Source organism: Rhinatrema bivittatum, chromosome 17 (assembly GCF_901001135.1).
Source record: "Rhinatrema bivittatum chromosome 17, aRhiBiv1.1, whole genome shotgun sequence".
NCBI classification, from domain to species: Eukaryota; Metazoa; Chordata; class Amphibia; order Gymnophiona; family Rhinatrematidae; genus Rhinatrema; species Rhinatrema bivittatum.
The window spans coordinates 37,622,218-37,688,702 of NC_042631.1; the positions used below are offsets into that span (position 1 = coordinate 37,622,218).

The window sequence follows — 66,485 nt, forward strand, 5'->3', positions numbered from 1 at the left end:
CCATGATCAGTCATTTCCCTTCTGCCCTGCTTCTATAACAGGAACTAAATAAAGCCCCGACCTCAGCAAACTGTCCCGACTTGCTAACCAGGCTGGGACTCGCGAGCGCCTCGGCCCTCCCTCCGCTGGGCCCGGCATAGGAGGGGTTAAAGCGCCGCCCTCTCCCCGGCTCCCGTGACTCAGGACTCGGCGGAGTCAGGTGACTGCCCGTCACGTGCCAGAAGACTGCTCAGTCATTGCCCTTAATAACAGCGGGCAAAGGCACCCAGGGCTCTCACTCGCTGCTGCTGTCGTCTGCTTCTCCTGCAGCCATGGTCGTCTTCCGCCTCCTCCTGCTGGCCGTCCTCGCACTGTCCTGCACGGCCCTGATCAGGTGAGAACGGGCTTTCCCTGCGGCCCCCGGGGCTTGCTTGCAATGTTAAGCTCTGCAGATACAGTGGTAGCTGCGAGTCCGTGTTTTACACTTAGCAGATGTCTCCGTACAGGGCAGAGGTTGCTCCCTTTATATATATATATATATATATATATATAAAATTATGTGGCTGCTTTGGGGGAGCTATGGGGTCCTCCCTATCCTCTGCAGCGTTATATTTGATGTTTTCCGGCGTGACCCTCCCATCTTTTTTCCACACCATGGATTCCTTCCCGTATGCATCACGACAAAATAGCAACGCAAGTGTTTTTCTACGGTCATCTTCTGTTCAGACCTAAGGCTGTAAACAAAGACTATTTTCCCGAATCTCCATCGTGAAGCAGCTCACTGGAGTAATCTTTTATTCAGGTGGGTGGGAGTGGTCCTCTCACAGAACTGGCAGAGATAAGGGCTTGCCTTCTCTGGTCTTTGAGAGACACAAATAGGCCCAGGGTTTTCAGGATATCCACAGTGAATATGCATGAGAGAGATTTGCATGCACGCTCTCCATTGTATGCCAGTTTGTGGCTCTTGAGGACTGAAGTTGGCTATCCCTGTACTATAGATGTATGTTTGCAGATGAGCTCCTTCTCAGGGTCCTGGTCTGGTCTTCAGTGAGACCTTTGTTGCTAGTACAATCAGAGTGAATTTCTGTAACTGAGTAAGCAAGGAGCTCAAAGTGCTGTGCTAGGGATCAAATGAAGGAAATCCATTGCTGGCATGTAACATCTGAGTAACTTATCCTCAAAAGAGGGCCACAGCAGTCTTTAAATATGGCTGGAGGTTTTTCAGGGGCAGATTAGAGGTGGTGGCCCAATGTTGACATCAGCTGCAGGTGCCCATGGCTCTGCATAGGAGCCACTTGGTTTCTGACCACAGAAACCCAGTTTGGGTGGAAGGAGTCCTCAGTTCATGCATTCCATCTCTTATGGAACCTGAGTTTTTAGATTTAGCTGTGGGATGTTTCTTGCAGGTACTAGGCTTTACAGTGGGCCTAAACAATAACAAATCTTTAATTGGGATGCATGGCTTTGTTTTAGTTTGTTTGTTTTTTACTTTATATTTTATTTTAATCCTTTTTAATTCATGGCATTCTTGAATTGTAATATTTTTAAATGAGTATTTTGTCTCAAAGCTATGTAATGACTTACTATATCGAAATATTCTTTCTGTCCAAAAAGAAAAGTCCACAAAATGGTGAGGGGACGGGGAGCAATATGTAACATACATACACACTTTTCTCCAGCAACGTGTTACAAGATGGAGCACACAACACTAAATAGAACAGGGCTCAATATGTTACTCTCATCTTTGGAAGCCTTCCTCTGAGGGTCATAGAAAATATGAATTACATTGTGCCAATTTATATTACATTTTTTCATGAGATTTGTTGTGCTTTTCCATTCAGGATGCCTAAGGTGAGGAACAACCTTGTACATAGAAATACATTTCCACCAAGATGACAAATCATTGAATTGACAACTTTGGAAGAATAAAGCAAACATCAAAGCTAGAATAATCATCATCTTTAAAAAAAAAAAAAAAGAGAAAAAACCCCCCCTTGCATTTCTGAAACATAAACACAGGAACAAAATCAGTGGCAAAAATCCACAATAAAATCTAAATTTAACATGAAATCGGCAGGGAATTTCCAAATGCTCATAGGATAATAGGCAAAATATCATTAAAGCAAACTAAAAAAAAGTGCCATAAAATCCAGTGTAAAAGATGAGTCTTATTCCCAGCTTCCGTTCAGTCTGTGAGGAACTACAAAAGAGCCTTGCCAGAATCAAGAACCGTGCATCTAAATGGGAGATGTAATGTGGACACATGTAAAGGGATAAATAATGCCAACTATAGGCCCAAGATGCTGGGTTCTGTGTTAGGAGTCACCACCCTGGAAAATGATCTTCATTGTGTTAGAACATAAAACTTGCCATACTGGGTCAAAGCAGAGGTCCTTCAAACCCAGCATCCTGTTTCCAACAGTAGCCAAACAGGTCGCAAGTACTTGGTGGTATCCCAAGAATTAAGCAGTGGATTTCTGCTCCTACCTCCTCAATAATGGTTAATGGACTTTTCCTCTTGGAACTTGTCCAAATCTTTTTATTTAATGTAGCTACACAAATAGCTTTCACCATATTCTCTAGCAACAAATTCCAGAGATTAATTGAGTTGAGAAAAACATATATTTTCTCTTATTAGTTTTAAATGTAACTTCATTGTGTGTCCCCTGGACTTTGCACTCTTTTTGAAAGAGCACACAGCTGACTAATATTTACTTGTTCTATTCCACTCATTATTTTATAGACCTCTATCATATCTCCCCTCAGCTGTCTCTTCTCCAAGCTGAAGAGTCCTGTGGACAGTACATTGAAATCCTCATCTTGGTGTGTGCCGATGGCTTAAAAAGCAAATAGAATGTTAGGGATTATTGGGAAAGGAATGGAGAGCAAAACGGAGAATTTTAGAGAATGTTTGTTTAGATCTCTAGTTTGGGGACTTCATTTGGAATACTGTGTACAATCCTGGAGACTACACCCTCAAAAGGGTCTAAACTGGTCTCAGTCGGTCCCGAGGATGACTGCTAAACTGGTCAGTGGTCTTTGTTCTGAAACATGTGGGGATAGAATTTTATAAATCCAGGGCTTAATTTGTGGGGGGAACGCCCTGGAGCGCAGTTCCGTCACTACTTTTCCGACTTAAGAAATAGAACTGCAGGGGCGTTCTGCCCTAACCTCTCTAGGCAGCTTGCAGAAAAGAGGGGACGGAGCATTCCCTCTACTCCCTAATCCAGATTCTTCCCTCTTCTACAGGGAACAGGAGGAGAAGGGGGTGATGCTGAAGCCGATGCTGCAAAGCAAAAAATAGACACAAAAAGGGCTTGAATTAGCCCACTTTAGAAACTTATGAGAAATAGTGCCAGTTGTCAAGGTTTCAATGCTGGCCTTGATAAGCACTAGAGCTCACAGTGCTACTAATTCAACCCCCTTTTGTATGCATTCATAACGCCTGACCCTAGGCCCTGCTTCACAGTTCCACTCTCTTTTTTTTTCCCTATAAATGCAGCCCTGTATAAATCTAAACATATATTCTCTAATGGGAAGACATGTTCTTATGTTCTTATGTTCTAAATACCGCCAAGGTTTCCATGCCAAGGAGGCTCTGGAATGAGGGGTCATGGGATGAAGGTGAAAGGAGTAATCTTAGGGAATATTTCTTTACGGAACAGCCTCCCAGTGAAGGTGGTGGAGTCGGGAACCGTGTCTGAACTCCAGAAAACATGGAATGAACCCAGGCATGGGAATAGTAAAACTGAATGAGTTGGGTGGATGGGCAGATTAGACAGGCCGTACGGTCTCTTTCTACCGTCGTGTTTCTATGGATGGACTGTGGGAGGGGATCTTGGATGCGGGGGCAGGGACAGAAGGCTAGAAGATTGGGGGGGGGGTGGGGGTTTGGAAGGGTAATCCACTTTCTCACACGTCCTAATGCCGATTCCTGTACTTTCCCTCACCTTTTACTTCAAAGACTTTTATTCTGCACATATCTAGACATTCATAAAAATATTCAACATAAAGCAAGATTCAAAATATAAACATAAATCCAATACAATAAAACGCATGCTGGTTTATACTCCAGTACAGTAAAACTCATGACAAGAAAATTGATAAAATCAATTCAAAAACACTAACCAACCTATTGCCACCCAGCTCGTGTCGTCGTTGCTACAGCAGACTAACACAGCTATTCCTCAGAATATAAAATTGGAACCACTAAGCCTAGCATTCTGTCTGAGGGAAACCTATTCTGCGTTGCTGAATGCTTTCTTATAAAAGAGACTTAGCTGTTCCTCTGAATGTGGCTATAACTGTGTCAGGAGGGCCTTCCATAAAGTGGGACCTATAACTGAGAGAAGAGTTGGAGAAACCTTCCATATTATTACCAGCTAGGTTAAATACTATGGGATCATCTTCTAAATGCTGTCTGTTAACGCTATAATCTCATTTTTGTCTGGAATCAATGCTAAGTGTTTGTGGGTTAGCCAGTTGTGAGTACTGGAAAAACAAATATTGAGCATTTTACTGGTTTCAGACCAAGAAGAGAGCTTTCTGATCCCCTTAAGCCTATATCTCTGAACACCACACACCTTAAATAATTTATTTAGATATTTATATTCTGCTTTTCACACTCTTTTTTTTTTCAGTGCTTCAAAGCAGAGTTCATTCAGGTACTGTAGGTATTTCCCTATCCCCAGAGGGCTTACAGTCTAAGTTTGTGCCTGAGGGCAACGGCGGGTAAAGTGACTTTCCCAAGGTCACAAGGAGCGACAGTGGGACTTGAACCCTGGCCTCCTGGTTCGTAGCCCACTACTCTTCTTCCTCACTACCAATTCTCTCACCACCCCCCTTATAATCCTGCCACTCCCTTTCCCCTTCAATCTTCATCCAATCTGGGAGCTGTAATGTAAAACCATGACAGTGTGCCACTTCCTCCTCCCTGCAGCCTGGGGCTAGGAGTGTTGTTCCAGCGCATGGTTAAAAGCACGGCCCTCCTGCCCAGGTGCAGTGGAAGAGGAAGCAGCTGCTGCTGTATTCTGGCTACCTTGCCTGGATCAGCATCTGCAAACAGTCGAGAGAGGGAAAGGTGCCCAGGCCAAAGCTGCTGCTTCTCGACCCAGCCCCCAGCCTCCTGTGGCAATTTTGCAGCGAGAACCTACTTGTCGGGCAAGCTCTTCCCAAGGCCACAGAATTGCAGGAGACTGGGGGCCCTGGTTTTTAATTCTTCATCTCAAACCTGAATAGTCTCTGCTTAGATGAATTTCCTTGGGAAGCGAATTCTTTAAACAGTGGAGAGGTCTTAGTAAAAGCTCTGTCACGGGTACGGATCAGTCTTATTTTGGCTAAAGGAGGAATACGTAGTAAATCTCCTTGGAGCAGATCTTCATGCTTTAATTGGAACATAGCATAACAAATGATCCTTTAGATACTAAGGACCATAGTTTGTTAGCAAAGATAAGCTTCAAAAGCTTGAATTTCACATGAGATAGTCGGTAGCAGTAATGTGATCTGTAGAATGAATGCATTTCCCTTTTACAGCTATATCAAAACATCTGCAGTATAAACTCTCCCCAGCCCACTGGACATGCTCCTTCGCAGAGGGTGGGAAATAGACTAAACCCATTAGTAAATCGACACTCTTCTGAGATTTCATAGAAAAACCCCTCCAATTCTTGCACTAAGAAGGAGCGAACCTCTTGGGATTTGTCCCTTCGTAGGTCAATTTCCATCCTCCGAGGGCTGCCTCTTCGGTGTCTCCACACTGACACCACTTCAGGGTGTGGGGCCCCAGACGTTGCTCTCTGCAGGTGGCAAGATGGAAACCGGCTCGGTAACAAGGGAGTTACAAATCTCTCACTTACCCCTGCTCCGCATGGGGCTGGTAACTCTGCCAGTGTCCTCTGGGGGCGGGGCAACGTACACATTGGGGACACGTATGTCCTGGCATGGACATTTCCCATTCCTCATGATCACTGGGCTGCAACCACATCTAGGTCTTCCTCCATCATGCCAGTGACTTTCTTGGAATGGACCAGGAGCGTTTGCACACGTAACGTTTCAGCTGGCTTCTCTGCCTAATGCTTGCTATACTCTGTTCTCAAGCTGGTTAAAGAGCTTTTTACTTATTGGTAAAAAGGTGCTAACTATTTAGAAACTAATGTACTTTTCCATATCTTTAAAATAGTTCAACAGCAGGTACATTTAAGAACAGGAAAATTAATACACTGATTATTTAACAAAATTCTCAAAATGTTCACTTTTTTTTAAATTTTATTTACATACAAGCATTCCCGCCCCCCTTTTTAAATACTTTGCCTGACTTTCAAAGTCTTGAATCCTTTTAGTGTGCTCCTTAAAGGCAGAATATTTGGGGGAAACACCCCCCCCCCAACCCAACCTGAACTAGCCTAGGCTGAAGGACCCTTCTTGAGCGCACTCATGGTGTAGAAGCTGCAGAAGTGGAACTCGTCTGAATGAAGTGCATCCTGGATTGAATCAGTGAGTGCAAATATATGCAGACTGGTTTTGAAGTGGAATGATGTTTGTTTGAGTAAAGCACTGCACAGAGATTGCTACAACAAACTTTCTGCCACCTGAAGTCCAATTCAAGATCTACCTCCCTAACAGTCACAAACCCAGACCTATTGAGGCTGGGCTTTTATTTTTTGTTGGAAGATTTTTTTTTTTAGTGCATTAAATACCCCCCTCCCCCATCCTCTATCCCTGTTCCTGATGTGTGGATCCATAGGGGACAAAAGCGATCCCTAGCCGGTACTGTTCCTGGAACTGGCACAAGCCTCTTGTCAGCCAGTGCCATTTTGAAATGCAGGAATGGCTGGGGATCGTAATGCAAGGTTTTTGTTTGGGGTTTTTTGTTTCCCCTCCACCCATTTAGAAAATGTAACAGGAGATTGTGAGAGGTGGGCAGAGTGGTGGTATATTACGTCATGGAACACACAATCTTGTAAAAGCAAATCTCAGTTTAATAAATATAAAAATATTGGTAGAAAATTGTGTAATCAGTAAAGACACTTTAAAAAAAAATGAATATCACTAATATGCTCATAGATTAATCAAGACAAATATTTATTGCAAAAACAAAGATAGAAATAAAGAATTTATACAGAAAATACTTTCCTCATATGCCTTTCTTTCTATGAGATAGTATCTCCTTGAAAACGGAAGGCTGTACGAAGCTGGAGACTCCATGAACTGGCTACCTGCTCACGTTCGTGACTCATCTAAAAAAAACTGTCGCATGCAAATCCTTATTCTCACTTTCTCTGGCTCTAATCCAGCTTCTGCAAGTATCAAGTATTCTGACAATAGCTATCTGTAGCTCATTAAGCTATGGCCAATTAAACAAACTGGTACTGTCTGACTCCCAAAAGGTTTAAACAAAGGCCTTCACCAGCCTTATCTCTTAGGAAAACAAATGTAGAAAGAATAGAGTATGGAGGTATATCTTTTAGCTCATTAGTATCCAGCATGCTACAGTTTCAGGCCTGCTATGTGCAATGTAATATATATATGATCCACATTTTATCAATTATTGGGGATTGTTTTGATCCCTCTATAAACCCCAGCTTCGTGTACAATGATCTTCCAGGAATCTAAAAATAACTCCCTAAAATCTTAATACAGTGATGTTGACATTTCCTGTTTTGTTTGAGACAAAAAGATGTCCCCAGACCACATGAGTCGCACTGAAGCTTGACCACCTTCCATTTTCAGCAGGGTCAGTCATTTCTCATTAAGAGTAATGGTTTCTGGATTCCCAAGAATAGTCTTGTGCACTAGTTTCGCCATCAAAGTTTCATAGATTGCTCACCTTGGTAAAGATCTTCCTGGCTAGCAGTGTGCATTGACATTTTGTGATTTGCGCCTGAAGCTGCTTCTATGGAACAGTCTCCAGCAGCTGCAGGGTTGAGGACACAGCAGTCAAAAGATCTTCAGCTGGACAAAGATACTGCAAAAAACAGGGTCTTTGTAGCACGGCTGTCTAGTGCTGGCATCTCTGCCGCTGGGACCACAGATCTAGTCCTAGGCCCAGCTGCATCCACCATAAGAGGAACTGGTACAACACAAACACTCTCTGTGTGCTTGAGCATTGCTTCAGAAAGAGTTACTGAAGAGCGTTCATGAGTGTGATTACTGCTGTGTTTATCTTCGTAGAGTGTAGCTGGCTGGTTCTAAATGAGCTGGTATGCAGAGGACCGCGTGTAGGTTGTCTTTTTAACGTCCCCTTCCTCTTGCTGTTCTAGCCCTCCACAGCTGTAATACCTTTTGGAGACTCTAGAACAGAGCTTTCCAAACTTTTCATGTTGGTGACACACTTTTTAGACAAACATAATTTCGTGACACAGTAATTCAGTCTACCAGCAAACGAGAAGTTAAAGGTTAAACGAACAAAATGTATTTCAACAATTTATGTATGTTTCCTTAAATATATACATAAATAAAATGTTTCACAACACAACCTATCTCATAATAAATATTTGCAGGCTTCCACTTCCTCCATGCTGATCTCGTACATTGTGAGATCGGCATAGAGAAAGTGCTACTCTTGCACATTCCCAAAGATTACATGTGCCAATCACTAAAAAGTAATTTTTTTTTTTTACCTTTGCTGTCTGATCTTAGTTTTCTAATCGGTTGGTCACAGGCTTTTTTTTCCACCTTTCCTTTCTTGTTTTTTTGCCAATTCCTTTTACAGGGTCTTTTTTTCTATTTCTTTTCTCTCCATCTGTCTTCCCTCAAACACACAATCAGGTTCTCATTCTCACACGCTATCTCACACATTCTCACACACACAGGCTCTCACTCACATGCAATCTCACACATCCACAGCTCTCACTCTCACATGCCTCTCTCTCATACATACATACATACTCTCTCGTGCACATACTGTCTCACTCTCACACACACACAGGCTCTCTCACTCTCCTACATGCTGTCTTGCTCAAGCACAGGCTCTCACTGGCACATGCTGTCCCTCTGCACGGGTTGCCGAAGGATGGGCTCTTCAGAGGCCCTGATCTTCCCTGGCCGTGACATGGGATCTGCAGCGGCCCTGCTATCTGGTTTCCTCCTCTTCTCGGGCTGCCGCGACGTGGGATCCGCAGCGGCCCTGCTATCGGGTTTCCTCCTCTTCTCGGGCCGTCGCGACGTGGGATCCGCAACGGCCCATTAATGCTGCTCTTCTTCTGTACGCAGCAGATGCTCCTCCTCCTTCCTGTCCACGCGGCTCCGGCAACGTTTTTCTTCCAGGGCTGCACAGGCAGGAAGGAGGAGGAGTGAACGTGACCCTTTTCTTCGGGCCATGGTGATATAAGCTCCACCACTGCCCGCCGATCTTCCTGCTATAGTTCCCTGCTTCCGCCGGCCCTGTGGACCGGGCGACACACCTCCACACTACAGGCGACACACTAATGTGTCCCGACACACACTTTGGAAAGCTCTGCTCTAGAAAGTATCAGTTTGCTTATTTCCTGTAGCACATATCCTAACGGGCATAAATTGCCATGACCATGGTTCCCTGTACATGAGCGCTAATGGTATAACGTAGGCACCATTAGATTCAGCCTTCTAACGAATGTCAATACCCCATGGATTAGAATATACACCGCTATATGATCTCTGCACTTCTCTGGCTGAAACCTATTAAACATACTTTCTCCTCATCAGAAACTCATGAGAGGGCATTCTCCATTGTTGGCCCTACATTATGGAAGACTTTACCCCAACAGGTCCGAAATATCAGAATTAAAAGCATTTAAAACATCTGTTCAGGGAGGCATTTAAAGTCATTCTGAATCTCTTGGCATGTAATGATTTAACTGCAGTATCTCAGTTCATGTTATTGTTCAGTTTTCATTTTAATTTGTGTCCTTGGCTATGCTTTTATTATGATTCTTGTCTTGTTCCCCGCTCTGAACTTTGGAGGGCATAGGTAAGAAATAAATATTGCTTCCCCCTCTTTTTGATCTGATTTCTTTGTAGCTGGCCTATAGCTTGTTTTTAATCCTCTGTAGGTGGTGCTCTGAGGAGAGCAGCCCTGATTTGATTTTCACAGAGGAGGTGTGGCCTAGTGGCTAGGACAGCATGAAGCCAGGGTTCAAATCCTCTTCTCTTCTCTGGGTGATGCTTCTTGTGACTTTAGCAAGTCCTTTCACCCCCATTGCTTCAGGTGTAAGCTTAGATTGTAAGTGCTCGAGGGAGCCGGGAACTACTCACTATACAGAATTGTAACTTGGCCTTGCGTTTGGATTTGAAAAAGGCAGGTAATGGAATTGCAGCCTATTCGGGCCTGCTGCGGCCTTGGGGATAGACCAGGCACACTACGAGACTTGACTAGTCCAGTTCTGGTGCAAACCTTTGTTTTACACAGTGCTTCACACTTACAGAAGCAAAGTGAGCTACTACTTTGTTTCTGTATCAGGTCAATTGTTAGGTAAAGCTACTCTGTACGAATATACCAGGAGGTCCAACCGGCTCTCTGGGGTCTCCTCAAGTTTTCTAGGCCTGGGTTCTTATGGTAGGGTGAAGGGTGTTCTGCCTTAAGGAGGATTGGGTTAGAAACCTGAGCTGGACTCCTTAAGGTACAATGAAGGAGTTGTTGGTACACTCTGTCACAGGAATCAAAGTCCCAGTATTTCCTAAGGAATGACATGCATAAAATGAGACCGAAAAGGGGACTCTTTGATTGCACAGACAAATCAGCTCACAATTAATCATAGGGATAGATAATAAAAAAAAAACCAAAACATGCCTAATGTGTTGGATACATGCCACAAATCTGTGTATTTTGTGCTGTGTGGCCATCATGCTCTTTCCTGATGTCTTCTGCCTTTATGCTTTTAAAAGAGATGCATCTGGAACATTCCAGCATTCCCCGCAGGCCAGTCTATGATTAGAAATGGCGGAAATATTAAACAAATACTTCAGTTTGGTATTCACTAAAGAAGACCCTATTGAAGGACAGTTGCTAGTTAACAAGACCGTGGAAGGGGGTGGATAGATGAAACTCCATTTACAGAACAGAATGTATGGGAAGAGCTAGGAAAGCTAGGGGCAAGATGAGGTACATCCCAGGATACTGAGGGAGCTCAGATGTGCTGGAGGGTCTGCTGAAGAACCTTTTCAATAGATCCCTGGAAAAGGGAGTGGTGCCACAGGATTGGAGAAGAGCGATTTGGTGGTCCCACTTCACAAGAGTGAAAGCAGAGAGGAGGCTGGAAACTACAGGCCGATTAGCCTCACCTCAGTGATGGGAAAATTAATGGAGATTCTGCTGAAGGGAATGATAGTGAACTATATAATCCAGTGGGTTGCTCAATCTGAGGCAGCATGGATTAATCAGGGGAAGGTCCTGTCAGACAAATCTGTCGTTTTTTGTTTTGTTTTTTTTATTGGGTGACTAGAGAATTGGATCAGGGAAGAGCACGCCATGTGATTTACTTGGATTTTAGTAACGTTTTTGATACAGTCCCACATAGAAGATTTGTGATTTAAAATGAGAAGCTTGGGAGCGAGTGTCAAGGTGGTGGTGTGTATTACAAACTGGTTTGACGAATAGACAGTGTTTGATAGTAAATGGAACCTGCTCTGAAGAGAAACAGTGAAAAGTGGAGTGTCACAGGGATCGGTGTTGGGACCAGTTCTGTTCAATATCTTTGAGTGACATTACGGAAGGGATAGAAGGTAAAGTTTGTCTATTTGTGGATAATACTAAGATCTGCAACAGAGTGGACATGCCGGAAGGAATAGAGAGAATGAGATGATTTAAGGAAGCTTGAATGATGGGTGAAGATCTGGCAGCTGGGATTCGATGCCAGGAAGTGCAGAGTCATGCATCTGGGGTATGGTAATCCAAAAGAGCTGTATTTGATGGGAGGGTGAAGGGCTGTTGTGCACGGAACAAGAGAGACCTTGGGGTGATAGTGTCTAGCGATCTGTAGACGGTGATCAATGTGACAAGGCAATAGCAAAATCCAGAAGACTGCTGGGCTGCATTGAAAGAGGAATAACCAGTAAGAAAAAGGAGGCAATGATCTCCTTGTATAGGTTCTTGGTGAGACCTCACCTGGAGTACTGTGTTCAGTTCTGGAGACCATATTTCAAAAGGGACAGAGACTAGATGGAAGTGGCCCAGATGACTTATGAGGAGAGGTTGAATGTCCTAAAGATGTACACCCTGGAAGAGAAGGAGGTGCAGGGGAGATAAGATATGATACAAACCTTCAGATACCTGAAAGATTTGAATGATGCACAATCATCGACAAGCCTTTTCCGTTGGCAAGAAATCAGTAGAACTAGGGGTCACGAAATGAAACTCCAGGGAGGAAGACTCAGGACCAACATTAGAAAATATTTTTTCGTCCTTCTAGCTATGGCATCTTAGTTTCACACCCCTCTTAAAAATTAGGCCTTTATGAGTACTTCGAGGACAGGATTCGACCAGAATATATAGGACGAGCTGGATGGGGGGAGGGGGCGGGTGGGATGGGTAAGGGAGGGATGGGTTACCAATGCGGAAATGATTGTGAAGACGACATCAAAGTTCCAAGTTTTTTAGTTTTTATTTATCAGTTAGTCAATGCTACCATGTTGTTGACAGATAATATGATGCTCCTGGTACATGACTATACCCCGCCATATAGTGACATAGCTGCACTCTCGATGCCCAACATTGGGCCACTTAGTCATAGGCGGCTGAACAAATATCTGCGAGCGCTGAGCATCACTAAGGTATCGCATGCTTTTCTACAGGTTCTGTGACCTTCACTTTGCATTCTCTGGAGTGTATACTGTGTCATTCTGTACATTATTATCTTCTGAATCATGGAGTGGTATTTTCACTTTGTCTGTTACTTGGTTTCTAATAAAATACAAATTTCAAAAAAAAAAAGAAAATATTTTTTCACAGAAAGGATGGTGGATGCTTGGAATGCCCTTCCGGAGGAGGTGGTGAAGACAAAATAGAAAAAGATTTAAAAGGGGCAATGGGATAAACACTGTGGATCCCTTAAGGCTAGAGGATGGGATAAAGAAAAAAGTGCATAGGGGTAGCTTGCTGATATGGCAGTTACTACCCTTAACCAATAAATAAGCCTTTATACTGTTGATGCAACTCTATCATTACTCCTCTGCTTCAAAGGCAGGGGGAAAGGGGAATTAGACTCAGACAGCAACCAACAAGGACATTGAATTGCACAGTCTGGGAAAACAAATAAGCATGGGAGTAACTTAGCGATACAGCAGTTACTATCCTTGACCAATAAGCCTTAATGCTGTTGCTGCAACTCCAACATTGCTCTCTGCTTCAATGGCAAAAGGTAACAGGGAATTGGTCTCAAACAGCAACCAACAAGGGCCCTGACTTTGACAGTCTGGGAAACTGATAATTGGCTTGTATGGCCAGCAGTTACTACTAATAAGCTTGCTGGGCAGGCTGGATGGACCATTTGGTCCTTTTCTGCCATTTCTATGTTTCTGTGTAGTGCCTTGTGATAACGTAACTAGGAAGCAGAACAAATAAAAAAGAAAGCTAGATGGTGTGATATAGTAACCCATTATCTGTTCATGTTTAATGGTAGATTTTAGTAAAGAGAATAAAATAGAAAATGGTTTGCCCTTTTTAAAATGAATCTGTTGTTGGGAAGCTGGAGAGCAGAGACTGGGTCTGTCAGCCCACAGAGGGTAGACATTTATCAGTAGTTGTGCTCTGAGGCTCCTCTCCCTGGAGCAGGATGGGGTGTAGATGTGAGAAACTGTCCTCTTATTCCTGCACCTCCTATAGTTGTTTGAATACGGTGAGACCCAAGTGGAAGTTCCTGTTTGGAGCACCTTGCATCTTAAATTCCAGGGAAAAGCAAACATTTCTAGCCTGTGGAGCTCTTCCCCATACTTGCTGTCTCGTTTATATGACATGAGAAGCCTCATATATTTAGATCTCAGGTCTGTCCATTTGTTCAGTGGTGTTCTGAAATGTCCCATGGAGGAACGAGGCACCTCCAGGCAGAGGTCTTCATGGGCAGGCTGATGGATTGTGACAGACTCATGAACATAGTCGCACTTTGGGTCATCTCTTCTCTTACCACGTGTAGAGCATGTGATCACACCAGTGATTATAAAATGCACAAGGCATTGGAGAGGTTAATTATAATATGGATTCTGAAACATTCCAGCATTAACCATTTGATTCTCCAATAGGATCTTGTAGTGCAGTAGACTACAGAAATAGAATAGGAGGCCATAAGGCCTGTCTAGAAGGCTCAACGTAATTCTTGTTACAGTGCCATAGGCCCCCAATTGATCACAGGCTTCCTTTTCAGTTTGCAGCTAAGGATCCTCTTCACTTATCCCATGTCCCCTTGAATTTTGTTAGTTTGCCTCCTCCACCAAGAGGCTGTTCCATGCTTCCACCACTCTTCCTGTGAAGAAATATATTTTCTAATGATCCTCCTCAGTCGACCTTCTTTCAGCCACCTCTCAGGACCGCCTGGTTCTAGAAACTCCTATTCACTGAAAATGCTTGCACGTTGTTTACAGTAGTTATAAAAAGTCTATGCCCCATTCAAAATGTTCATCTTTTTTTTTTTTTTTTGTTGCCTGATAGCCTGGAAGTAAAATGCATTAAAATGGTGCTAATGGATTGGGCCTTGCCGTTAGAAGGCTTCAAAGGGAGCAATACGATGGGGGGGAAACTATATCCTTTACCGGCAGAAGAAAAGGAGAGGCTGCTATGGATTCTGAAGGTGGTCGCCTCAGTCTCTGCAGTGGTGCACAGGACCACCATTCCGGTGAAGGGGGAGGCCCAGCTCTGAAGGATTCGCAGGATCGGAAGATAGAATCCATGCTCAAACAAAGCTTTACAACAGACTGTAGGGCAATTCAGGCATCTATCTGAGGGGGCGGGGGGGGGGGGGGGGGGGTTCGTTGGGTGCACAGTCTAGCATGTGATCCAGCAACTTCCCTAAAGCAAGGAAACTGCATGCCTGATACATTATACAACCTGATTAGGCTATCTGCAAGGTCGGTGACCACAGGCATAGTGACCAGAAGACTTCTGTAGCTTCCCAGTCAGGCCTGGCTGTGTAAGCTCCCCTTTAAGGGGGCCTATTTGGAGTAGAACTAGAGAAGTTAGTAGGAGTTGGGGAGCGTCAAAGACTCCCAGAAGATTAAGGCATGCTAGCCCTTTAGAGATCAGCATAAGACCAAAGCTGCAGTACCCTGGGTGGTTCATGGGGGGGTGGGCAAGAGGCAGGTCCCAGTTTTTTTGGGAGGCTAAGAGACCAAGAACAGACCCTTCTGCGGGGGATAGGTGGCAATCTCCCCCACCAATGATATACAGTGAGCCTCTCCTCGAATAATCCCAATGGGTAGATACCTAGCAAGGTATTTTGGGGCATGGATCCAGCTTTCATCAGACCAGTGGGTTCTGGAGATAATTGCAAGGGCCTACCTACCCGAATGCATCGCCTCAATCCAAATATATTTCTGATTTCTTGTTGCAAGTGAGAACGAAAGCAGTTTCTAAAGAAGTTGCAGGCCTGACAAGCCATAGCTCTGGTTCCACCCCAAGAGAGGTGGCAGGGAGCATATTCCATTTATGTTGTAGTGCCAAAGAAAGATGGCATATTTCATCCTGTGTTGCATTTAAAAGGGCTCAACAGACCCCTAAAAGTACCCCACTGCAGGATGGAAATCCTCTGCTCGGAAATGGCAAACGTAAGGGGGCGTTCCTGGCGGAGGCCTACCTCCACATCCCCGTGAGACCCAGCTTTCGGAGACTTCTTCAGCTTTGTGTTTTGGGCCATCCCTTTGTGTTTTGGACCTTCCCTTTGGACTTGCTACAGTACCAAGAACCTTCACCAAGGTCACGGTGGTAGCAGCAACACTGCACAAGCAGGGGATGCTGATTCATCCATCTCTGACAACTGGCTTATCAGATCAAAAACCGCACAGGAAAATCGATAGCCCTCGGCCACAGAGATCCAGCTCTTAGAAAAACTGGGCTTGGTGGTAAACTACATAAAGAGCAATTTAGTGCCTTCTCAAGTCCTGGTGTTCGTAGGAGGTCTGTTCCCAAAAGTGCACAAGTTGATAAAGAAAATGAGATGGTTTTGCCCACTAGACCCCCACCAAAAGTATTTTGTTACTGGGACTCCTGCCTTAGTGTAAAGGACTGGTCTAGCAGACAGAAAAGAAAGTTAAACTATTCTTACCTTATAACTTTGTTTCCTTGAGTACTGCTAGACCAGTCCAAGCCCCACCCTAAAAGAAGCAGAAAACGAGCCCCCTCCATTCTCTCGCCCACTATCTCTGCCCTCCCCTGAGAGGGGAGGGAGTGAGAAGGGGCAAAAAAATAACCCCGCATGCATAGATGGAGATCTCTATTGCATGTAGTAGCAATGCAATACATGATGGGCACAAAATAGGATCCTTCTCTGGTTGGTTGCTTTGACAGGAGCCACTGGTAAGGCCTAAGACCACTCCCTCCTCCCCCTCTTTATGTCCAGGAATTAAGTCATCAGGGGGGGGCATGCCCCTCCGTCTCTGGCAGCTGAAGAGTGGGAAATCCTAGTGTAATGGACTGGTCTAGCGAGGTACTAGAAGAAAAAAAAAATGATCAGATAAGAATAATTTAACCATCGGATTTGTGCACGTTTCATAAAATATGCGCAATTTTACCGCACAGCATAAATGCGTATGTAGGATTACGTGTGCATTGAAACCACGTGTATCGATGGATGTATTTTAGGTGTGAAAGTAAACTAGGACTTACGAAAGTCCTGATTTACACACGCCAGTCGGCCAATTTTAAAACATGCACGCGATGAGGAAATTTTACCAGTTAGGCCACAGGTTCGCTCAGTCCTTCTCCGGTTCATAAAGACTCTCTCTGCCCTGCCCCCAGACCTCTCAGCCAGGTAATTAGGGGTGAAAAAATATGAGTAGATTGGAAAATAATCACATGTAAGTGTGTTTGAAAATAGCACCTTATGCGAGTAACTGGTAACCTGCCCAGAATGCCCTAGAGGTTCATTTATTCATGGGTATGTGTATGCACAAAAGAGAACATACATGTGTGTTTGTTTTACTTTTATAAAATACAGGATACTTGCATGCATAATATGCTATATTTTCTGGGTGTGTTTTTGAAAATCATCAGGTAAATTGGTGCCACTTGTGTGATTAACTCGTACGGATTCGCATGATGACAGGATATGTTTGGCAGTTCCTGTTTTGGTTCTTTCTGCTGGGCGCTGCATTTCAAAACAAAGACCTAACTACAAGCGCTGAAGAGCTCCTGGGCAGTTGTGGAAAGGCACAGATCTGGGGATGGGCATAAAAGAATTGCAAAGTCCTTGAAGGTCTCTCTGAGCACAGCTAAATCCGTTATTTATTGGGGCACTGCCTAGATCAGGCTGCCCCTCCAAACTGGATGACTGAGCAAGGAGACTGATCAGGGAGGTAAGCCAATAGCAAATTTGAGAGAGAAAAGCTAAGACGGGTCAAAATATGCATGTGGAGGTATCCCAAGCACACCTCCTGTCTGGCCTGTATGGTAGGCTGTCAAGAAGGAAGCCAATACTTAAAGCCCACCTTGAGTCCCATTTGAAATCTGCAGGGGGGGGGGGGGGGGATCCTGTAGCCAGGTGGCAAAATGTGGTCTGTTAAAAATAACAATAAAACGTTTTTGGCCTGAATGCGACGCACTACACCTGCAAATGGCACATCACCCTAAGCAGGTGGTAGCAGCAGCGTGGTATGGGGGTGATCATGAACAGGGACTGGTCAGGATAGAAGGGACCAATGAATAGAGCAAAGTCCTTGAGGGGAAAACCACCTGCTCTCTGCAAGGAAGCTGAAACCGGGACAGAAGTTCACCACCTTAGCACAATGACCCAAAGCTACACAGGAGTGCTAAGTGTCAGAAAGGTAAATGTTGTTGTGTCCCAGTCAGAGCCCTGACCTCGGTGCAATGGAAAATCTGTGGCGTGACTTGAAGATTGTTCTCCAACACTGCCCGAGGAACTGGACAGAGTTTAAACAGTTTTTGGTTTTTTTTTTTTTTTTTGAGGAATGGTGCAATATTGACAAATCTAGGTGTGCAAAGTTGGTGGAGACCCAGCCAAGAGGTTTGGAGAGGAAATGGTTGCCAAAGGTGCTTCCACCAAGTATTGACACAAGGAGTTGGAGACGTATCCAAGTGGATTTCAGTTTTGTTTTTTTGGATTCCTGTGTCTTTGCCACCCATTAAAATGTTTTGCCTTGAAAGGGGTGGAGTATAATGTATTGATGGTGGGGGCAGAGGGGAATCCTTATTGAAATGCATACAGATCTAAGGCACTGGCACAACAAAATGTCAAAAACACTTCTTAGTGTTTGGGTACTTGCCAGGTTCTTGTGGCCTGGATTGGCCACCGTTGGAAACAAGATGCTGGGCTTGATGGACTCTTGGTCTGACCCAGCATGGCACGTTCTTAAATAAGGGTTCGTTTTTAAGGTATCACTGCTTTTTGCTTGGATCTACACATATTTCTGTCTTTTTTTTGAGTTGCAGTTTACAGGACTTCTGGTACACAGAGTATGATCATCCCAGGGTCTTTCTCCTTCTTGGTGAACATCAGTATCTCACCCCCACCGTGTCACCTATCCCCCTCTTGTGTACTAAGTCCTTGCAATTCTGCACTCCAAATGAATGAAACTTCACTGCCAAGCACTCAACCCCCACTTCAGGCTTTCTTCCATTACAGCCTTATTTCTTTAGGTGTGCCCAGGTCCTTGGGATCGTAAATGTTATTTGCAAAAAAGATAACACCTCCCCCTCTGCAGTATCACTCAAAATAGTAATCTGAGCCAGCCCCAGGACCAATTCCCTGAGGCACGTTGCTAGCAACCTCTGTTTCTGTGGCATGAGCTCCAGTTTCTAACCCAGGAAGCCACCTTGAGGCCCAGCGCTGGGCTGCTCTGTCTGATTTCTCCTGGGAACGTGATGGCATCGTAAGCTGTGTTCATTGCTGACCCTGGTCCAATTCCGTGGTCACTCAACACAGGATCAGATTGGTTAAAACAAAATCTCCCTCCGGTAATACCGTGCTGCCTGCTTTCCAGGAGCGCAGAGCTGCTACAGGCGCGTAGAAATGTAATGGATTCATTCCGGTGTGCACGAGGCTGCTGCTGCTTGTGGTATCTTTATCTGATACTCTGTGGCTTCCCTCATGTCGTGCAGAAATGCCTTCCTGTCCTGGTCATGTGGTATGGAAGTGAGGTCTCCAGGGTTCACAGAAGATGGCTGTAATCATCGGTGTACACTGCCGGTCCAGCTGCTGCTGCACTGAAAACATCCCAGGAGCTGGGTCACTTGGACACTTAAAATTTGGTACTTGGTACCGAAAGTTCAGAAGAACCAAAAATGTAAAAGAAAAATGTAAACATTTAACTAAATAGAAAAAAAATAAGAATAAAAGCCAAACAAAAAAAAAAAGCAAGCAAGAAAGGAAAACATTTTTTTCCATAGCTTCAAAAACGTTTTGATTGGCACTTTGTTTTTTGGTTTGTTTTTTTTTTCTTTTCTGAATATTCTTGGGGAACCTATGAAAAATAATGGAGTGAAACAGACTGCAAACATGTATCCTCCCTCTAAGACCCACCCCCTCTATTAAATGCAACCTACTGGACCCCCAAAGGCTAATACATCTCCAGCTTGGGCTTAAGTGGGTAGTGGAGCTGTATTTGGAGGGGGGGGGCCCCCCCACCCCCGCTCTTCCCTCCTCTATCAGCATCGTCTCCGTTTCGTTGGCTGGCAGGGTCCGGATTTAGGTACAGACAACGGTGCAAAATCTTCCAGGCGCCGGAACGTCCCTCATCTCGTCTCTCATCTAGCAGGGCCTGAAGACGAAGAGAACATCTGCGTGGAAGGCTTCCTGTTACCATGGAAACCTGTGCGAGGGGCGGGGCTGCTGCAGGCCCCGGCTGACTTTCCTTTCCTTACTCTTCCAGGTGCCACGACTTGGAGGGGAGAGATCATCTCCTCTCCTCTGTTGCCTGTGGGCCCTTTCTGCCTTTAGCCAGCTCATGGAGAGGTGGCTATTTGAAGAGGCTCTGGGTGCAGGAGGATGAGTGGCACCGTGGTTCGAGCTGGGGACTAGAAATGAGTTCACATGCCATTTCTTCCACTGATACTCCCTGTGCTCTTGGGCGAGTGGCTTTATTCCCTTTTGGCTCTCGTAAGCTCTCTAGGGCAGGGTCATATTGCACCTGACTGCTTCTCACCATGTTGCGGTGCTGTAGGATAAGAGAAGGGTTGTTATGGTGATCCCGTAAGAGGCTCCAGGTGCACAGCTCACCTTCATGCGAGCCCGAGATTCGAAGAGCTGCCTGGGGAATCCCTGTTTACTTTAATCTGTAAAGGAGACTTCTGGACTGCAGCCAGTTAGGCTGTATAAGCGTGTCTCTACAGGTTGTCTTGCTGCCCCGGGTGACATCTTAGGGAAAGGAAGGAAGATATGAATGGTAGGGTAAGACCTGACCTGCTGAAGCACCTCTGCAGGCTAAGCTGTGAGGGATAGGACGCTGCTGCTGTGCAAGGAAGGGATCTCGGCCAAAAATGTCACAAACCCTTGTGCAGGGAGGGTCGGAGAGTATGGGAGAGACAGCATTCCCTTTTAGACATGATTCTGGGAGCAATTTCTGGCTTTGGGTTGGCAGTGGAGTAGTTAGGGATACGACCTGGATGGTGGGACGCTCCACTCTGACCCTGAGCAAGATGTGTAACCTCCAGCTTCCACTGCAAGCTCGTTGGGGTAGGGTCATTGTAGCTATGTGAATTACTTTTGTACAGTACTCTGTGTACCCTAGCTCTCTTATTCTCTCCAGCAATGGTTCTCAGCCACGGCTGTATCAAAGCAGATCCTTTTGAATGTCTCAGGAAGCCTTTCTGACCTGCACTGTAAGCTTTGTTTCATCAAGCCTGAGAGTAGCCCATTGAGAGATCCCTGGCGTGTTAACAGTACAGCGAAGCTGTTTTTCATGATGGTCTCATCTCTAGCCCCTCACCCTGGATATATTCCCGATCTCAGTCATCAGTTGGTACCGCCACTCGCACGTTGCCAAAATTCTCATGGTCCATGCCAGTTTCCCATTTCTTGGCCAGCAGACAAAGGGTGTGGGCAGTCTGTCCCAGGAAGGCGATTGCCCACCTAGGTGTGCAGCACCTTGCCCTGGGGGAGACTGATTTCAGGCCATGGTAATATGTCTCCAGCAGTACTCTGCTCTGCGTAGCTTTGTGTGTGTCCGGCCCGTGTACGGTCTCCTGTTCCCGCACTTTGCAGTGCTAAAGAGTACAGCAGGCAATAAGAGTCTCTCGTTCTCATTAGGGACCCTCGCGCCTTCCTCCTCCAGCTCTTTTTAGGGAGCCGCCATGCACGGCCCCAGTTGTTCTCCTTTCTCCTGCTTCTCTGCCCATCAACAGGCCAAGGATGTTGGCCCTATCAAGTGATTTGAAATTTCTCCTTGCAATGTAGCTTCTATTCCTGCTCCTCCTCTGAGTTAGTATAACTGTAAAAGATGTTTGTTCTTCCTCTGTAGTCTGAAGGCTGAAGTACTCCCAGCATGAGGACCAGGAGTCTGGGCCGAGAGGCAAAGCAAGGCCTCCTTCTAGGCAAAATGGAGCCCTAAGCATAACCATAGGATCCCAGCCCTCCTCCCTTACCTTTCTCTCCTTCCCCCCCCCCCTCCCCCAATGCTTAGCGATTTTGTTTTTTGGGTGGCGTAAGACACTGGGGGTTATCTGGCTTTCACCGGGCCTGACTTGTGATGTTTTTCCAACAGGATCCCCCTGACAAAGTTCACCTCGATCCGACGCACTTTCAGCCAAACAGCCAGTCTGGAGGATTTCCTAAGGAAGGCCGAGAATCAGAAGTACGTCCTGGGCTTTCCCACCGGTGGGGACCCCACTCCAGAGGCTCTGAGTAACTACTTGGATGTAAGTGACGGCACGCCTGCCACCGCAGCTCCCTGCTTTGCTTAGCGTAAAACGCCAGAATGTCGTTGTCATAAGCCTCGAAAGGCAAATGTTGTACCTATCAGGGCACCTCAGGACAATAAGTCCTCGGTGTTAAGGGCCGTGCAGTTTAATGGCAGTAATATTCCAGAAATGCACAGCCTCTTAAAATCCTCGCTGAATTAATTAAAAAAAAAAAACAAAACGCTTTTTCTGGTCAAACCAGTGCAAAATATTGTGCGGCATATAACTGCAATAAAACTACATGACGGCCTACATCCAGTTCATAAATGTTTAATATGCAGTCGGACCAGCACCCTCTGGTACCACTCGGAATGGAGGGAACCGGATGGGCTGGCCTGAGGCTCCACGATTCAGTCCCTCCCATGCCTCTGAGACAGGTAACATGCAAGCCAGCTGGAGCTTCAGATAGAAGGTGGAAGAACAGGAACGTCTCTCGATTATTTATTTAGTAACTTTATTAGAATAAACCCTGATCGGCCGTTCCATACAGCAATAATCTCAGACCTGCATCTCTGCTCGCTCAGTGGCAGTAAACGTGTTCCCTGGAAGTGCTGTGTGAGTGGTGTCCTCCCTTGCACTGGGCCTCAAATACTTGCCTCTCTCCTCCCACCATGTTAGCAGCCCTGTTTAGTGACCACCCATAGCCTGAAGGGGGAGGGGCAATGGCTCCTCCTCCTCCCCCTCCCCTCTCCCCATGCCTCAGCTTATTGCTGTTACTGCTCATTGCACTTCACTCCCTCTAACATTCCATGGAATTTGTTAAAACACAGTTAAGGTGGAACTGAGGCTCGGCTGATAAGATTCAAGGTGGTAACATTTGAGTGTGACTGCTTGAGACTTGGCCAAGTCCTTAAGTGCCTCGCAGAGGCCTCCGTATAAGAAGGTGCCGCTCTGTAAGGTGTTTGTGTGTGTGTGTGTGTTTTTTTTTTTTACCTGCTAATGTTTGCACATTTTTGACGTGCGCACTTTATGCAGTAAGGAAGTTCCACATGTAAAAAAAAAATGTGCCCACAAACTGCTGTAAAACTCTGCATGCAAATTAGTGTGCCTCCCTTTAAATGCCAGCTTAACGAAGGCATAAGGTATTGCTCCCCAAGCTAGGCTGAGAGAACATAATGGAAATTTCATCTTTCTGAGACCTTCCTCATTCCAAATCTTCACCAAGGTGCACTGTGCTGTTCGTACGACTCGCCCTGCATACCACTTTTTTTTTTTTTTTTTTTTCTCCTGGTTTGATGAACCCAGCCTTCTGAGGTGGAGTTTTCACTGGAAGAGTGGCCAGCCAGCTTTCAAGGCACGGGTATGGGACTTATATCGGCAAATATTATTGAGAACCATAATACCATTTTGTACCATTGGCCTCATACCAATGGTATGAGGCCAATTTTGTACCATTGGCTTTGTACCATTGGCCTCATACCAATGGTACAAAGTTTTGTACCATTGGTATGAGGCCAACTCACCTCCATAAAATTAATCCTTCTCGCTCACATCAAAGAAAACTTAACACGTGTTATCAAAAGGACATTTGTAAGTTCCACTTCACATAGGTATTATCACAAGGCCCTCATCGTAGTTAAGTATTTATATCCCTATAGGATGGCCACCTAATAGGTCGAGGTGAGGTGTTAGTGGTGGTGTAGAGGCCAGTTTTGCATGCAGTGTATTACCTAGTAATACCATACATTTAAAACGAATACATCTACAGGACCTCTCCACAGCGCACATAGCGAAAGTGGACAACCTGCCAGCAGATTTCCTAAGCTGTTAGTTCCCATTTTCCTGGGACTAGCATCTATTGGAGCCTTTAATCAAATAGCCAGATGGGGCAACCCACAGAACCGCCAAGACAAAATTTGTTCCCAGCTGAAGACAGGATTCAAAATCCAGTGGATTTGATGCACTATTACAGGCCTGGCTTGATGAGAAACAGTGTTTATGTATTTCCACCCTAGCCAATAAATGCCAGGGTGGTAAGGATCACAGACCATCCAAGGAAAGTGGTAGCTGTGGCTCCAGACAGGTTGAAATGCCTGTGGTACACGGACCTGGTCAGGCTCAGCATAGGAGAACAATTGAGATTCAGCCCAGCAATGGGACCTGCTAAAACAGGACCCAGTGGTCATGAAGGATGCAAATCCATTCTCTTTTGGCCTGGATCTTGAGAAGAGGAATCTTGGCAAGAGAGGATAATCAAGACATGCCATAGCAACGCTACTAAAGGCAAGAAAGAGCTCGATCTCACTTGCCGAAGAATCTGGAAGATCTTTGAAAGATGGTGTGCCTAGATGAATACAAGGCTGCACAAGGCAGATGTGCCCACAGCGTTGCAGTTCATACAGGATGGATTGGGAAAAGGCTTAGCAGTGAACTGTCAGAGTTCAAATCTCGGCAATAGCATGCTATAGGGAGCAGGTCAAGAGCTCCTGTCTGGTGACACACCCAGATGACGTCTGCTTCTTCAGAGGAGCAAGACAGATGTGTGGAAGCTGCAGGTACCACCATGGGACCTTAAATCTGGCTCGGGCACAATTTGAATAAATCAAGAAAGCTACTAGCATTCTTAGTAGCTGTCTGTTCAGCAAGAAGCATCTGAGAGCTGCAAGCTTTGTCATGCAGAAATCCATCTCTCTCCTTACAGTTAGGCCAGTCCCCTCCTTTCTGCCGAAGATTGTGTCAGATTTCCACATGAATCAAGTAGTTTCCCTACCAGGCTTCAGAAAAGGGGGCCTGTCTAGGCAGGAAGAAAGATCCGACTGCTGGATGTTAGAATAATTCTTCTAAAATACTGAGAGGTGACCGGTCAATTCAGAAAGTTGGACAGAATTTTTGTGGTGTTTGCAGGGGCCTGAAAAGGTAGTGGCCTCCAAAGCGTCCATTGCATGGCGGAAGTTATAGCAACAGCTTTAGTAAAAGGGAAAAGAGTACCGGAGGGACTCAGAGCACACGCCGCAAGAGTGCAGCTGCAGCCTGGGCAGAATTTGGACCAGGGACACCTGAGGACATTTGCAATGCAGCCACGTGGGTGCTGCTGAACTCATTGACGAAGCATTATAGGCTGAACGATCAGGAAAAGGATACAGCATTTGCTATGGGGTCCTGGAAGCAGCTCTGGGATACTCTTACCCGGGATAGGTACATCCCAATTCTCTGGACTGCTCTGCAGGATGATGGGGAAGGTGAAATTATATTTTACCTGCTAATTTTCCTTTCCTTGAGTCTCGACAGACCAGTCTAGTACCTGCCTGAGAGAGGAGAAAAGAAAAGATCTTACTTTAGATACATATTCACATAGAGGGAAGGTTATTGGGGGCGAAAAAATATCCACACGCACATGTCCTCGGGAGGGAGAGGAGTGGACACTGGACCAGTCCTTTCTTTCAAATAAATGTGTGTGTATATATATCCAACACTAATTTGAGCATATATGTGGCATTTAAATTAGCTCTGGATATCCAAAGGGAGTTCGCACATCAGCTTGAGCAAGAGACTCCTGACGTGTTCCCTGCTACATTAGGTTATATAGAGGGACAGTGTCGGACCTAGAAACTTGCCCTCTGCCTCCATCTGCTGGTAGGAGGCAGAGGGCAAGTTTCTTGCTGGACTGGTCTATCGGCACTCGAGGAAAGAAAATTAGCAGGTAACACCTAATTTCACCCTAATAAAAAGCAGACTATCGTAAAAAGAGTGTTTATAGTCTCTCCCTGACTAGCCTGGCCAGAGGTGCACAAACTACAGCCTACGGTTTCCGGCTTGCAGCAGTAAGAGCCTGTCCCTTCTGCCTGGAAATGTCACCACCTCTCAGATCCCCCCCCCCCCCCCAAATCCTCAGCACAGAGCTTCAGGCTCACATACTTCTTCCCTGCCCCCATGCTGCTCAGTCTGAAGCTTGTGGGGAGCGGTGAGGCGAGTTGGTGGGACCCTCAATGCACCCTCCCACCTAGACTGGAACACCCAATGTGGCCATCAGGTATTAGTTTGCCCACCACTGATCCAGGCATCCACGCTGCTAGCCAGTGGCTCAGTCCCAGCTTTGTTTTTTTTTTTATTTTTAAAGCAACTTCACACGTACTGTAAGTCTAAAATTAGGATGGTTTTTGAGGCTTCACCTGAGAGAGTGGGAGGCAGGACCCAGGCCTACTAGGTTTTGTTCCTAGGATGACAGAAATCTGGGGGGTAGGGCGGGGAAAATGTTGCTACCATCCTGCCCGCATCTCCGTTAGTAATCCCATCTGCCCTCTTGGTGACCTTTAGAAATCTGATCCTTTCTCCAACAACCCCCTGAACCTGAGGATTCTGGCTGCGCTGCACATGGACACTGGTGAGCATGGGAGCTGTATCTCCATGGCCTGCATGCTTACAGCCTTTGGCACTGAACCCTCTGGGCTTGCGGATGTGGGGGTGAAGGACTTCTGTGCACGGGGGGACGGGACACTGACTCGTTCCCCTTCCTTGTTGCCATCCGTTTACTTTGCAGGGGAGGGGATCTTTTATGTTGACAGGGTTGCAGGGGAGGGGATAGGGTGGACATCAGAGGTCCGCAAAGGATAGAGAGAGAAAGACTATCAACTCATTCTGCTGAGATAAGGGAATGAGTTGCTGAAAAGGAAATTGACAGTTGGGGAAATGGGAAGGTGACTGAAGCCAAGGAGGAATTTTGGGGGTCTGGTTTAGACCTGGAGGTGCTACTGAAGGAAATGTGGATGAGGTGGGGGAGAGTAGAAAGGACTGAGAGTGTTTGGGGGGGGGGGGGGATTAAGTAGATACACATCCACATACCCCTCCCCCTTTGGAAATGGAATACTCCAAGGAGTAACCTGTCCAATCGGACTCTTAAATCCCGACGCTTCTGATGGGCATTCCTCTAGTAATGTCTAAATGCACTCCCAGAATGTCTGTCAATTTTGCCTCCAGCTGTACCCCTGCCTTGTAATCTGGTGCTGCTGTTTCTGGATGTAAAGCTGCTGTTGGAGCAGCTGGGCCCATCTTGCAACGATGCCATGGAAGGAGGTGCCTCCCAGCAGCAGGGCCTGGCAAGAAGTGTGTGCTGCTGACTTCTGCATTGCGGAGCTCTGCCTCCGACTTCTGCTGACTCAGAGCGCACTGGCAGAGCGAGACGGGCCTGTGCCCATCCACAAGCACCTTACCTGTGTAAGATTGTGTTCACGCAGAAAACGAAGTGTTTTCCTTGCATGTTTGAAGTTGCTTCTGGCTGAGCTGGCACCTTTAGCTGCTGTTTGTGCAGTGGATGCTCTATGGCTGAATCAGCACCTTTTGTATACTGTTGCGACCTCCTTGACCAATTTGTTCTGAGCCCTGGTCCTCACGATCTACCGGCCAGTCTGATTTTTCAGGATATCCCCATTAAATGTGCATGAGAGATCTGCACACGCTGTAAATATCTCATGAATATTCAATCTGGATATCCTGAAAAATAGACTTGGCCAGTAAATCCCGAGGACCAGGACCGAGAATCTCTGCACGCAACCATATATTTCTTTTCTTCCTGCTAGACCAGTCATCACGAATTGGATTTCCGTCCTCCAGAGCTGATGGAGACAGAGGACACACCACTTTATTTATTTTTTTAATGATCTCACTCCGGGCTATAAAAGAGCTGTAGTCATGGCAACTGAGGACACTTGAGGACGTCCGGTCCCAGAGCCTAGGTTTGGCCCCAGCCTGGTAGAACCCTTGTTGCTCCTGGGACAGTAGGGGATTGCTTTTCCCAGGTCTATCCTAGTTGAGCCCTTGGGGGTTATCCCTGTACCCTGAGGTCTGTGGAATCCCCAGGGAACAGTTCCCCTGACAGTAAGGGGAACCGAGGAGGGGAGCCAAACAAAAATTAAATAAAAGGACTACGGTCTCGCGCTCTCTCTTCCCCTTCTCCTCCCTGGACCCTTTGATTGGATCTGCAGCAAAGGAGGGGGGGGGGGGAAATAAAGAGCCTAAGCTAGAGGAAGCAGCTGACAGCAGCAGCCCTGGAACTGGTGAGTAACCACAGGGCCATTCCTTGGGAAGGAAGTTGGCACAGCTGGCCTGAAGCAGAGTGGAACAGCTGTTTTTTAAGTCTTGCCACAGCTGCAGAGTAATATTGTGGAGCACAGGGAGTGTTACTCACCGCGGTGGTATATGCTGTGGCTGGCTTCAGATGGGTTGTGTCCATGCTGTCCGGGAGCTGCTGAATCCAACGCAGGGCAGCCTGGGCCACATAAGCCTCTGCAGGGAGAGGCCTGTATTGCCGTTGAGCTTGTCACAAAGGCCTGCTTAATCATTTCCTCTGTTTTCCTGTCTTGAAGATCTTTCATTGCTGATTTTTCCCCCTCCCAGGAATCGTCATTTTCCATGTTACTGTCGACAGCAGGGAATTGATCCATGAAATCCTAAGGAGATTATTTCTTTTCCTCCAGTGGCAGGGGATCGATTTTATTCAATTCTCTGCCCCTTGTAGAGTGTTCCGTTCTGTAAGGACCATGCGCCTCAAGGTGGTACGCAGCGGAAAGGCGCCAGGTGGCTTTCTCATGCCCTGGATCTCCCTCAGCTGGATCTATAGGGGTGGCAGCTGGCATCCCTAAGGTTGACACCATGCTGGGAATGAGGGCCGCTCCCTTCTCTTTCCAAAATAGACCAACTTCGATGGAGTTTTTCTCCTCTGAGAGCTCCCCTTCTTGTGAGTCCTCGAGTGGACCCTGGAGGAGACTCTTCACTGGACCAGGATGCCGTCCTGGGTGACTATGTGGCCCAAGGGGGGGGGGGGGGGAAGGATCCACTCCCACCCTTGGCTGCTTAGTAGTTGCCCCTCTGTGGTGGTACCTATACTCCAGAATTCCGACACCCTAAGGATCTGAGGGCTTTTACATGGCTACATAAGCTTTATGCATTGCCATGATGGTCCAGGGTAAAGGCTTCCTGCCACTGCTCCATGCAGCTCTCCTGCACACCCCCCCCCCCCCCCCCAGCCCCTGGCACGTGAGAACAGGGCTACCCCCTAATCTCTCTAAAGGAAGGAGTGAGAGGGTTTACCTCCCCTAAGGGTCGCAGGCTGCGTTCCACCCTTAGCATTTGTGCAGGCTCAGTCGGGGACTATTGCTCTTCCCTTGGGCGCGGAGCTGGATTAACCCAGCTCCCCCTGGAGCTCCCCGCTCACAGGGCAGAACAAGCCTACCACACCTGGGACCTGCTTGGCCCCAAACACCACACTTCTGACTCCTGAGCATGGCTGCGGGTGAAAGGAACATGTAAAAAGATTTAGAAAACATTTGGCAAAGTTCCTCAAAGACTCTTAAGGAAATTTAAAAAGTTCTATCTAAATTGAGAACTGGTTAAAAGATAGAAAACGGAAAGTAGGACTAAATAGTCAATATTTTTCATTGGGGAAAGGTGACTAGTGGAGAGCCCCAGGGATGTACTGGGACTGTTGCTGTTTAAGCTATTTATAAATGATCTAGAGATGGGAATAATGAATGAGATTTGAATCCTTTTGTATTGACAGCAAATTTGTCCAAGCTGATAAATCATAAGAGGATTGTGAGACGTTGTAAGAGGACCTTGCCAGACTGGGCATCTAAAAGACAGATGGCATTTAATGTGCACAAGTGCAAAGTGATGCTCATAGGGAAGAGGAACCCAAATTATAGCTAATGATGCAAGGTTCCACACTGGCAGTCACCACCCAGGAAAAATATTTAGGCGTCTTCATGAATAATACGTTTAAATTCTCTGCCCAGAGTGCGGCGGCAGCCAAGAAAGCAAATAGAATGCTAGGAATAGAAAATAAAACAGAGGGTGTCATAATGCCTCTGTATTGCTCCATGGTGTGACCTCGCCTTAAACTGTGTGCAGTTCTGGTCACCGCATTTCAGCACACAGCAGAATTAGAAAAGGTACAGAGAAGGGCAACCAAAATAACTGGGATGGAACGATTCCCCTATGAAAGGCTAAGGAGGTTAGGACTCTTCAGCTAGGAGAAGAGACAGCTGAGGGGGGATATGATAGAGGATTGGAACAGGTAAATGTGCATCTGATGTTTATGCTTTCAAAGTACAAAGACCAGGGGACACATATTGAAGTTACTAATACATTTAAGACAAATAGGAGAAAATACTTTTTTTACTGAATGCATAATTAAACTCTGTAATTTGTTGTCAGAGGATGTGGTAAAAGCCATTAGTGTAGCTGGGTTTAAAAAAAGGCTTGGATAAGTTCCCCGAAGAAAAGTCCATAAACCATTAATAAGTTGGACTTGTGGAAATGCACTGCTTGTCCCTGGAATAAGCAGCATGGAATTTATTGACCTTTAGGGATGCTGCCAGGTACTTGTGACCTGGATTGGCCACTGTTGAAAACCAGGATGCTGGGCTTTGATGTACCTTTTTGGTCTAACCCAGCAAGGCAAAACTTATTTTCCTTGGAGAATGGACATTCCACAGATATTTGACTCTCTGCCTGCTGGATTGGATAAAGGACTCTCTCTCTTACTATAGGGGCCAAATCAAAGGCGCCAAAGATAGGATGCTCTTCTGAAACTGGGAAAGCATGTCTTGCCTAGTAGTATCCAAGTGGGACCTGGAATTAGTGCTAAGAGCCTTGATCAAACCACCCTCCAAGCTAGGAAAGCAGGTGTCACTGAAAACTGCCTTTTTTGTTAGCAATCTGCTGGGCAAGGTGCATCTCGAAGCCGCAAGACCTGTCGTGCAGGGATCCTTATTTAGTATTCACTTCGGAGTCCATTTTTTTTTTTTTTGCCTGGTTCCATCCTTCGTGCTCAAGATAGTATCTGCCTCCAGCATGAATCAGCTGGTATCCCTTCCAGCCTTTGACGATAGCGATTTGTCAGGGAAAAGATAAGAGCCTGCTTCCATTAGACGTACATCGTATACTTTTGAATTATTTATTTATTAGATTTTATATACCGCAGTTCCTGTATGAGATACAGATCGCCTTGGTTTACAGTAAACATTAACTTTGCTCGTAGGCTGTACATAGAACAATGGAAAACAAGAACAGTAAAAACTTAGCTCGCAGGCCGTATAAATAACAGAGGAAAACCAGGGTTGGCACAAACTGGTGCAACGGATATAATTGGTTCAACTGCTTGGGAGAAATAATAGAGCTGGTATAATTAATATCTAGAGTGAGTGGAAATAAAGCAGGGGGCAGGCATTTGAGATGGATGTGAAGTACATAGGTCAACCGTGAGACCAGTCTGGGGGATCACATCGAGGAAATGGAGGGGGGAGTTTAAACAAGTGGAAGGCAACTGGGGACAATGTAGGTGAGGAAGCAATGCTTCATGTAAATTGAAGGGATAGTCCTCGCGGACACTCCGCTGAGGGGGAAGAATGGAGAGGGGCTCGACTGTTAAAAACAGACAGAGGCAAAGATTAGGTGTCGGGGGAAAGCTTGGGTGAAGAGCCAAGTCTTACGTTTTTGGTTGTTAAAGTCAAGTGGCACGGTTCCATTCGAAGGTCTGGAGGGAGAGCGTTCCATTGGTGAGGGCCTGCTGTAGATTTAAAAACAATGAATGCTTTTAGGAACAGACAAGTTATTTGTCCAGTCTAGTGTTCCCCCGAAGAGGAGAGATGGCCTTCAGGTCCACTGTAGCCAGCCGGACCAAGGAGGCAATGGCCTATTTGCTATCAGGCACGCAGGTGCCAGCAGCACTCTGGGCACAGGCCAGCTTCAGCCTCCCTGGGGGAAACCTGCAGAACAGCTACTTGGTCATCCTTGCACTTCTTCATCGGGCATTAAAGATTGGATGTGCAAACCAAGACAGATGACATCTTTGTGTTAGGAAGACCCTGTTACCTGTGCCAGTAAGGAGTAGCTTTTGTATCTTCCATTCATGATTGGTCTAACAGGAAGAAAAGGAAAATTATTTTTACCTGATAATTGTCTTTCCTTGAGTCCTGCTAGACCAGTCCAGAGTGCATTCGAAAATGGGGGCAAGAACGCAAAGCACACTCGGTATCCTAACTATATTTTCGGTTCTTCTGCTATTGACTTACCTCTTGTCTCACGCAGATCGGTTTTGTGGGCACTATTGAATATTTTTATTAAGGGGGATTTGTTGAGTCTTAGTGCTCTGGCAGTGGATCCTTATAGCCCACAGTGAGGTCAAAGGATATACGTCTTCTCTGTCCATCAAGTATGGAGGAGGGAAATCCGGTACGTGATGACTGATCTAGCAGGACTCGAGGGAAAAAAAATTATCCGGTAAGAATAATTTAACCTTCTCTGGCTCCTGGCTAGCCAGTCTAGCAAAACACCAAAATGTATTGCTGACTAGAACTACCCAGTCTTTTTCCCTTCCTTCCCCCAGCAGGAGCTGCTTTCTCTGGAATAGAGCCTGCTGCTTCTCTGGCTCCTTTCCAGAGGCAGGGGCACATCAGATTTGGTGGCTGAGAAAATGTTACTCTCACTGGGGGAAAAAGGCTTTGGGCTGTCCCAGCCTGTGCTACGAGCATAATGTAGCACCCTTCCCCAGATAAGGTTTTGGCTGTACTGATGCAGTAAGAAACCAAGGTATCTAATGGGGCTTTTAGTAAAAAAAACAAAAAAAAAACTGGAGTAGCTCTGATTGCTGTGCACTGGAAGCCATAACACTGTGCTCGGAAAGGAGGCGTACGCACTGTCCTGAGGCAAGGCGGGTATGAGTGCCAGCCGCCATGGGGCAGTCCATTCAGTGATGTCCCCAAAATAAAGTGAGCAGATCTCTCTTCTCCCCCCCCCCCCCAGTACCTGATTCCAGTTGCTTAGGTTCAACATGATTGTATGCCAGAGATCCCATGTCCCCCAGTCCTGGCTTTCTAACGCTCCAGAGCCTGTCCTTCTGCAGCCTGCACTGGATCTCATGACGAGACAGAATTAGGTTGGCGGTATTCTGATCACGAGCTCACTCCTGCTATAGGGACAGCGCTGGCTGGCTGGCGTTTTCCTTCTGCCTCGTGCCGTGAACGTTGCCCTTTTTTTTCGTTGATCCATTCCAGGCGCAGTACTACGGTGAGATCTTCATCGGCACTCCTCCACAGAAATTCCAGGTGGTCTTTGACACGGGCTCTTCCAACTTGTGGGTGCCCTCTGTCAAGTGCTCCTGGACGGACATTGCCTGTTGTGAGTATTGTTGCTGCCAGCTGGTAACTTTACCTTAAATCCTTTTGGCCAGGAGAGATCTGACTAGGACCAATACGTTTATCTTTTCCTTCAACTGACTTATGTTAGAGAACCGTAGTTGCAAGTTTAGCATAATATGAAATGTGAGAGTAAATGCAAACAAAAGGCCCAGCGTATGCACCTGTTCTATTGCCACTACCACAGATCGGACATGACCCTGCTCCTCTGTCCTGTCCTGTGTAGTCCTGATTTCAGAGACCGTATTTGTCTCAGATGGATTCTTGCAGCAGTACTTCCTGGCTTGCAGTCCTGTCTGTGTCTGGAATCTTCTTGCTGGTAGTCTGATTGTGCCCTGAGAGCTGCCGGCTGTGACTGTCTGCATTGGTGCTTCCTGTTTAAACTGTGTGTTTATTGATGGAACTGGGGCTTGTAAATTTTGTGAACTGAGAAACTCCAAAGTGGGTAATGGGGCAGCATGCCTGCTTTCAGGGGTGATAAAGTATATTTATTTGTTTTTTATATACCGACATTCAATTCAGGTCATCACATCTGTTTACATATAACAAAAATTAGAGAGGTTACATTATAGAAAGTAAAACAGCAGAGACCTGTGAGCAGGAAAACGGACCCTCGCTGGAAGAGGTCATTAGTATGTGGTGTTATGGAGAGATGTATTTGTAGAGTATACATCATAAGGAACTAACTCTCTCCTTTCTCTTTCTCTCATATTTTTTCTCTCTCTCTCTTGTTCTCCCATCTGTCACAGTGATACATCACAAATACGATTCCTCCAAGTCCAGCACCTACATCCAGAATGGGACTAAGTTTTCAATCCAGTATGGGACTGGGAGTTTATCTGGATACCTGAGCGAGGACACTGTGACAGTGAGTCCCAAGGACCCCTTCCCTCTACAGCACTAGTCCCAGTAGGATTTGTTTCTGAGCAGGGACTTTTTTTTTGTTAGTTCCCAGCCTGCTGGTTTGTGTAAGGAGACAACTAGTGTGTGGTAGAAGTTTCCCAACATGACCAAAATCACGGGCTTTGTCTAATCCGTTCCCATTTCTCCCTTCCTGTGTAACACTCCTATGGCTCGCTCTCTGTCTGTCTGGGGAGAGGGGACAGGCTGACCCAGATCTGGTTTCTTCTTTGTACAGGTACCTCTGGTTTCCCTGTCGAGTTTTCTAAGAGTATCAGTCACATTTTTAGAAGCCAGGGAAAACAAATATTCTTTATAGCGTTTAAAAAGATATTTTTTGCTTAGTGTGTGTGTGTGTGGCTTTTTTTTTGTTTTAACTTTCTTTCCTTTTCTTCCCCGCAATCCCTTCTAGTCTCTCCAGTTTCTCACTGATGGCAGAGGCTCCTTTCCCACCTGGATCCTACCCCACTTGCCAGTGGCAGTTCTTCTCCCCCTTAGGCCCAGCTGCTGAAGACAGACAGGACCTTCTCCTAGGCACCGGGCATCTCAGCTGAGATCTCTTGGTTTTTTTTTTCCAGTCTTGCACACTGGTGAACTTGTGGGTACCATGCATATCCCGCCCCTATGACTGAGACCCTGTCCATGGTGTGTCTTTCTGCAGATCGGTAGTCTCCACGTTCAGAAGCAGCTCTTTGGGGAGGCCATCAAGCAGCCTGGGGTGACTTTCATTGCTGCCAAGTTTGATGGCATCCTGGGCATGGCCTATCCCCGCATCTCTGTAGATGGGGCCCCACCAGTCTTTGATGACATCATGAGCCAGAAGCTGGTGGAGAAGAACGTCTTCTCATTTTACCTGAACAGGTAAAGGCACCCTCCCCTGGGAACGGGCTCTTGTGACCAGTCAGAGCATGTGGGAATGATGGGTGTCGGAGGAGGGGAGTAAAGGTGCAGGATCTGCACTGCAACGATGACCCCTTCATAAGAGGTCGCCTGTCTTTTTTTTTTTTTTTTTTTTGCCAGCACCATTCACCGACCTTCAAAATGCATTTCTAAATGAACAGTAACTGAGAAAGTAAACGAGCTGAAAAGTCAATGCAATAAGCAGGACTCGATGGCACATCTCCCTTCCCCAGAGGACATGAAAGGACAGTCCGGTCTAACGCTCATTCGTAAATCGGAGTTTGAGGATTGACGTCCTTTTCTAGCACGTTTCACTTGTTCAAGGGTGCATCCATCTCTACGCATGGCAACTACAGCACAGATCTGCCTGAAATTTTGGCACAGGCTAGAGTAAAAGGTGTCAAGGAATTGTGATTTTGGTTGAAATCCGTGCAAAATTACAATTGCCTCAAACATTTTTACTCCCAATCCTCTGTATCACCTTTCATGTCCTCTGGGGAAGGGAGATGTGCCATTGAGTCCTGCTTATTGCATTGACTTTCCAACTCGTTTACTTTCTCAGTTACGTTAGTTTAGAAATGCATTTTGAAGGTCGGCCTGAGGTTCGCCCTGTTGATGTCAGCATGGGGGGGGGGGGGGGCCTGGTGAGTTCCTTGATTATAATAAGCAGGAAAAACATAGCTTGAGCTCCATGAGCTTTATTCATTGTGCAGCGATGGCACGTGTACAGAGCAGGCTCCTTCACGGCGGCGTCCATGGCTCACAGCAGCTGCAGAGTTTGTCGCAGGACGCTGCGGCTCGTGTTTGTCCCAGCTGACTCCTTCCTGCCAGGGTGCTGGCCTGCCACTGATGCCATAGGTTTCCTCATAGTAAACAGAACCATGTGGCAAGGAAGCAGAACTGCAAGTAGTCTTAAGGGGTTTTTTTGTGTGGTTTTTTTTAGTTTAGTTTTTTTTTTTTTTGAGGTAGGGAAGTGTCCAGAAGAGAGGCTACAGATGAGAAGAGGGGGAGACACATGGGGAGAAAAGATAAGAGCAAATTCTGGCGGGCAGCACACAGAGGAGAGGGGGAAGGAAGAATAGTGCAAGGGAAAAGGCGTAACAAGTGAATTGGGAGAGTGGAGGCAGGTGAGAGGGCAAAAGCAGTGACTGAAGGAAGAAAAGAGAATGGCAGGTAGAGGCTGAGAACTGAAGGGGAAGAGTGAAAAGAACACAAATTAGCCAGACCCACCACAAAGCCTGGAAAATCTTTTTGTGCATTGTAAGTAAGGCAACCGGTATGTCCCAGAATCTTGAAAGCTGCAGCAGGGGGACCTTGGTAGAGAGAAGTCGCAGCTGCTGCACCCCCCCCCCCCCCCCCAGGAGGCCGAGCGAGCTTCTTGAGCTACGTGCCACGGACCGCCTTGCCTGCGGAGTTCATGCACGCATGGTTGCCTGCCTAAGCAGGCCTTGTGGGAGGCGGACACGTTTGGATGTGATTGCGCATGGGCGTGAGTGTGGGAGATTGACTTTGCCTCAGACGTACAGCACTGGGTAGTCTGCCGGTTAACTTTACCCTTTCTGTGCAGGAATCCTACGAGCCAGCCTGGGGGCGAGCTGCTGCTGGGAGGAACAGACCCAGAGTACTACAGTGGTGACTTCCACTATGTGAACATCACCCGCAAAGCTTACTGGCAGATCCGCATGGATGGGTGAGTTGGAACCCTGCCTTTTCTCTGTGTACCTCTGTAATCGTCGTCCTGGCTTATGGACTTACCACTATTGTGTGGTTAACTGTCCAGGGTGGCCTGCTTTCAGCTGTCCCTGCCTTTTCTCTCTCATTCCTCTCCCTCACCCTTTCTTCACACTGCACTGAGTTTGCAGTAGTTTTATTTAGGACCCTGGCTGCACAGGTTCCCATCATTGTGGTGTATGCTCTTTGCTCCTCATGCAGAATTGGCGTGGGGGACCAGCTGACCCTTTGTAAGGGTGGCTGTGAGGCCATTGTGGACACGGGCACCTCGCTGATTACAGGACCAGTGGAGGAGGTGACAGCACTGCAGAAAGCCATTGGAGCTGTGCCGCTTATCCATGGCGAGGTGAGAAAGCGGGAATCTTCTATTAGAAACTGCTTTGAGGGGCAGGTCCACTGGCTCGGCCGCAGTGCTATATATTGCCATGAGGAAGCTCCAGGTTCAAATCTCAGTTGTGGTCTTTGCTTCGGGCTATTCAGACCTTGGTGGAGGGGAAGGTTGAGAGTTCCAGCCATTGCTCAATGGTGACACCTAGTGGCTGGAGCAAGAGTGCACATCTGTTGGATTGCAGAGGGCATTGTATGGGCTGTGGCTCCAAGCTGGGACCATCACTGCTATGACTGAGTTAATAAAATAGAGGAAAGACTTGTGGTGCGATAGCCCAGTGAGGGGCTGGTTCCAGTTGAACTGGAAGCCGAAAGGATAAAGAGAAACCTGCCAGCTGAAAATACAATTAAATAAAAACACCTTCCTGCTCTAGAAAAGCAGGGAAGCTTTTCTTTTATTGGCATGGTAGGCAGCACCCATCCGTAGCCTGATCACGGCAGGCTTGACTTAGCAAATCCTGGGTGGTACTGAGAGTGCGTCTTGCTGCAGCTTTTGCTGGGAGGTCAGAGAGCGATACACGGTAAGATCTGCTCCAAATGAGAAAATGCAGAATAGCGTAGGGTGTGAACTGCTTTGGGGCAGGCAGCCAAAGTTTATTCAGGTAATAGGTTCATGAATAGCTGCAGTGCAGCAGCTGAGGTGAGTAGCAACTCTGGAATTTTCTGTATTTTGTTTTTTTTTTCCTTTAATTTCTGATGAACCATATGTGAATGTGACACAGAGGTGCGGTGGATAAATTTTTCCTTTCACAGCACAAAAGCTGAATGAAGCCTTTTTTTTTTTTTTTTCCTGCTGTTAGTACATGATCCCTTGTGACAAAGTGCTTGGCCTGCCAGTCATCTCCTTTAAGCTGGGTGGGCAGACTTACTCTCTCACCGGCGAGCAGTACATCCTTAAGGTGAGTGTGCAAGAATGTTGCAGGTTTACTGTGCGAGTGTGATAAAACAGAAAGACCCAGGCCTCCAGTCCCCTTCCCTGGGTAGATTTCCCTACTCTGAAACTCAAAGCCAATATTTATTTATTTATTTATTTAACACTTTTCTATACCGACCTTCATGAAAAAATTTCATATCAGATCGGTTTACATGTAACAAAGGGTATAACTTAAACAAGAACAATTCACTAGAAGCGGAAGTTACATATAACAAGGGTAGTTAACTTGTAATATCCCCCCCCCCCCCCCAAGCACATTCTCCTCCTCCTGAGACCCACTGCCTTGAACACAAATGAAATCAGTATCCTGCAGGCTCCCTTTTCTGACAGGCTCTGCTATTCAAGAAAACACAAATCCCCACTTCAGCGCACACACAGTAAAATTGGGTCTTATTATATGCACAGCAGAAAGCAGCGCAGTCAAAGTATTGCACACGTAGCAAAGACAATAGTTACAATACTAAAGTATCACCCTACTACTCTCTCTCTATTACAAGAGCCAGGCAGAGCAGCACGAGTCTGTCCCCCCTAGTTCAGGATTGCAAAATCTTCTCTCCCTTTCCATCTGTGCCTCTGCAAGTATGTTTTGAGGGACTACATACAGGTACAATTTTCCCTCAGCTGGCTTTTTCTTGTAATTCTGCACATCTGCTGTTTACCTCCTTCCTTTCCCACAGTCAGGGAGAACCGAAGTCCGCTAAAGGCCCAGCTTCTGTTTCCATCCTTAGCCAGACTCAGGCTTAATAAACTTCCCTGCAGGGAGACGCGGGCAAGAGGGAGGCTTTTGAGGGCAGCGTAACCAGTACCTGGCTGGGACTGACAGATCGTCCTGGTGAAAGGACAGTTGTTTTCTTGGTGAACGTTTGCAGGCTGGCATAATCCACAAGCAGAAGGAGGCAGAGTGCAGCTTCTCCTGCACCTTCTCTCTCATCTCTGCTTTCCGGCATGGCCAGACATTGTTTAGTTGGGGGTTTTTTTTCTCCTTCTGTGGTCTGCAAGTGAGAGAGAAGCTTGGAAACATTGAGCAGTAATTGTATCATCCAAGGCTTCAGTTCTTGTTAAAGGGCGTTCCTTCACATTTATGACTTCTTCCATGATTGTGGTTTAACCCTTTAGTCCTTAGCCTTGTTCTTCAGCTGTTTCGCTTTCTCTCCACCCACCCCAGTACCAAGAATGTGGTGCAGAGCTCGGGTAGCAGTATCCTTCCTGGATTGGCTGCAGTTTCCGTCACCTTTTATTAGACTCAGCTAGCATCTGACAACGGATAAGGCCCATCCAATCTGCCCTATTTATTTTCTGTTCTAATGCCACTGCCCCCTGACAAACACTTGAGCTCTGGCCTTCCTTTCACTTCTTTGCAACTAGAGATCCTCTGCACTCCTCCTAGGTTTTGAATTCTGTTACTGTTTTAACCTCTACTTCCATCTGGAAGGTGGTTTACGCCTCCACCAGCCTTTCTGTGAAGAAGACATTACTAATGCTACTCCTGAGTCTCTAGCCCTGTTGACATTCATATTATGACCTTTCTGCCCATTGAAGAATACTTGCCTATTGTGCATTATTTATCTCTTTGTGCTATTTTGAGTGTTTTGTCTCTCTCTCTCCACTTCTTCAAGGTATGCACATTTAGATCCTTCAGCAGCTTTTTATAGGGCTTCGAGGGGTTGCGGGATTTAGTAAAAGAAATGGAGCAGCCTGCAAACATTCACCACCCTTCCCCTCACCTGCAGCACAGTAAAAGCCTACTGAATGGCCAGCTCTTCCTGGAACAAGATCCTCACCTTTTAAACCAGCCTGCATCCTTAATTCCCATTTTTTGTGAGCTGAATGCGAGGAGCCAGAGCTGCAGCCTTGGCATAGAAATTTTAAGCCTGAGGGGAAATAGGTCCTGCAGCCGCCCAGTACTGCTGATCTTCAGTCTTAAACCTTAGCTTCCCCCGTCACTAAGGATCTTCTGTGCTTGTCCCACGCTGCTCTAACATTCTGACTTCCTATCTTTGCCTCTGCTGCTTCTGCCCGGGGGGGAGGAGAAACAAGGAAAACCACTGCAATAATCACACTGACAACCAATTCACCCATTTTCTATGCCATTTTGAAATAAATCTGTGTGACAGAGCGTGGTGTAATGTGACTGACACCTGTTTTAAAAGCACTGCAGGATTTGCCTACATCACACGCCCCTGAAGAAAAAATGAAACATGTTATGTGTTGGGCATTGAAGGGACTTCTAACACCTTGCTTTGGCAAATACTCATATCACCATTGCTTAAAAGATAAGGGTCTGTTTTTCTTTATAGGAATTAGGATTTTACATGCAATTTAAAAAAAAAAAAAAAATCTGGTGCATTGGGCATAAGGGTTATAAGAGATCTATAATTACAGTCTGTTAGCATTCCAATAGAAAATAATTTTGGAATACGGTTAAATGAATATATACTGCTTTCAGATAGGAAGGACTCTAACGTGGATTGGTTGTCAATGTAATTACTGCAATAATTTTCTTTAGTTTCTTCAAAATTCACCACTTGTAATTTTGGGGTTTGTTTTCATTGGCTTCTGCCTGGGAGCCACTTCCATGTATGCAGCATCCAATCTCCAGAGAAATATTTCCTTCCCTGTACGTACCAGGATCAGTCCAGACCGCTGGGTTGTCTCCCTTCCAGCAGGTGGAGTCAGAGAAAAAAAGCTCTTAACTTGGTGGGCCACCTGCGATCCTCCAGTATTTTCTCTGACTCCAGCAGGGAAGGTCGAGTATTCCCTGCGGTCCTGATCCTAGCATATTTTCTTCATTGTTTTCAGAGTGTTTTACTCTACCTTGTGTGTTCTGGCAGATTGGCTACATCAAGTTTGTTTTACAAAAAAAAAAAACAAAAACACTTAATTTCCTTTTCAGTCAGTGCTGTCTGTTTTATCCTCCCGAGGTGTCTGCAGCCTTGGTGGAGGTGCAGCTGGGGCTGGACGTCACGATAGCCGCCATCCCCAGAGGCATGCTCTAACCTGGTGAGTGGGGTGATTAACCGGTGGGCCGGTCCCTCCCCACCATGGCCCGAGACGTGACATTCCTCGGGGGGCCGAGTTCCCATGGCTCCGGAAGGCCAAATTTCAGCAGTGCACATTGTTTTTACTGCTTACTGTGGCTTTTCACAGCCGGGCTATTTTTTTTGAATCGACAGGATGCCACGAGGACTCTTGTTCCACGTGTGGGGACTCGGGGCTGCGGCTTTCCCATGACGGGGTGTGCGCATGCTGCCTCCTAGAAGGCCCGTCTGGGGTGGATTCGGGTGCGATTTTTGGCGCAACCTGACACGCGACGCTCCCGATCGCAGTCTGCCCCGTTCCCGGCTGCTGCGGGAACGGTGGCCATTTTGTCAAGCCTCCGCTCTACTGCAGGGGGAGGGGAGTCTCTTCCTCCATTTTCTCCTCCCAGCTTAAGCCCGGTTCGGCCGTGTGATCTGGGGCCCTCCCCTATCGAGCCCTTAAAGGAACAGGTGCCATTTTCTTCTAAGTTTATTTTATTAATGCATAAAGCTTTTTTAGAAGCAGAGGCACAGCTTCAGGATACTGAGCCTCTGCCAACAAAGGTCGCCAAACGTGCTGCGGCTCCTAGTGTCCCTTCGGCCCCTGCGGGGGTTCCCGATCCTGGTCCCGTGGATCCTCCCCGGGACCAGCTCCTCCTGGATTCAGAGTCCACCCTGGTAGAGGGAGACTATCCCCCTGTTTTCTGATTGTTCAGGCGTGAGGAGCTGGATCCTTTTGATCCCTTATGTCCTAGCGGAGCTGGATGTTGAGGGCCCTGCATCCCAGGACGGAGCCTGTCAAGGGGAATCCGGTCCTCTCGGGGCTGCATGCCCCTCCCAAAACCTTTCCCTTTCTTCACACAATGCTCATGCAGCTCGTGACCCGTGAGTGGGGACTCTCCTCAGGCGACCCTGTGTATGGGGAGTGCAATGGAGAAACTTTACCCCTTACCCAATGAGGCATTGGACATTCTCAGAATTCCCAAGGTGGATGCGTCTGTCTCAGCGGTCACTAAGCGGACAACCATTCCCGTTACTGGGGCGATTGCTCTTAAAGATTTGCAGGATCGGAGACTTGAGGTCCTTCTCAAACGGATCTTTGAGGTTTCAGCGCTGTGTGTTCGCGCGGCTGTCTTGCAGTAGCTTAATGCAGAGGGCAACCCTGGAATGGGGACAACAAATAATCACCTCTCAGGAGTTGCCTCTGAAGGAGGCTGACCAGGCGAATAGGATGGAATCCGCAGTGTAAGCCACTACGGATGCATTATATGATTTGCTCTGGGCTTCTTTGTGCAATATGGCTACGGCAGTCTCAGCCAGGAGGCTTCTTTGGCTTTGTAACTGATCAGCGGACGTTCTTCTAAGACCCAGTTGGGCAGCCTTCCCTTTAAAGGGAAATTGCTGTTTGGGGAGGAGTTGGAAGCCCTCATCGAGTCTCTGGATGAGAACAAGGTGTATAAGTTGCTGGAGGATAAGCCCCGGTCTTTCAAATTCTTTGGTTTCAGGGACAGCGCAGATTTCGGCAGGCTAGGGCTCCCAATTTTCCCGCCCGGCAACAGATTCAGAGATCTCAGTCTTGGCTTTCTTACTTTCGCGGCCGCCAGCCCTTCAATGACGGAGGTTCTCAAGGGGCCATGGGGGGGGGGGGGCAGGCTGGCCCAATGAAAGTGTGCAGACCCTCTCCCCAGTTCCAGTGGTGGGTAGCCGCCTCTCACTCTCTCGAGGAGTGGGTCAAGATTACATCAGACCAGTGGGTCCTCAGCATAATCAAAAACGGCTACGAGTTGGATTTTGCCCGCCCGTTAAGGGATCTGTTCCTGGTATCGCCCTGCGGGTCTTGAGCCAAACGGGAGGTGGTAAGGCAAACTCTGGTTCGGTTGATATCCCTGGGGGCCATAGTACCAGTTCCTCCGGAGGAACGAGGGTCTGGCAGGTACTCCATCTATTTTGTGGTCCCAAAGAAGGAGGGAACATTTTGCTCGATCTTGGACCTGAAACAGGTCAACCGAGTTCTTCGGGTAATGCATGGAGACTCTCTGCTCGGTCATTGCGGCCATCCACTCGAGAGAAATTTTGGCCTCTTTGGATCTAACAGAGGCATATCTTCACATAGGGATCCGCAAGCGTCATCAGAGATTCCTCCGGTTCATGGTTTTGGGGGAACATTATCGGTTCCAAGCACTCCCATGTGGGTTGGTGACGGCTCAGCGAGTATTCACCAAGGTGATGGTGGTAGCAGCAGCCCTCAGGTGGGAGGGGATCTTAGTCCACCCCTACCTGGATGACTGGCTCATACAGGCGAAATCAGACCTCCTCTGTCGGATGGCGGTCCGAACGGTTTTGCTTCGCCTCCAATCTCTTGGTTGGGTGGTCAACTTTGCCAAGAGCCAGTTGGTCCCTTCTCAGGTTCTGAATTTCTTAGGCACTCGGTTCAATACATCGATAGGCAAGGTCTTCCTCACCCAGGAGAGGATGCTCAAGTTATGGGCACAAATACTTCTGCTCTTGTCCTTACCTCTTCCCCTAGTGTGGGTTTATTTGCAAGTACTTGGTTCCATGGTGTCTACTCTGGAATTGGTTCCCTGGGCATTTGCGCATATGAGACCTTTGCAGAGGGCATTGCTTTCTAGTTGGGACCCGGTCGGAGGAGTTCAGCTGCAGTTGCCCCTCCTGGAACCCGCCAGGTCCAGTCTCGATTGGTGGTTGATTCCGACCCACTTGCAACGGGGAATGGAATTGGAGGAACCACAATGGGTGATCGTGCCGACTGATGCCAGCCTCTCAAGCTGGGGAGCAGTCTGCTAGTCAAGCGCCGTTCAGGGCCAATTGACGAGTTATCAGGCGACATGGTCCATCAGTCAGTTGGAGACCAGGGCTGTGCGCCTTGCAAATACGTACCTTTCTCCCTCTGGTCTGTCAGCGATCGGTACGGATATTGTCGGACAACGCGACGACTGTAGCCTACATCAACCGTCAGGGAGGAACCAAGAGTCGGCTAGTAGCCGACTCTTGGTTCCTCCCTGTTGGGCAGAGCGCCATCTGGTCCAGCTGGCGGCCTCCCACATAGCCGGGATAGACAATGTTCAGGCGGATTTTCTCAGTCGTCGGTATCTGGATCCCAGCAAGTGGGAGCTGTCAGACGCAGCCTTCCAGATCCTCACTTGCCGCTGGGGTGTTCCTCACCTAGACTTGATGGCGACTCAGAAGAATGCAAAGGCGGCCTGTTTTTTTTCAGTTGTTGGAGAGATCACGGGTCGGAAGGGGTGGATGCCCTCGTCCTTCCGTGGCCTCGCAATGTTCTGTTATACATGTTTCCCCCCTGGCCACTAGTGGGCAAGGTCTTGCGTCTGCTAGAGGCTCACGTAGCGTCAGTCATTCTTGTGGCTCCAGAATGGCCCCGGCGGCCGTGGTTTGCAGATCTGATCAACTTGGCAATCGAGGGTCCGATTTGTCTCAGCCATCTCCCAAATCTTCTTCGGCAAGGTCCAGTATTTTTTGATCAAGCGGATCGCTTTTGTCTAGCAGCCTGGCTTGAGTTGAGAGAGGGGATATTCCGATTCAGTTATATCTACCCTTCTACGTCGCTAGCCTATGTTTGGGTCTGGCGAGTAATCGACTGGTTGTATGTGTCCCCGCGTCGGGCCTCGTTGGCTCAGATTCTGGCCTTTTTGCAAGAAGGCCTAAAGAAAGGATTGGGTGTAGGTCGTGGCCCTGGGGTGTCTGCAGGGCAAGGTTGACTGTTTTTCCCTGGCAGTTCATCCAGACGTGTCCTGTTTTTTTTTTGTTTTTTTTTGAAGGGGGCTAGACACTTGAATCCTCCTGTCGGAAAGGTTTGCCCTTCATGGAGTTTAAATTTTGGTTCTCCGTGGCTTATGTAGTCTTCCATTTGAGCCTCTCAAGCAGGCCACGTTGAAGGACCTGCCTCTCAAGATGGTTTTCCTGGTGGCGATCACCTCCGCAAGGCAGGTCTCGGAGCTTCAAGCTTTGATGCGTCGAGAGCCATATTTCGGATTCTGGGGTTTCTCTATGGACGGTACTCTCTTTCCTACCGAAGGTAGTGTCAGGTTTTCATTTGAATCAGACGGTAGAGTTGCCTGCATTTCCAAATTTGGATCCTCATTCTCCTACAGATGGGGATCGCATAAATTGGATGTCCGGTGAGTTCTTCTTCGCTATCTGGAGGTGACCAACGCTTTTCGGTTGTCGGATCATTTGTCTTATGGAGTGGTCCTAAGAAGGGCCAAAAGGCGTCCAAAGCTACTGTTGCTAGGTGGTTAAAGGAGGGCATTACCTCCACTTACGTGTATATGGGCCGCACCATTCTGGACGGTTTGAAGGCGCATTCCACCAGATCTCAGGCGACTTCTTGGGCGGAGAGTCAATTTGTCTTGCCAAAGGAGAACTGTAGAGCAGCCACTTGGAAATCGTTGCATACCTTTGCTAAACATTACCGGGTGGATGTTCGCGCTCCAGATGTTGACTGCTTTGGCAGCAGCGTACTGCGTGCGGGACTGTCCAGGTCCCACCCCATTTAGGGTAGCTTGGGTACATCCCAGCAGTCTGGACTGATCCTGGTACGTACAGGGAAAGGAAAATTGGTTCTTACCTGCTAATTTTCGTTCCTGTAGTACCAAGGATCAGTCCAGACGCCCACCCTTGGAGCTTGCAGAGTCCGTTACATATTGTGATTTTTCAATCTGCAGAATTCTTTACCGTGATAGCCATTTGCTTGGCGTATGGAAGTGTCCTTTCTTGTACATATGTTCTGCGGTTCTCCGGTTTTTGGCAGTTCTAAAGTTTTTTGACTGTGCAAATTTGATGTAGCCGTTGGTTATTAAGTTTGAGGTTTTTATCCTCTAATTTTTTCTTCTTCTGCTATGGTATCGATTTAATACTGAAGGATTGCAGGTGCCACACCAAGTTAAGAGGGGGTGCTTTTCAGCTTTTTTTCTCTGACCACCTGCTGGAAGGGAGACACAACCCAGCGGTCTGGACTGATCCTTGGTACTACAGGAACGAAAATTAGCAGGTAAGAACCAATTTTCCTTTCCGCAACATCCCCCTACTCTACCCCTTTCAGCATCCTACAAGTTCCTTTCTTCTAGAACTTCCTTGCATTGACAGTGCTTGTGCATTTATACCTTTTTGGGGATTCTTAATTTCTTGCTCCTATCCGATTTCTCCCCCTTGCCCAATGATACATCTAAGTCATTAAGTCTCACCACACAAGGTTTACAGTGTAGATGCTGTGTCATGTTGCTAGCCTTCGTTTTTATGACTCTGCTCTGTTTTGTATTGGGTGGAGATGGAGCCCTCAGGACTAGATATGGTGCTCCAGAGGCAGTCTTGCTAATGGCTTGTAAAAATGCATTATCGCCTCCCCTCCTTTTTATTTATTTATTTTTTTTAACTTAGTATACACAGGGAGAGGTATATTAACATTTCTCTGGCTTGCACCAACCCTTGTACTTTTACCCTTGAAAGCATCAGACATTATCACCTATTAGATGCATGTCAGTACTTCACCTCCATCACCTCCTGCTCTTAGATTTTTATACCCCCCCAGATGCATATCTGCACTTATTTTACATTAAATTTTAAGTTTCCCTCTCTAGCCCTTCTCTCCAGTTTGTGTAGATGCTGCTGAAGTATCCGCTATGCTGTATCTTAGTATGATCTGAAAAATCCTCTTTCATATCACTGAAGAATATGGACAACAGCTGCACTCAGGACTGTTCCTTGAGGCACTCCACTGCCCACCTGCTCTTTTTAGCATGCATTCAGTTTACCAAGGGCATAGTAAAATGCAAGCACAATCTGTGCAGCACCCACTGCTAATATAATTCCTTGGCCATCTAGTCAAAAAGAGTGAGCTGACTTGTCTGCATGAATTCCTTCTCATAAAACCTTGCTGCCTTCAAGATGCTCCACCATCCTTGATTTGCCCACCCATAAACTCTGCCTAGAGCGTGTTGCTGCTCCCATGTTTCAAACCATTTGCTACTTCAGCCATTGCTGTGTGTGTGGTTAAATACAGGTGGTGATGGAATCGTGGGAATTCCTGCTCTACGTTGGCAGGAAGTTGATAAGGGTGCTCTGTAGGTTACAGAGGGAGTGTATTAACACTGGTCTCTCTTCCGTGCATTCAAATGTGTCATCCTTTTTAAGAAAATCTTTTTAAGCTGGTTGCAAATGTTAGTTTTGTACACCCTCTGCTAAAAGAACTTAAGAACAGAGCCCAACCTTAACCACTGGGCTTTGGAGAAAAATAAGTAGAATAGAAAAACCTTACGATAAAGAGTAAGAATAAATGCATTCCTATTGCTACATGAGCCCTCTGGGTTTGATTTTGGCATAAACACACAACTTTGCTTGGCTTCTGATGCATATATTTAATCCATACTAAAACAAGAAATACAATTTAATAAGCAGGTACTGAAAAGAGAGAGGACTATTTGGGAATATGAGGAAGGATACTGGAGCTGCCTGGGCTGTGTTCACGAGGTGGAACAGTACTGATCCATAAAACACATTGAGGCCTTCAGTCTCTTTGTCCTTTGGCAAAGAGGGTCTGGTTTTCAGGATGACTACTATGAATGCACCAGAGATGAATCTGGGCTAAGAGTGATGTTTTGTCTACCCTGAAAACCAGGCCAGCATTGTAGGCCACATGGAAGGGATCTGAGAACAACTGGACTTAAAAGGCTGTCCCCGCATCTGCTAAACTTCCAATTTTGGGTTTTCTCCCCTGCCCCTCCCACCCCTAGGTTACCCAGATGGGCCACACCATCTGCCTGAGCGGCTTCATGGGCCTGGATATCCCTCCGCCCGCCGGTCCCCTCTGGATCCTGGGAGATGTCTTCATTGGCCAGTATTACAGCGTCTTTGACCGTGACAACGATCGTGTGGGCTTTGCCAAGGCCAAGAGTCTGTCCACAGCCTAGAGTGGGAAAAGGAACAGACACGCACAAGAAAAGGTGGAGAACAAGCAATGAAACGTCTGCACACACAGGATCACCAATAGGCTTAAAACTACTACTGCCCTCCTGGCTTCCAGCTGTCTGTCGTTTTTTTTTTTTTTTAAAGACTTGCTAGCAGTCCCTTAGAATACAGAGGGCCCCCTCTTCAGCTCTGGCAGACTGGCTCATGGTCGAGCTCTTATCGTGACAGTCCACACTGTCTCAAAGGTTGCTTCCCGGTTGTGGTAATGGAGCGTGTGCTATGATGAGGGAAGGCTACATTCCTTTTCAGCTTTCTAAATAGTTTTCTTTTCAGATTGTTTTAATTAGGAGTAGAGTTTGTCATTGTGGTATGAGATCACATCCTCTCCCAGCAGTGCTGCAGATGCTCCTGATGGGTTATGAGCCCCTCAGCTCTGCCAGAAATCCAAAACAGGGTGTGATGAAGTGGATGGGGCATTGAGAGAAAATATAATGATGTCCTTTTTTTTTTTTTGCTGTGGGTGTGGAGAGTATTTTGTTTTCAGGGTGAGCTACATGTTCAGAACAAAAAAAAAAATGCAAGATTTGGTTACGTGTAAATATTGAAATGAGGAATGGGTTTTCTAGGGCAGCTGATGTTAGTGCAAATAGCTCCAGCTAAGAAGCACAAATACCACTTGATTTATACATTTTTATTTTATTTTTTTAGATTATTACAGGATCAGAACTTACTACCGGATGTGGTCAGCAGTAACTTGCAGAGTGTTCATTTTCTAAATTAGCTGTTGTTTTTCAGCAATTAATATCAAGCTTTGGCTGTAGCACTTAATCATGTTTTCCTGGCTGGGTAAAGGAAAGAAGGCCAAACACTAGCCCCAAACTTTGCAGATGCTGACTACATTCCCCCACAGCACTGGGACAACTTTTACTAATAATTTTATGGTTGTGGGGCTGGTAGTTTCCTCCTGCTCCTTTAGAACCAGCCTCCCAGGGGGGATTATCCTCCACCCATTCCAGTGGACAATCTTTTGACTGTGGGCTGCAGACTGAGGCTTTCTCAGGCCTGTCTTGCATGCCCATCTGAGCTTGGCTAGCAATAGTTGTTGCATGGTATTCACTCCCAGCCCAGCAGGGCCACCAACAGGCTGCGTTTTCAGACTATCCCTCACGAATATGCATGAGGGAGACTTGCATTCAGCTGCCTATATTATATGCAAATCTCTCATGCATATTCATTAGGAATTTCCTGAAAACCTGGCCTGTTTGCCGCCCTCGAGGGCTGAGCGTGAATGCAACTGCTCTAGTTTGTTATTGATGAGAGGGCGGTGGTTCTTAACCCAGTCCTTGGAGCACACCTACGGGCCAATACAGTACAGTGTGCTCCGGCAGAGCGCACTGTTAACCCGCGATTGGACACGTGTTTTGGACGCGCTAGCTTTACCCCTTATTCAGTAAGGGGTAATAGCGCATCCAAAGCATGTGTCCACCCCCCCTCCCCCCCCGAACCTAATAGCGGCCGCAACATCCAAATGCATGTTGATGGCCCTATTAGGTATTCCCACACGATACAGAAAGTAAAATGTGCAGCCAAGCGCAAAGGTAGGCGCTAATTTCGCCGGGCACTGAGAGTGCACAGAAAAGCAGTAAAAACTGCTTTTCTGTACACCCTCAGATTTAATATGGCAATATTAAGTCTGAGGTCCCGAAAGTTTAAAAAAAAAAAAAAATTGAAATCGGCTCGCGGGTTGAAAACCGGACGCTCAATTTTGCCGGCGTCCGGTTTCCGAACCCGTGGCTGTCAGCGGGCTCGAACAGATGCCAGCAAAATTGAGCGTCTGCTATCAAACCCGCTGACAGCCGCCGCTCCTGTCAAAAAAGAGGCGCTAGGGACGCACTAGTGTCCCTAGTGCCTCTTTTGACAGCCGGCCCTAAATAAAATAAGTTAAAATACTGTATCACGCGCACAGGAGAGTGGCCTGGGCGCTCGCCTGCTCTCCCACGTTTTTACTGTATCGGCCTGTTAGCCAGACATTTTTTTTTTTTTCAGGCTCTGCACAATGACTATGCATGAGAGAGATTTGCATGCAGTGCCTCCATTATATGCAAATCTTATCTCATGCATCGTGGGTGTGGATGTCCTAAAAACATGCCTGGGTAGGTGTATGCAGACACACTCACTCACTCACACTCTCACACTCATTCACTGCCCTGTGCCCTTTCTGACTACTTCTTGCTTTGACTGCCACCTCCCAAAGAATTGTGGCCTTTGTACTTCTGCATCGTTTGGGGCAGAACACAGGCCTTGCCCCCAGCGGTGGGGCAGGGGTAACAAGCCAGGAGTGGTCAGAAACCCTTCTGCATCGCAGCCTTTCACGGAGCCTCGTGCGGAAATTCTGCACCGCAAAGGGTAAACTTTCACAGGCTTACAGGTAGACTTTAAGATGACTGTACAGGCGGCCAGGGCGTGCGCATGTTAAAATACGATGCCCGACTTTATATCAGCACATGCAGGTGTGGGTGGGGTGTGACTCGCCCCGCACGAGGGGGGTGGGGGTTAGTTTATTTTAAAAAAAAAAGCACGGCAACACGATCGGGTCTACCCCCGTACCCTCCCCGACTGTTTCACTGAAGGAGTGGATGGGGAGGGAACTTTCCTATCCCCCCCCCCCCCCCCCAACTATTCCAAATTTTTTGTTTTTGTTTTACAACTTCATCTTCCTAGGGGGTAGGCTGGCTGCTGGTGCTTCCCCAGGGCTGCTCCTTTTCCAGAGCAGGCACTTCCACCCATAGCTGGAGTTAACGTGTGTGGCTGGGCCGTGGCGAAAATACACTCTGTGCATGCCTGGCTACGTGTGGACCTCCTGGTATTTGCGCAGGCCGGGCTATTAAAGTCTACCTTTGAGCAGGGGGCAAACTTCAATAAGCTGCATGAAGGCAGAGAGCGCACAGGGCCTTTGAAATGTTCCTAGACGTTAAATGTTCCTAGACGTTAAATACAAAAACTACCTGTCACGTTCTGCCCACCGCCAGCAGCACGACACAGGTACTTTCTCTTTGTAACTTAGCACAAACGTCGCTGTGGGTTCTGACCCCTACTATTTGTGTGGCTGTGGTTCTGAAGGAGAAACGAGTGCGTCCGTTCTCGGCCAGCAACCTTAGCTGGATAACCGATGGGATATTTAGTGGCACATAACCGATGGGATATTTAGTGGCACAGCCGTACCATTGAACATAAGTTATCCAGCTCATTTGAAGATAAGATATCTTATCTGGCTAACTTTAGGCCTATTCTCTGTGCCACAAGGCGAGTTTGCCAGACAACTTATCCAGATAACTCTGCCCTGGCACACTGCTATACTATCCCCATAAGTTATTTGGTTACAATTTAGCCAAAAAGGGGGGGTGGAGAACCTAAAAAGACTGTAGGAAAGTTGTAGGAATTACACTAGCAAACACTCACCCTACAACGGGTGAGTGTTTGCTAGTGTAATTCCTACAACTTTTCTCCTCTGACTGAAATGCACCTCCATGAACCCCTTGTTAAACAGCGGGTGAATGACAGCTGCATTTTGCCCAGAACCAGCTTTTCAGTCTCTGGAATCCAGGAGCCGAATGGCAGTCAGGCATCTAGATTCCTCACAAACATACAGGGTTTGTTTATTCCCTTGTTTGAGACAATTCTTAGCAAGTGTCTGCTTTTTATGTGCCTGCTCTTCAAACACAGAGGCTGGCTTGTTTTTGTGGGCTGAGATGTATGTGTCTCCTGTTGGATGCTTCCTTGCAGATGTGTACTCTGTGAAACCTGCTGCCTCTAGCCTGCAGAGGGGCTGCACTGGGCCTCCTTAATTTGCAAAGTTAGCAGTTGATATACTCAAGGTGATTGAAAGGAAATCTCCCAATTGAATCATCAGAACTTTATTAAAGTCTTCTGCTTTGATCTGGGTTGATTTTAAACATGTTTGTGTTTATGATAATTTGCTGCTATTTGATTGGATTATGGGTTTTCGGGTGGAGGGTTGTTTTTTTTTGCCCACAAGACTGTTCCAGAGTAGCAATAAAGCAAATGAAAGCTCCCCCCAGCCTGTGTCCTGTGGAGTTACTGAATATGCCAAAGAATGGTTGCTGTTAGCTGCCTGATCTTGTAATCTACAGGTGAGACTATATCATGTGGCATCAGCTATAAGGGGGAGGTGATGTCTGCTCCTCTCCTGATGCTGTAGCCTTGCAGGCATTGGATCTTGTAATAAAGCTTGTGGATGGGGTTTTCCATGCAGGTGTGACTTAGTATTACATCTGTGACAAACCAAAAAACTATGCACCGCTGGTACTTGCTAAGAGACACTTGGTATATCAATAACAGTTCAAACTCACATTCAAAGTGTCTGATGTCTTGTTTCTAAAGTGTTATATTAAATTATTTGGGGAACAAAAAACTCCCGTTATTAAAGAACTGCTCATAACAATGATTTTTTTTATAAACAATTTTTTAAGGAGGAAATGGAATGTTTCATAAATCTACAATGCATTACTGGCTTGTAATGCTATGTATCAATTTTAAATTTGAACTTTCCACCTCCAGCCTTATATGTGATTTTTTAAATATTAAAGTGTGCTAAAACCTTTAAATGATTGACAACTGTGGTGAATTATCATGGTCAGAAACAAGGCCTTGTCGGGTGGACTTTAAAAAATTTTTCTGAATATAAGTCGGTGTTATCATTATAAGCTGGCACTCTAATTCACCACAGTTGTCAATCATTTAAAGGTTTTAGCGCACTTTAATATTTAAAAAATCACATATAAGGTTGGAGGTGGAAAGTTCAAATTTAAAATTGATACATAGCATTACAAGCCAGTAATGCATTGTAGATTTATGAAACATTCCATTTCCTCCTTAATGATTTTTTTATAAACAATTTTTTGTTATGAGCAGTTCTTTAATAACGGGAGTTTTTTGTTCCCCAAATAATTTAATATAACACTTTAGAAACAAGACATCAGACACTTTGAATGTGAGTTTTTGAACTCCTTAGTATTACATCTAACATAGACCAGGGAGTGACACCTTTTTATAGAAAACACTTCAACCTTCCACAATGTTCTCCCTCTGAATCTCAGATTCCCCTCTCTGCCCCCTCCAAAGGAACTTCAAAGGGATACTCCAGCCAGAACCTGTTGAATTGGAACTCATCAAAAAACCCATCATCATCCTAGGGCTGAAGAGAGATAATGTCTGCAGGGTACATGGCGGCTGGCTGTGGACTTAACTGTTCTCCCAGCATCCTCTCTTTTCTCACTTACTGGAGTAGGCTGAACTGTAATCCTATTACCTTGTGCTGTGGTATTCAGTGCCTTCTCTTTGTATTGTGTTAGTCCCCACCCCCATGTATATTTACCAACCTCCTGTAATACATTGAAAAATCTAAGACAAGGTTCCATGAACTCACATAGGTGTAAACCATAAAGAATGGTATAGCGCTAATTGTATACCGCTCATCATCTCCACTTTTCATTAGCGATTAGGTCTATTATAACACATATTGGGTGTCTGCTTGACCCTCAGAAAGCCATGAGTAAACTGAATTACAATTTCAACATAATAAATCTTCCATGTCAAAACAGCACTTAAACAGTATCAACCCTACTTATGAAAAGGCAACACTGCAAATATTATACCAGGCCCAAACACACCCTATTAGGAAAAATACCTCACCTCAATCATATGTGCAGAACACAGACTCTCACCAAATACACAATAGAGCAACCATAAACTATAAATAAAATTATATAGGCAACTTGGAACAGGAAATTGCATCAAGCAAGACTCTCGATGCAGTGCAACAATGGAAAAACAGAGCCATCACCATTCCTCAAACATCAAACAATAAAATCAAGAAGTATAATAAATAACTGATGAACAGAGGATCCAATAATTAAAAACTCATATACAATTTTAAAATATTTCAAAAGAGCAGACATCAAATAACACCCAAAAAAGAAAACTAAGTATAAAACAATTCATGCTCTCCATACCAATAAACTTTTGATTTCAAGTCACCCTGAGATTGTTACGGAATAGTGAGAATGAGGTGTATAGCATACTTTCTCCTCTCTCTCTCATATATATATATATATATATATACTGGCACTAACTCACTTATCGAACATGGGATATCACTGAAAAAATTAAAATACTAAAAAACAATGAGTGTAACCCCCTTAAATTATAATTATTTTTTTAAAAATTGGTGTTAGACTATTGCAAAACCATACCTAACCTTATTCAAATTCCTTTATTACATATCTGAAAATGGTTAAAAATCCCTGGTTAGGAATCAAATAAATTTAACAACAGCTTTATATGCATTAAATAAGACCATCTATTCACTCTACTCATTCATACTCCTAACAAACCATGCAACCAACATCATATCTTGGTGTTCTGGGTCAGGTAAACATCCGAGTTTGCCATCCAGGCAGCTAAACTTTCTTTCCAATCAGTCCTCAAGACAAAGATTCTTTAAGTTTGAAATTATTTATTGTACAGGTACATTCTACTTACAATTGTTGCATCTCAAACGTAAGCCCCAAGGCAAAGATCTTTGGTAACTGGAGACAGGGTGGCAGGAGGGAGGAGGAGGTCTCTTGTGTTGCAGGAGTTAGTTTATGGTAGAGGTAGGAAGCACGAGGGATATGAGGCTGATTTAGTCTTCAGAAAAAGGCAGTAAGAAAGAAGGTAAAAAACCTGATCGTTTCAGGAAGTTTTATAGAGCGCTGCTGGCTCAGAAACAAGCTTGGGCAAGACTGAACTCTCGGCGAGAGCTGCTAAAGGAAACGCCTCCACAAGCTGAGGGCCGGGGGGGGCAAGGTCCAATGGCAGTGAGTCTAAGAACCCTATGACACAGGGTGAGCATGAAGGGCAGTCCCTTAAGCCTATAAGGCACCTAGGAAGACTCAAGTTAGATTGAGGGGCATTCAAGCTCTTCAGATAGTGAGAAAAAGTGGAGGGGGGAGGGAGCTTCTCTTAAGGGCAAAGGCTCATGCTCACAGACTTTTATCATGGGTTACAAAAAGTGTTTCAGTATCAAGAATCCTCAGAAGGGAGGACTGCACTAAACACAGTTAAGCTACAGTATATACAGATATAAACATGTACCCACTGCTGGGGACAGAACACTTGGTAAAAATGATCTCCTACAATAAACCACAATTAGACAACACTACAGAAACCTATAACTGCCATCAATGCACTTCTCATATCTATATTTCTCCAAACAAGAGAATAACATTAATAACTCCTCAAAGAAGGCAAACCCTATATAATACATCTTTTAAACAAACCCCAACAAAGGCCTTTGATTCACCCAATCTAAGGCTTCCTCGGGGGAGATGCCACTCAGTCAAATCTTCAGTAGCAATTCACTGTGGCAGACAAGTTTATATCTTTATACACCACATTAGCTTGTCTGATTAAGCGCTGGATTGATAAATCCTATGTTATCCACAAACTTTACTGGTTAGAGGTTGGATTGTTAAATCACATATTGTAAATGCAATAGTCCAGAGCTATAGCTCGTGTCACTTTTCAGCGCTTAGTAATTTAATAAATTAGGTTTTGTATTCCAAAAGAGAAAATTATAGCACGTCTCATGTGTGTAATGTTTCAACTTTCATTCCCCACTTAAGCATTTGATCAGAGAAGTATGTTTTAGTTGTTGGATCGCATACTGCCACTAAAGGTAAATAGAAAACCTTTATAAATAACATAACCATAATGATACAATGCAAATTGTACAGAACCAAATCTTTGGCTTAAAAATAATTTTAAAAATTATTTAAGGCATAGAAAGTCGTTAAATTAATTTTATCCCTGACCAGGGCTTTTTTTAAATCATTTTGAGATATATAATGAAATTATTTGAATAAGGTTAGGTATGGTTTTGTAATGGTCTGTCATATTTTTATAAATAAAATTATAATTTAAGGAGGTTACATTTGTTTTTGTGTGTGTGTGTATACACACATATATACCTACTCCCTCACTAACACTATGCTCTCTCTCACACACACACACACTCCTGCTTTCATGCTCCCTTGCTCACACACATACATTCTCTCTCATACATATGTTGTCACACACTCGCTCACATCTCGTCCTCTCCAGCTCTTCAATTAGTTGGGGTCACTGCCTGGTGAGTTAGGATGCGCTGAGCAGCCTCCTTCTCCAGCATGTGGAAGTTTGGGGCCCCAGCAGCAACATTTTCGCCGTGGCCCATGGCCTCTCATTATCTCAGTTGTCTGGTGGGTTGGAACCCACAGGGCAGACCAACGGCCTCATCTATGAAAAGGCAACACCGGGCCCTAGAACACCAATAAAGCTCTTATTTGGAAACCAGGCTGCTATAGATCCCTGCACAGAAATTACATGCCAGCAAAATACCTCACCTCAATCCCATATGCAGAACACAAACATACCCTTACCAAATCCAGATTAAAGAGATCCGAAAATATAAACAGAACATTGCTGAGAAGAACTGAACTGGAACCCACCACAAGTCAGCATCTACATGCAGAGCAACAATGGAAAAACAGAAGCATTACCATTCTTCATAAAAACATAAATAATAAAATATAAAAATATAAAACAATCATCATAGTAGAATCAAATTCATTAAGGGCCAGATTTTCAAAGGGTTATGCCCGGCGACGCATGTAAGCCCCAGGACTTGCAAAAAGGGGTGGGGTGGGGGCGTGGCCACAGTGCCTCCGCATGGCCGCTGTGATGGGGGACCGGCGCACGCAACTTTTTGTAACAAAAGAAAAATCGTCAAAAAGGTAGGGGGGAAAGGGCAAGGGAGGTGGGGGAAGGGAAGGCAGCTCAGCGCGGGGTCGGCGCACACAGGGTGCATAATTGTGCACCCCCCTTGTGCACGCTGACCCCCAATTTTATAACATGCGCGCGCCTGCATGTTATAAAATTGGGCATGTGCGCGCACCAGGTAGCGTGCGCATATGTATGCCTACGCGCACCTTTTAAAATCTACCCCAAAAAGAATAAATATTTCAGTTAATGAATAGAACATACAAAATTTCCCAAACATCAATAAAATATTTCAAAACATGTGATGAATAAAAAAATCCAATAATTAATAAATATTCTATTCACCCTCACCCAAAATTTAATATTTCAAAAGAGCAGAATTATCAAATTACGTTCAATAATTTAAAAAATCTCCTGCTCTCCATCCCTATGATCTTCTGATTTCCAGTCACCCTGAGATTATTGTGGATTGGGGGAGGTAGGGACGCCCAAATTTTATCTTCTCTCTCATACATACGCACAATAACAAATTCACACCCAGACACACACATGCACAAACATACAGGCTCTCGGACACACACACATGCTTTCAGTCACTCACACGCATACACACGTGGCCTCCTGCTGTGCTCGGGCTATGGTGGGATGAGCTCCACCATGGCCCTTCAAGCCTCCTGATGTCTTCAGGAGGTGGTGGGATGAGCTCCACCACAGCCCCGCGGGCCTTCCTGATTTGGGGGGTGGGATAGCGGAAGCTGTCCATGTGCACAAGAAAATGGAACACGGGCCTCTCCAACGGCCTCCAGCATCCTGAGCATCAGCGGCTTGCAGCCTCGCTCCTTCTTTGGCTGCCGGCGGCTCGCCGGCTCCCCCGGGTGTACCGCCCCATGCAAATGCACGGTATGCACACTTGGTCGCTCCAGGCCTGCCTGCGGCCTCCACTTGACTGTCGGCCCCCAGGCCATCACCCTGCACCAATGCATAACTTGTGCAGTGGGTTGCACCAGCCCTGCTCTTCTGTCTTCAGGACTCAAGGAGTTAAAGAAAATTGTAATTAATTCTAATAACTGGGCTTCCACTGTTTGAGAAAAATCCATTTCAGAGACCCAGATTGGCTCACCCTCGCTCAGGACTGCCGGTGCCATGGTAGTCTTCCTTGCTGTGCAGGCCACCGGCTCTGAAGTTTTCCATCCTGGCTGCTTTAGCAACTCCTGTTAACTAGCATCCTGTTAGGGTGCTTTGAAAAGTTTTTCCTATGAAGTGTTAGGACATGGCTCGCAGGTTGGCCCCCGTGAGCACCACTGACACCACTGAGAATGGCCCAGGATACTGTTGGCATGTGCCTGTGGCTAGGATGCCTATTTAAGCCAAGACCTTGCAGTATTTGCCTTGCAGTGCATGCTTCCTAGTGTTCTTGTGCTTCATTCAGCCTTGCCTTATCCAGCTTTTTCTTCTCCAGCTCTCCTCATCCAGCTTTACCTTATCTCTCTGTCTAGTGTCTTCAGTGTGTCTTCATCCATCCTTGGCCTAACTCTCCAAACCTTGACCTCTTGCCTGGACTTGATCGTGATTGCCTGCCACCTGGATCTGACCCCCTTGCCTGGACCTGACCACTCTTGCTAGCTGCTTGCCCCAACCTTGACCTGTCTCTGACTTTGTTAATCTGCTGCCTGCCCTGACCCTAGTGTGCTTTTACACTTTAGTTATCTTCACCTCCCTAGGGACCTGCCTAAGTCCTGCCAGCCACAAGAGTCCAAGGGCTCAACCTGCAAAGGAGGTGGCTGGTAAAGGTGAAGTTCCAGACTGTCCTGCTACAGGGTGCTTTTACCAGCTGCTAGCATAGGTGTCATGGGTCCACCATCAAGGCTGCATCAAATAAGCTGCAGCTCACACACCCATTGCCCTTTACTTGAAGCTATTACTACACTGTGGGGTAGATTTTACAAAATTACGCACATGCGTGCTTTTGTTCACGCACCAGGCGCAAACAAGAGTACGCGGGATTTTAATAGATACGCGCGTAGCCACGCGTATCTGTTAAAATCCGGGATCGGCGCGCACAAGGCTGAGCAAAATCGGCAGCCTGCACGCACCGAGCTGTGCAGCCGGCCTCCGTTCCCTCCACCTCCCCCTCCCCTCCTACCTTTATTCCAGAAGTTACGCCTGCTCAAGGCAGGCGTAACTCGTGCGTGCGGGCCGGCTGCTGGCACACCATGTTCCAGTCCGGGGGCTGGTCCGGAGGCCGCGGCCATGCCCCCTGGAACACCCCTGGGCCGGAACCGTGCCCACGGCCCCACCCCCAGAACGCCCCTGATGATGTGCCACCGTGACACGCCCCCCCCCCAGGAAAGCCCCGGGACTTACGCGCCTCCCGGGGCTTGTGCGCACCGCCGAGCCTATGCAAGATAGGCTCAGCGCGCGCAGGGGGGTTTGGGGTAGGTTTTTTGGGGGTACGCGTGTATCTTACGCGCGTACCCCTTTGAAAATCTACCCCTATGCGCATAACCCTTTGAAAATCTACCCCTGTGAATTTACACTGATTAGACTTGTAGAATTATTTCAGGTTGCTAACATGACAAAATATGCTGAAATGCTAGAATGTAGGCCAAAAGTTAAAAAGTATGTTGCATTCAGCCTTAAGTTTTGTTCCTACCCTCTGGGCTCAATTTACAAGAAATTACATGATTTACAAGAATCCCAGTTTCATTGACATATATATATGAGATAAATTTATAATATCAACCTACAAAGAGGATATTGTGTTAATGTCACCCATTTAGGAAAATGTTATAAATTTATTTATTTATTTAAAAATATTTATATACCGCAAACAATAAGACCGTCTAGGCGGTTTACAAATATACATACATAATTAAAAAGTCAGGCACAACAAATTTACCTACGAAGGTTAAAATAGACAAACACAACTAATTTAAACATGATAAAGGTCTAGCGGTATATTGTGTTAGTGTATTTAAGTTATATTGTATGCATCACTGAATAGATATGTCTTTAGCATTTTCTTAAATTCTTTACGGTTTGATGTAAGTCGGAGGTTTTCGGGGAGAGAATTCCATAAGATTGGACCGGCAATGGAAAAGGTTCTTTTGCAGATTAGAGCCAAGCTGACTGTTTTGACTGTTGGTACTTCTAGCAAACATTTGTCCATGGATCGTAGCTGTCTTGGGGGCTTGTATATGCGTAACATGGAGCAGAGCCAAACCGAGTCGACGTTATAGAGCAGATTGTGGATGGTAGACAAGATTTTATATCTGATACGGTGAGTTATAGGGAGCCAGTGTAGTTGTTGTAAAATGGGTGTTATATGATCTTTACGAGATAAGTTATATATTGTTCTTGCTGTAGCATTTTGAACAAGTTGCAATGGATATATTGATGATAATGGCAGTCCTAAATATAATGTGTTACAGTAATCTAAGTTTGTTAGAATTAGAGCTTGAACAATTGTCCGGAAGTCAGATAAAGTTAAGAGGTTTGAGTTTTTTGAGCATGTGTAGTTTGAAAAAGCATTTTTTAACTGTCTCAGATATTTGTTTTGAGAGAGATAACTGAGTCGATGAAAATTCCGAGATTATTTGCATAGGGTTTTATGGGTATTTGCTGTTTGTCAAAGAGGAAGAATTGTGGAGGTTTGTGAATGGAATCAGGGCCCGTTGAAAGATAAACTAGTTCGGTTTTGGCTGCATTTAATTTTAACCTGTTATGGAACAGCCAAGTTTTTATAGCTGTTAAGTATATTTGCATCAAAGAGAATGTATTAGATCAAGTATTAGAAAAAGGTATAATGAACTGAATGTCATCAGCGTATATTTTGAAGTTTATGTTAAGACCATCAAGGAGGCGGCATAGAGGTAAGAAATATATGTTGAAAAGAAGAGCAGAAAGTGATGATCCTTGTGGTACTCCTGTTTCGGTTGTGTACCATTCTGATTTGTGTTTTCCTAGGGTAATTCTTTGTGGTCTATTTGATAAAAATGCAGTGAACCATTGAAGAGCTGTCCCAGTGATACCAATTTGTTGGAGGTTGGTTAGTAAAATAGTGTGATTCAGAGTATCGAATGCAGCGGATATGTCAATCAAAACGAGAATATAGTTTGTGTTAGAGTCAAATCCTCTTATAATGGTGTCAAATGACAATGTTAGTAGGGAATCTGTGCTATGGGCTATCCTGAAACCATGTTGATTATGGTGGAGTATATTATGATCTTCAATATAATTTGAAATTTGATGTAGGGCAACGGATTCGATAATTTTGGCTATAGATGTGAGTGTAGCTATTGGGTGGTAGTTAGTTAAATCTAGAGGGTCTTGATTTTTTTTTTGGTATTGGTATAACAGATGTCTTTTTAATAGAATCTGGAAAAACTCCTTGGGATAAGGAGGCATTTGCTATCTTTGTTATTGACGGAGCAAAATGTTCTTTTAATTCTTTGAGTAGGTTTCCAGAGCATGGATTAAATGGGCTTTTTGAAGGCTTGGATTTTGTTAAAATCTTCATAATCGTTGTGTCAGTTACTGCTGCAAATTCTGAAAAGGAAAAGTCTAATTGGGGAATTGATTGTTTTGGAATAGGAAGTGTTTCGAATTCAGCTGAGATATTTTTTGTTTTGGTTGTGAAATACTTGGCTATATCATTACAAAAGGTGTCTGATATGTGTAATGGTCTGATTTCTTGTACTGTTGTGAGATCTTTGACAATTGAAAATAGAACCTTTGGATTTCCATATGCGTTCTTTATTTTAGAAGAATAGAATGATTTTTTTGTTTTTATTATTTCTTTTTTGTATTTTTGTAGTAAAGTGTAGTATTCATGTTTTCTCTCAGGAATCGGGTTCTTTCTCCATCTTCGTTCTAGACTACGAAGTTTACATTTGACTTTTTTAAGTGACTCATTGTACCAAGTTGATGAAACTTTATTGAGGATTTTCTTCAGTTTTAATGGTGCTATAGTGTCTAAAGTTTCAGTTATACTGTTATCCCAGTAGTTTAGCATATCAGATATGTTTGAATGTGGGTTTTGGTTAATTTTTGGTAAAAGTGCATAAGAAGTTGCCATACTGAGTCAGACCAAAGGTCCATCAAGCCCCACATCCTGTTTCCAACAGGGGCTAAGTCAGGACACAAATATAAGGCAGGATCCCAAGCGATAGCCAGATTCCACGCTGCTTATCCCAGGCAGAAGTATTGGTAAAAAGTTCAATGTTGAGTTTTTTTCAACAGAGTTGTATTTAGTCATGAGAGTTAATTTTATTGTTATTTTTATTAGGTATTTTGATTGTTCCTACTACTTTTATCAAGTAATGATCTGACAATGGTATTGAGGTGACATCCGCGGTGAAGTCATGTAGTGGATGGTTAATATATATTTGATCTAGAGTATTTCCATGTTTGTGTCGGCTCAATTATGATAGCTTTAAAGTTCAGTCCAGTTAATGCTTCAGTTAAGTGTGTAACAGAAGGGTAATTCTGTTGGTTGTTAAAATGTAAATTGAAATCACCAGCAAGAATAGTATTTTCTAAGTCGCAAGGGAGAGTGATAAGTGTTTCAAGGAAGTTATAAAGATTATTGTTAAGAATTCCAGGGGGGCTGTATAGTAAACAGATGTTTAGAACACTTGTTGTTATTAATAAAATCTCTATTGCGTGGTCATTTTGAAGAATGGTTTTTTTACGGGGTGATAGGGAGGATTTTATTATTGCTAATAAGCCTCCTCCTCGTCTACTGGAGCGTGGTTGTGATATAGGAGTGAAGCCTGTTGGGCACATATTATTTAAAATAACAGTATCATGTTCATAAAGCCAAGTCTCTGTAATCAGAATTATGTCAGCAGTAGTGGAAGTAATTAGATCGTATATTATTGGTGTTTGCTTTCTAACAGATTGTATGTTGACAAGTAATATGGTTAACGTAGCTAGAAAAATAGAGCAGAGGTTTTTTGCAGTATTAGTTGTTAATATGGGCGTAAGTTGAGGTTGTCATGGTACATTACGTTTTTTTTGTAGAGATCCGTATCTTCCGTTTCCTATCACTGTGGTGATATTCATTGTCTTCTTCGAGTGGAGTGTCAGAGTTGCGAAGAGGAGATGGAATTAATAAAGGTAACGAAAGTGCTAAGTGCGCACGAAGGGGCGCACAAAGGGGCATGCCCCTTTGTCGCGCGACGCCTCTGCCTGACCTTTGAGCCGACGCCTCCTGATGACGTGGGAGGTGGGGCGGGACTAGCCCGCGCGGCTCAAAGGAAAGAGCAGGTGTTGTAGGCTCAATATCAGCAAGCAGGCAGCGTTTCTGGATGATACTCCTGCCCTGAATTGGAGGTGTACCTATTTAATCTATTGGGTACACAATGCTCTCTGAGACTGCTTCTGAATTGCCTTGCTGGTAATTTTGCACTCTCCTGGAATATTCCATACTTTATCTAAGTAAAGATCTTTCTTCAAGCTGCTGATATTTAAGCATTTATTTTGGTTAAACCATAACAGTCCCATTCCAATGATAGTGCTTGGTCCTTCCATACTGTGGAAGGAACTATGGGACTCCTGGATGTCCATGCTGAAGCATTCTGCCCCAGCACTAGACAATGCCTTGGTCTTCCATGCTCCTTTGAGTCCTCGCCGATGATACAGTCGACCCCCAGGTCCTGGAAAAACAGATAACTCACTGTCATGGAGATCTTTCACACCATGAATGACAATGGCGTCTGTGCCGGCGAGGCTAAGTCCCAGCTCGATGTTGAGGAGGTACCCATTGGCATTTTAGGCTCCAAAAGGAACGGCATCAAAGGGGGTCCCCTATGTTGCTTCCGTGCCTCCTCCAGTATCACAGTCCTCTGTGCCATACTCACCCCATGACATGAGATGGATCAGAAGGACAAGGCCATGGGTGGGAGAGTGTCTTACTATGCTTGCAGGATCAAGAGGAGGGATGTTTCCCACCTCAACTTCTTGTGCTGGGAGCTCAAAGACACATTACTTCTCAAATAAGAGTGGCACCAGTGCTCAGCCTCACACCAAGGCTGGGGTCTTTTACTCACTGGCACATTTCTCAGGGCCTCCATTCTTCCAGGCACAGTACAGAGGGAGTGCTGACAGCAGAACCTTCATCTGCTGGTGGTAAATTGGAACTGCTGGGGAAAAGTGCTTAAATCTAGAGAAATAAACTATTGGAGGATTAAACTATTACTGGCTGTTTATATAGTGTGCAAGCTTTAACGTTACTATTTGATTGCCAGTGTTAGAATTGAGTGTACTGAGAAAATGGACTTTGATTAATTCTGCACGCTAATAAAAGTTAGTATTTGTTTGCCAGTGTTAGAAGGAGTGGCAATGGGATTTATACAGTGGCTTCCCTCAGGGCTTAATTTGTAGACAAAAATAAAATGGAACTGTGGAGGGGGTGAGATGGGTGGGGCTAGGATCAGGTGTGACCTGTGAAAAAGTGCGGGATCAGAGCCATATGTGAACTGTCTCTCACATACACACATACCTGAGCACATTGCTCACACTCTTCACATGTTCGATGAGCACTGGTAAGCTAAGGATAGCTAGAGGTTGGGGATTCAGGGTCACTGGGGTAAGGAGGAGAAGGCAAATAGAGAGAATAGGGATCTTTTTTTCTAACCCCTTCCTCTCTGCCCTCCCAAGCCCCCCATAAATTTCCCAGTGGTCTTTGTTTCCTCTCTCCCCATTGGTCCTAAAACCCCTATCCCTGGTGATCCTCAAGTCCCTGAAAAATCACTCTCTCCATCAACTCTCTTCCTCTCCCTTCTCGGCGGAGAAGAAGAGATTTGGTTCACCTCTGCTTTGAAGGGTGATAACAAACTGGTGTGCACCATCTGCTGTCCTCAGACTCCTTGGACAGGAATGTGGTACCTGGAATTCAAAAGTATGGACCTCAACATCACATGTTCTACGCACTCACTCACTCTTTTCTCTCTCCCTCCCCTTACCACTCAATCCTTTCTCCATCCCTTCTGATCACTTAACTCACTCTCTGATCATCTCTCTCACATCTCATAGTCCAGATTCTCTCACTCACATCCCTCAGCAGCTCTGATCCCTTGACAGACTCTTCCTCCCTCTCCCCCACACACACCACAGCTGCACACTCAAGTAGCATTGTATGAATTACCAAGAAGGTTGCTCACCCTGCAAAATGTTGCTAGCAGTCATTTTTGTTATGGGTTTGACAATTGCTTGTTTTCAATTGTTGATATTACTATCCTTAACACAAGGCTTGGGGGGATAACCTGCACAGAGCGGCAGCTACTAGCATTAAGAAACTTGCTGGGCACTGGTTGAACTATTTGATCTTTTTCTGCCATCATTACTAGGTTGTTATATATCCCATCACTCACTCTTTTGCCCTCCCACATCCCATCCCTCATTCCCCTTCTCCTTCCTCCGATTCCATCATTCATCTCTCTCTCCTCCCCCCCCTCTCTCCATCTCCTCAACCCCTCACTCACTCTTCTGGCCCTTTCACCCTCATCAGTGTGGTCACCAGTAGCAGAGGCGGCAGGGACTGGGATGATGCCGTGATAAGCAGGAAGCCAACGCGCCCAGGAGTGGCAGAAGCAGCGGGGCTGAGAGGCATTCTCCTTGCATCTGTTTCAGCTTGGCTGCTGCCCCTCATAGCCTCCTAAATTGTGCTGGGAAATTGCACAAAATTCGAAGCCACGCGGCTGCCCTTGTCTCAGGGTAAGCAGCTCCAACACTCTTTGTTCTTCTCTGCTTCCTCCAAGAGCTAGGGGGGCCATAAACGATCCATGCAACTACTGGTTCTGTTCTGTTTCCTTAGGGGAACCAGAACTGATATACACTGCTGGTTCTGCTCCCCTTTATCGGGTCCCAGAAAAAAAGGTGGTAGAAATCCGTTCTGAGTTGTTAATTCCTTGGTAATGGACACAAAAAGAGCTTGAATTAGCAGGGGTTTGACAGTTAAGAGCAGCAGAGCCATTCACCAAAGCCAGGGTTGAAGCCTTGACAATCGGCAGCAATGCTTGCAAGTTTCAGGCTTGTGCTAATTCAAACCCTTTTTGTGTCTGTTCTTGCAGCGTTTGCTTCAGTATCACCTCCTTCCTCTTATGTGGTTTTGCAATACAGGGGAATAGGTGGGGGAGAGGGAATAAGAAGGGAGGGGCTGAATTAAGGAACAGAGGGGCCGATGCAATTATGTGCGCTGAAAGCGGGCGCTGACTTTTCAGCACCCGCTTTTTTAATGCACGCATGGCGCCCGCAAGGGGGGGAGGGGGCACCATGCAATATGGAAATTAGGGGGTTGCGCTAGGAAGGAGTTTATCGGCAGCCATTTTCATGACTGGCGTCGGACTTCATAACTCGGCGGTCTGGCGAGTTATTTTGTTTTATTTTTTTTTACTTTAAAAAAGAAGTACAGAAAAGCATAACTTCTTTTCGATGCCCTTCTACTAGGATTACCCTACACCACGATAAGACCACTACAGGTATTACAAAACACAGCTGCAAGAATTCCAACTGGTAAAAGTAAGAGACCACATCACCGAAACCCTAATTGAACTACACTGGCTACCCATCGAACAAAGAATTCAATACAAGACTCTATGCACCATACATAAATTAATACACGACGAAAATGCAGAATGGCTGAACACAGCCCTTCGCGTACATGTCCCTAATAGAAACCTGCGATCAGCAAACAAAGCCCTGTTAACTATTCC

General features: G+C 45.8%; 1 protein-coding gene across 1 annotated transcript; it reads left to right on the plus strand.

Moving 5' to 3' along the window:
* The first annotated feature begins 220 nt into the window (after window positions 1–220).
* On the plus strand, window positions 221–49,015 carry CTSD (cathepsin D). The gene is made up of 9 exons (XM_029582475.1): window positions 221–373; window positions 21,814–21,967; window positions 32,998–33,121; window positions 33,888–34,006; window positions 34,700–34,899; window positions 36,506–36,628; window positions 36,871–37,015; window positions 37,857–37,955; window positions 47,775–49,015. Exons 1-9 carry the CDS (start codon window positions 312–314, stop codon window positions 47,949–47,951), a joined length of 1,203 nt encoding a protein of 400 aa, XP_029438335.1. The 5' UTR covers window positions 221–311; the 3' UTR covers window positions 47,952–49,015.
* Window positions 49,016–66,485: the final 17,470 nt, after the last annotated feature.

What these genes read in the sequence shown, in the direction of transcription:
- CTSD (XM_029582475.1), top strand. Translation starts at nt 312, where the DNA reads ATGGTCGTCTTCCGCCTCCTCCTGCTGGCCGTCCTCGCACTGTCCTGC. An exon ending in CTGGACGGACATTGCCTGTT is followed by an intron (nt 33,122 to 33,887) that starts GTGAGTATTGTT and finishes CATCTGTCACAG; the next exon opens with TGATACATCACAAATACGAT. An exon ending in GCGAGCAGTACATCCTTAAG is followed by an intron (nt 37,956 to 47,774) that starts GTGAGTGTGCAA and finishes TCCCACCCCTAG; the next exon opens with GTTACCCAGATGGGCCACAC.